This window comes from Eulemur rufifrons, chromosome 2 (genome assembly GCF_041146395.1).
Source record: "Eulemur rufifrons isolate Redbay chromosome 2, OSU_ERuf_1, whole genome shotgun sequence".
NCBI lineage: Eukaryota > Metazoa > Chordata > Mammalia > Primates > Lemuridae > Eulemur > Eulemur rufifrons.
In genome coordinates, this window is record NC_090984.1 from 3,287,372 (window position 1) to 3,359,460 (window position 72,089).

The 72,089-nt window shown below is 39.6% G+C and overlaps 1 long non-coding RNA gene and 1 pseudogene across 1 annotated transcript; both read left to right on the forward strand.

Moving 5' to 3' along the window:
• Positions 1-14,617: 14,617 nt before the first annotated feature.
• On the forward strand, positions 14,618-25,856 carry LOC138399015 (uncharacterized). The gene is made up of 3 exons (XR_011236077.1): positions 14,618-14,706; positions 19,888-20,023; positions 25,254-25,856. It is a non-coding gene; the product is annotated as an uncharacterized lncRNA (long non-coding RNA).
• Positions 25,857-35,677: 9,821 nt separating this feature from the next.
• On the forward strand, positions 35,678-35,854 carry LOC138380950 (U2 spliceosomal RNA; annotated as a pseudogene).
• Positions 35,855-72,089: the final 36,235 nt, after the last annotated feature.

Below are 72,089 nucleotides of genomic sequence, written 5' to 3' on the forward strand. Positions count from 1 at the left end.
TGATTTTCTCCCAATAGGAGAGAGACTGCAGTATAGTTTTCATTTGCCTTTCTTTAATGTGTGAAGATATGTTTAAGGATCATCTGCATTTCTTTTTCTGTGACTTGTGTATTCATAACGTTGTTAGCTACTTTTATATTCACTTATTTTCTTTAAGTCAGCCTATTTTAGGTCCGTATTCTCTTTTTGTTCACTTTTGGCTCTCACCTGAACCACTCCACCAGCCTTCTAGCTGGTCTCCCTTCCTCACCCATGCCTGCATGACAGTGTGCTCTCTGATAAGCCAGTCTAATATGTTTTTTAAAGGATAACATTATTCCCCAGGCTAGAGTCCTCCAATGGTTTCCCATCACAACTAAAGTCCATATACTTTGTCAAGGCCCACTGTGCATACAAGGCCTTAACCCACCATACTCCTCCTGTCTCCTTTTCACTCAGCTGCAGCCACCCTTGTGTCTTTCTGTACACTGCCCCAAACAAGTACCTAACATTAAAACAAGTTCCTAACATTAAAACATAAACAAATGCGTGAAAAGTTGATGAGTAATAATTAGATTGGATAATAAGATCTTAGCATTTTATTTGTGTTACTGATACTACCATTAGTTGTATTAGATGTACTATTTTATTTTTATTTATTTATTTATTTTTGAGACAGAGTCTCGCTCTGTTGCCTGGGCTAGAGTGCCATGGCATCAGCCTAGCTCACAGCAACCTGGGACTCCTGGGCTCAAGCAATCCCACTGCCTCAGCCTCCCGAGTAACTGGGACTACAGGCATGTACCACTATGCCCAGCTAATTTTTTCTTTGTATATATATTTTTAGCTGTCCAGATCATTTCTTTCTATTTTTTTAGTAGAGACAGGGTCTTACTCTTGCTCAGGCTGGTCTCAAACTTCTGACTTCGAGCGATCCTCCTGACTCAGCCTCCCAGAGTGCTAGGATTACAGGCATGAGCCACCGTGCCCGGCCTTATTTTTATTTTTTTAATATTTATGTATTTTTTTAAATAGAGATGGGACCTTGTTCTTGCTCAGGCTGGTCTCCAACTCCTGACCTTGAGACCTTGAGTGATCCTCCCATCTCCTCCTCCCAGAGTGCTAGGATTACAGGCGTGAGCCACCCCTCCTGGCCTAATGTACTATTAAATAAAGCCTAGGTAGCAGAAAATACTTTTTAGTCTATCTGAAATCTATACTAGATTCTTAGGAACATCTCTTTGAAATGGTCTGAAGAGATCATGTTCTTCCAAAATGTTTCAGAGGATAAGAACAAAGCAGAGCACCATTTATATATGATTTTGTCTAAGTAACCAAAATAATTCAATTCTTCACTGTAGTAAAGTTAAAATGTTTTATATCTAAGTAGAAATGTCTCAGTTTCCAGGGAAACTGATATAAAATTATCTGAAATAAAAATATTAAAAGCAAACTTTCAGTGTGTCTATACTTTATATTTGGTGTTCTAACCATGTTTCTATGGGAACTCAAGAATAATAGGGAAATGCTAAAATTGAGGTTTCTCTTATCACTTTACTGAAGGACACACATTGAAATGAAAATTTAATTGTAATTCTAATAAACATAAAATGATACATTTTTGTGCTCACAAACTATTTGGGTAACTTTTCTGATTTAACACTTTTTTTTCATCACTCTATGCTTAATGTCTGGTATTTTACCTGGCCTCTTGTCAGCCTCTCCTAACATTCATCTGCCAGGGCATTCTCAGCTTCAATTCACAGTTACCAGAACAAACTCTTTAAAATTTTTTACCCATCTATTGGACTGATAAATTTAGGCCATTTTGTTTCCTCTACTTTTATTCTCATCCATAGAAATGAATGTGGACACAAAATGGAGCCAGACAAGGTGGCCCAGGTCTGTAGTTCAAGCCACTCAGAAGGCTGAAATGGGAGCTTGAGCCCAGGCTGGAAGTTTGAGCCCACCCTGGGCAACAGTGAGACCCAGTCCCTTTAAAAAAAAAAAAAAAAAGATGGAGAGAAAAATGTTGCCTCTGAGTTGTGTAAAATAAACTTTAAGTGGAAGTAATCAACCCAGGAGTAAGTTCTAAGAAATAGGTCTACTTTATGAGGAAAGTGTTAATATAAGATGCATTCCTCAGTGTTTCAAATTTTTCAACAACCAAATTTGACATATCTAACACTTCCATGTCAGTCTGACGACTTAGAACCTAGTTCTATTCAGCAGCGGACTTACATAGGCATTTCAGATCCTTAACTCCTTGTTTCTTCATCAGCAATTTAGGGAAAATATGCCTTATTTGTATTTGGAAGGGCCTAATAAGATGTATATAAAAATGTGTTCAAATCCTAAAGAATGATATAAAGAGTCTATTTGGGGCTCTAATTTTTATGGTACCCGTCTACTAACTGGTTTGTAAAATCACTCAGAAGCTCACCCTATACTACCAAGCAGAGCAGCAATTTTCACAAGTGCTTACATGCTTTGTGTATAAAGGCACAGTCAAATAATTAACATAATATATTTGTTAATTCTTTTATGATTTTTTAATATTCTGAATAGTGAATACAGTACCTCCCAGTTACAGAGGCACATCCATTATGTCATGAGGCTTAATTATTCTAGCTTTTAAATAGGTTGAGGATAACAAATTTTAAATAGAAGAGCTATAAGACATTTCCTCTATAGTAATGAAACCACTAGCATTTATTTTATTTTTTTATCATTAATAACAATTTAATTTTACAGAATCAAAGAGTCTAACAGTATATCTTTTTTTTTTTTTTTTTTTTTTTTTTTTTTTTGAGACAGAGTCTCACTCTCTTGCCCAGGCTAGAGTGAGTGCCATGGCGTCAGCCTAGCTCACAGCAACCTCAAACTCCTGAGCTCAAGCGATCCTCCTGTCTCAGCCTCCCGAGTAGCTGGGACTACAGGCATGCACCACCATGCCCGGCTAATTTTTTCTATATATATTTTTAGCTGTCCATATAATTTCTTTCTATTTTTAGTAGAGGTGGGGTCTCGCTCTTGCTCAGGCTGGTCTCGAACTTCTGAGCTCAAACGATCCGCCCACCTCGGCCTCCCAGAGTGCTAGGATTACAGGCGTGAGCCACCGCGCCCGGCCTAACAGTATATCTTGTTAGATACAGTATGTCCTCATAATGTATACATTATTTCTTGTACAATGATATGAAATAATATGGGAAATATTCATGATAAATTATTAAGTGAACAATGCAAATTAAAAACAACAGTTTCATATTTTTTTCCCCACCCCCCCTTTCCCGAGTCAGCACCTTCAAGTGTTACCACTCCCCAAACGGTGCGCAATGCACTCATTGTGTAGGCATACCCCCATCCCCTCCCCCACCCTCCACCTCAGTCTGATGTCCAATTGGTGTCGTTCCCAGATTTGTATTTAGGTGATTATCAGGGAAACCAATTTTCTGGTGAGTACATGTGTTGCTTGTTTTTCCATTCTTGGGATACTTCACTTAATATAATGGGTTCCAACTCTCTCCAGGAGAACCATAGAGATGTCGTATCTTCATCATTCCTTATAGCTGAGTAATATTCCATGGTATACATATACCACAGCTTACTAATCCAATCATGTATTGATGGGCATTTGGGTTGCTTCCACATCTTTGCTATTGTGAATTGTGCTGCTATAAACATTCGGGTACATGTGTCTTTGTTATAGAATGACCTTTTTTCCTTTGGGTATATGCCCAGTAATGGGATTGCTGGGTCAAATGGCAGGTCTACTTGAATCTGTTTAAGATACCTCCATAATGCTTTCCACAGGGGTTGCACTAGTTTGCAGTCCCACCAGCAGTGTATGAGTGTTCCTGTCTCTCCACACCCACGCCAACATGTGTTGTTTTGGGTTTTTTTGATAAAGGCCATTCTCACTGGGGTTAAGTGATATCTCATTGTGGTTTTGATTTGCATTTCCCTGATGATTAGAGATGTTGAACACTTTTTCATATGTTTGTTAGCCATTTTTATATCTTCTTTTAAAAAATTTCTATTCATGTCCTTTGCCCACTTTTTGATAGGGTTGCTTGATTTTTTCTTGCTGATTTTCCTGAGTTCTAAATAGATTCTTGTTATCAGTCCTTTATCTGATGTGTAGTATGCAAAAATTTTTTCCCATTCTGTAGGTGGTCTGTTTATTCTCTGGACTGTTTCTTTGGCTGTGCAGAAGCTTTTTAATTTAATCATGTCCCATTCATTAATTTTTGTTGCTGCTGTGATTGCCTTGGGGGTCTTCTTCATAAATTCTTTGCCTAGGCCAATGTCTGTAAGAGTCTTTCCTACATTTTCTTCTAGAATTCTGATTGTATCACGCCTAAGGTTTAAGTCTGTTATCCACCGTGATTTGATTTTTGTGAGAGGTGAAAGCTGTGGGTCCTGTTTCAGTCTTCTACAAGTGGCTAACCAATTCTCCCAGCACCATTTATTGAATAGGGATTCTTGTCCCCAGAGTATATTCTTTCCCGCTTTGTTAAAAATTAGGTGACTATATGAGGATGGTTCTATATTTGGATTTTCTGTTGTGTTCCACTGGTCTGTGTCCCTGCACTTGTGCCAGTACCAGGCTGTTTTAAGAACCACGGCCTTGTAGTATAGTTTGAGGTCTGGCAAATTAATACCTCCCATTTTGTTTTTGTTGCTTAAAATTGCTTTTGCTATACGGGGTCTTCTTTGATTCCATACAAAGTGTATAATTATTTTCTCTATGTCTGTAAAGAATGATATTGGTAATTTAATAGGGATTGCATTGAATCTGTAGATCACTTTGGGTAGTATAGACATTTTAACAATGTTGATTCTTCCGATCCACGAGCATGGTATATTTTTCCATCTATTTGCCAGTTCTGCTATTTCTTTTCTCAGTGTTTCATAGTTTTCCTTATAGAGGTCCTTTACCTCTTTAGTTAGATATATACCTAGATATTTTATTTTCTTTGTTGCTATTTTGAAGGGTATTGAGTCTTTCATTTGGTTTTTCCGATTGACTGTTATTGGCATATATAAATGCCTCTGATTTGTGTATATTAATTTTGTAGCCTGAGACTTTGCTGTATTCGTTAATCAATTCCAGGAGTCTCATGGTTGAATCCTGGGGGTTTTCCAGATATAACATCATATCATCAGCAAAAAGTGAGAGTTTGATCTCTTCCTTCCCTATTTGGACTCCCTTGATTGTGCTCTCTTGCCTGATAGCTCTCGCAAGGACTTCCAATACTATGTTGAAAAGTAATGGAGACAATGGGCAGCCCTGTCTGGTTCCAGTTCTAAGTGGGAGTGCTTTCAGTTTTTCCCCATTCAGTATGATGTTGGCTGTGGGTTTGTCATATATGGCTTGTATCATTTTTAGGTAGGTTCCATCAATGCCTATTTTGTTAAGCGTTTTTATCATAAAAGGGTGTTGAATTTTGTCAAATGCTTTTTCTGCATCTAATGAGAGTATCATATGGTTTTTGTTTTTGCTTCTATTTATGTGGTGAATTACATTTATAGATTTACGTATGTTGAACCACCCCTGCATCTCGGGGATGAAACCCACTTGGTCGTGGTGGATTACTTTTTTGATAAGTACTTGGATTCGATTTGCTAGTATTTTATTGAAAATTTTTGCATCTATATTCATGAGGGAAATTGGTCTGTAGTTCTCTATTTTTGTTGTGTCCTTTCCAGGTTTTGGTATCAATGTTATATTGGCTTGGTAGAACGTGTTGGGGAGAATTCCATCCTTCTCAATATTGGAGAATAGTTTATGTAGGATGGGCACCAGTTCTTTGTATGTATGGTAAAATTCAGGTGTGAACCCATCTGGACCAGGGCTTTTCTTTTTGGGAAGGTTTTTTATTGCTGTTTAATGAAACCACTAGCATTTAAATGCAACAAGAAAGCCAAACATATTTAGCCATTTTTATGATACAATGCTTTTTACTCCAAAACACTTATTTTTTATTAAAGAACCACCTTGTTACCCTGAATTATTTTTACCTAGATTTATCCCTTTCCAAAATTCTAGAAGTAAAAAAATCAAATGTTTCCTTTCTTCTACCCCACGCATCACCCCCCAGCTAGTGGTTTGAAGTCTGAAAAACCTCTACCTAAACATTCTTATCTTTGAACAGGATTCTATTCCCAGTGGAGGAGGCGGAGCCATGGAAACAAACAGTCTCACAAAGGCAGGGTCTGGCATTTTACTCCCAAACCTTTACACCACCTCTCCTTTAGGGGAGGAAAATAAAATTTGTTATATCACTGGAGTAGGGCTGAAGATATGTCTGCTTCAAAGTGGGAATTTTAAAATAATCAGAACTCTATGGGTAAAACACATTGATTAAAAATAAACCAGACAAACAAAACAAAATTTCTGCAGCCCTGTCAGTAACATACACACTGTTTACAGTTATTGGAACCAACCCCCCAATTTTCTTTCTTTGTGTTCAAATTATAGTTGGAAGGAATAAAGCAGCCTATTAAAAATACCATATAGACTGTCCTATGGCGACCTCTATTTTAAATTTAAGTAAGAAAGCCTCAAACACTTGGGTCTCAACTGTCCCAAGTATCAGATACCTAATGAGTGCGAGGAAGGAACCCTTACCGGGCTCCTTCACTTAGGTTCCATCTGGACGGGGAAGGACCCAGGATGGGATGGGAACTCCGAACGCGGCACATGTGAGTTTTCATTCAGAAATGGGAGGGAATATACCAAAAACATCTTTATCAAGTCCCATGGGATGATGAATACCGCTACAAAAATAAAAGGCCTCAGGGAGGGTCCCATGCGGAGTTGGGGAAATAGGAAGAGGCGGCAAGAACTGGGCATTTGGGCAGGAGGGAGGGGAAGAAACAGGCCGAGTGGCAGGGAAAGAATCAAGGGTGGGGCTGTGAGGCAGAGCCAGGCTTCACCCCGGGTGCCCAGCCTCGGGAGAACTGGGTCCGGGCAGGAAGGAGCCCGAGGGTGAGGATGCCTCCTGGGGGACCCTGGGGGCAGCAGAGGCCAGAAGTGTGCCTCTCAGGCATCTCCTGGGCACTGATGTGCTGCAGGTGGTGGCCCTCACCAGCTTCGAAATCCAACTTGGCAGTCTTCATGGCAGTGGGTGCCAGCGCCACTGCTGCTGGGTTCCCCCCCACCGCCTGGTAGATCTCACAGTCCAGCTGGGCTGGATGGGGGCGCCGGCCGGCTTGGGGCTGGCACTGGGAGACACACACCAGCTCCGCGTGTTCCTCGCGGGGGCCTCGGCTGCTGTCCGGGGCTGCCCGCGCGCTCGCTCCCTCCCCAGCTCCACCGCGCTCACAGCCGCTGCTCGCCCGCTGCTCGCCTGCTGTCCCTGCAGCCCTGCCCTGGGCTGGGCTCCAGCCTCGGCCACGGCCCCGCTCCCGCCGGCCGCTGCCGCCTCTGAGCTGACACGGGTTTGAGGGTGGGGACCAGCTGAGCTTATTTAAAAGGGATGGAGACCCAACAAACTCTGAGGGGCACCGCCAGGGCCAGGAAAAAGCATGGTCAGAGCTCCTCCTCCTTCCGCTGCAGCCTCCATACTGAAGGCAGCTTGCCCTGGCCGGTCCTTGCCAACTGGTGTCCTGCGGTCGCCTGGATACAAGGAAAACGTCACACCCAGAGTTCCCTCTAGATGCCCACCTCAGGGCCCAGGGAGGTGACTCACGATGTCCAGCCCTTCCTTGCCCCGCCCCACCCCAGGGCTGCCCCGTCCCTAGGTAATGAGTACTGGGCTCTAGTTCTCATTCATTGCTGGCAGCCAGGACCTCTCTCCTGTGGGAAGTGCAGTGGCCATTTGTTCCTTGCGGCCATCCTCGTCAATGGGCTCTATAGAAAACCCCTGTTAGTAAAGAGTCGGTTCCGTTAGCGAATTGTTTTTTTCCTTAGTCTAACACGTTTTCTTTGCTCATCAAACTTAGTTACACCTGGAGCTCAAACCGTGAAAGCCAGTATTTCACAAATGAGACCCAGATCAATGAAGCTATTTGCTCCAGGTTACAAAGCCAGCTATGCAGGTATTATTCCTATGGCGTTCACAATGCTGCCTTTAATAAGTGATTCCATTTCTGGTACTGTTTCTGGCTTCTCTTGTGGAGAATTTCATTTTTTTAGAGGTTAGAGAAAGGAACTAGGGAGCCACTGCCATGAATTAAATTCCTATATGAAGGATTGGGACAAAACATCAGCAACCTTGGGAGAAAGCAACTGGAGTTTTGAGCACCAGGGAGGGCCAAACTGCCAGAATCTAAAGTATATTCCAGGCGTTAGAAACATGGGTTCAAACACAATTTAAAGAAAGGATGAGCTTGGTTTTGTTACAGTCTGAAAGGATAACCTAAGATGGCTGGGATTCTCTTTTTCAGTTTTCCAGGCACACGCTGCAATTGAAACCAATGGCAGAGAAAAGGGAAAAATACGTACAGACATCTTTTCATGTTGCTTGGCAGATAAAATGCAGAGTGGAAATGAGGAAGAATGACTCAATGGTGGCACGGACCCCCAAAAAAGACAAATGTTCAAAATCATGCAAAATGCTGCATATAGTTAAAAAGCCTTTTTAAATTAAAGGAAGACAGGAACAAGGAAAGGATACACATTAGTTCTAGGGTTGAAAAGCAAACAACTGAGGACACCAGCATTTCTCAAACTGTCCATATTCTACCAAAGCTCCGTGAACCAGCAAGTTCATTAAAAACAGCATCGAACGCTCTTTTCCCTCGTTGTAACTCTGTAAGTGTGAGAAGAGCAGTAAGGGTTTGGAAGGCAGAGGTGGGTGTCAGCAGCTGCACAGTTGTCCTTGGGGGAACCTGCCTTTAGACAAAGACAGAGGCCCCAGCCCGCGCCTGCCCTGCTGCCTCCCCAGACGGCGACTGGGGGTGACTCCCACCTGAGGCCGCTCCATGAGTTTCTTTTCAACGCCCGGCCAAGGCAGCTGTAATATTAATATAAAACATGAAGTGACGCCGGCTTCGGTGAGGCCCCGGCAGCAGGCAGCCCTGGCCCATGCCCCTCCACTGTCCCTCCAGGCAGCTCCGCCCAGGACAGGAGGGCACAGAGCAGGGTGGCACTGGGCAGCCGCTGTAGTCTCGGTCCTGTGCCCACGAGCCACGCCCACCCGTGCCCCTGCCACGAGGCACCTGCGGTGAGCACAGGGCCCCTCCTCTGGCACGTCGTCTTCCTCCAGAAGAAGCCACCAGCTTGGCCCGCCGCTGGGCCTGTGCAGCCACCAGCTGCCCCATGCGCCCACACGCGACCCCCGCGCTGCTCTTGCCACTCTCGGCCAATGGGATCACCAGACCTGCACCTGCCTCCCGCCCCGCTTGGCCAAGGGGGTCTTTGGGCCGGTTGGGACCGTTAGAAATTTGCAACTTACTCCTATTAGTGGCTGAGGGAGGAGAAGGGAGGGGAGACGTTGGGTGCGGGCCACATCAAGACTGGCGCTCACAGCCGTGCGCTGGTGGCGGGGCATGTTTGCTTGGTGCAGTTTAACGCTGCTTGCACAATAAACGCTCACAGGTACATGTAGTGTGTGGCCTATTTATTTACTGGTGGGTCTCAGCGGATCGGCTTGCTCTAGTTCTGAAAAAATGGGGAGGTAAAACTGGGAAGCCGCCGATGGAGATGAGGGCCATCTTTTAATGTAGCCATGATTTATGTAACCCCTAGAGGCCAGTCGGGAAGGGGTGCTGGTGAGAGTTTAGTGGCTTTCCTGGGGTGAAAACAGTAAAGGTGTGAGAAAGACACCATCTCAGCAAAGGGGAAGCACTTAGAGTCCTCTAAGAGCCACTACAAGAACCTTCCTTGTGGGATATCTTGGAAAATTAAACGTAGAATAAAACTGATTTTAAACCCAATAAAGATGGCATTTAGGTTTTGATCTAGTGGAGGCACTGAAGGACTGCATGGGTCTCTCCTATCTCTCCCAACCCCCACCCCGCCAAGATGCCAGACCAGAGGGGGGACAAAGAAGCCAGGAAACTGCCCTGGAGGGTGGGGTCTGGGTGGCATGGGACACTGGCTGCATAGATGGCAGGGACTCAGAACACCCGGGGGGGGCCGGGGCGGGGACCAAAGAGTCACCCTTCGGAGGCCAAGGCCGCTCCGGTTTCCTTCGCTGGACGTAGGAGGTGATTTGGTCACTTCATCGCCTCCAGCAGGCAAGGGGACATCCACAACCCGCGAGAGGACACCCAGGTCCCAGGCCGCGGAGAAGCCGAGCTCCTGCCCCGCATCGCCATCGCCCCACCTCAAGCCTGACATCTGGGCCAGGACAGGGGCGTCTAGTTGGGGGCAAGGCGAGCAACGGTTGGAGACAGTCCCAGGGTGGGGGCGAGTAGGGCGAGTCAGGCGGTCCTGGGAGAGAGGAGGAAGGGGCGGGGTGTGATCTTCCCAGTGTTTTTTGTTTATTTTACTTTTATTTTTTTTTATTTTTTTGACACAGAGTCTCACTCTGTTGCCGGGCTAGAGTGCCGTGGCGTCAGCCCAGCTCACAGCAACCTCAAACTCCTGGGCTCAAGCAATCCTTCTGCCTCAGCCTCCCCAGTAGCTGGGACTACAGGTATGTGCTACCATGCCCGGCTAATTTTTTCTATATATATTTTTAGCTGTCCATATAATTTCTTTCTATTTTTTAGTACAGACGGAGTCTCGCTCTTGCTCAGGCTGGTCTCGAACTCCTAACCTCGAGCGATCTTCTCGCCTCGGCCTCCCAGAGTGCTAGGATTACAGGCGTGAGCCACAGCACCCAGCCTGCCCAGTCTTTTGTTTGAAAAGGATGTTTAAATGCTAGGGCTCCTCTGTGTGACCAGGACAGCCAAGGCGTGGGGACAGAGTGCAGGTCCCGAGGCGGGGACGTGTTGGCCACTGCGGACTCTCCCGCTCGGAAACCCAGGCCCTCTTGGTCCTGGCCCGCGCCTCCGCCCTTGCTCCAGCTGCATCTGACCGCAGCCCGGGACTTGAACCTGGACCGGTGCTAAGCCTGAGCGCCACAGACTGCAGCCTTTTGGTATCGCCTTCCCTGCCCCAGCCCCTGACACAGCGCAAGTAAACCCCCCACCCCTGTCGCCCCCGCGCACCAATGAATCTAAATTACCCCGGCCGGCCTCAGTGCCGCGCGCCTGCTATCCGCCACCCTCTCCTTGTGACCGCACATGCGCGGCGCTGCCAGGGTCCGTCTCCCTGGGCAATGGCAGGACGCCAAGCTACAGGGGACTAGGGGCTGGTGTGCTGCGCAAGCCAGCCGGCAGATCTGGGCTGAGCACTAGTCCCCAGCCCTCAGAACCCAAGGCCTGTCCTTCCTCCCCCAAGATTGCGGAGAGCATCCTCCTCCTCCAACCCACCCTGGGAACCCCTGACCAGCCCTTGCTCCCCCTGAAACTCCAGACCTCCCCACCCCACCGCCCCTAACCCCCGGAATTCTACTCCACTTTACCTGGGAACCCCAGATCTACCCTGCTCAGAACCCCAGAACTTCCCCCCACACACACCTGCCCACCTCCACCCACCTGCCCCCTGAAGCCCCGGACCTGCTCTCCCTACCTTCTCCGCTCTTCCTGGAATTCCATGACTGCCCACCTCCCTCTGCCGTCGGAACCCCAGACCCCCCCCCAACCCCAGACCCATACCTCTAAACACACATCTGTCCCCCAACCCAGACCCGTCCCTCAATCTGGGTCTCAGAACCCCTGTCCCCCATGCCTTCCGCAGCTTAGCTGGTAACAACCACATCTCTCTCCTCCCGGGGCCAGAGGCAGGAAGGGCGGGCTGCTGGAGGCCTGCACGGAGTCGGAGAGGAAGAGGCTCTGGTCCGCTTGGTCAGATGGAGACAGGAGAGAAGATAATACTCTGTCTCGCCTGCGTCCCCAGTGCACTCCCTGCGTGGGCTGCCCTCGCTGTAGTCAGCTGTAATGAAATCCGTGAACCCGGGTGGCCCAAATCACTGATTCTGCCGAATGCAAGTGCCTTGTCCAGGACTGTCCAGGGCTCAAGGCCCCGCGGGGCTGGTGTGCGCTTATGTGTGGGAAGGGCGCCAATCCCGCTGCTCCCGAGCGCCCCCTCTGGTCAATTTCCCTCTAGGGAAACTGAAAAATTCAATGTGTTGGTGTGAAAAGTCTCTCCTGGTGGCACTATGGAGAGCCCTACACTTGCCTCTGTCTTTGTAAGTGCCCATGCTTGCCTTTTGTCAGACGTGGCGTTCATTTTCCTTGGTGACTACTACCAAGAATAAAATTGCTGGGTTACATGGTAGGCATATATTTACCACCAGTTTCCTAGCTGGGGATAAGGGTTCAAGTCACTCCCCTTCCATGCCGAGTTGGTGTTGTCATTGTCATTTGGGGCACTCTGGTGGATGTATGTGGGTATCTCCCTGTGGTTTGAATTTGCATTTCCCTGACGACTGATGATGTTGAGCCCCTTTGCACGTGTTACTGGCCATTTGGAGCTCTTGTTTTATGGAATGCCTCTTCCAGATCTGTTGGCCATTATTAAATTGGGTTGTGGGTCTTACTTGTAGGAATTCTTTGTATATTCTGGATACCAGTTCTTTATCGGATAGAGGTATTATACATCTGGCTGGCCTTGTCAGGCACTTAATGATTTCTTTCAATAATCAGAACTTCTTAATTTTAGTGAAGTCTAATTGTCAATCTTTTCTTATATGGTTAGTGAATTTTGTGTCCTATTAAGAAATCTTTGCCTATTCCATTGTCCGAAGACAATATCCTGTTGTCTTTTAGAATTTTTACTATTTCACATTTAGGTCCACAACCTGCTGGGGTTTTGGGTGTTGTGTATGGAGTGAGGTAGGGGCACTGGGTCACTGTTCATTCCACTGCTCCCTCCCCCCATGAATATCCAGTCAACTCAGCCTCTGCCTGGCAATGTCACCTTTGTGGACAGTCAGGTACAGGTCTATTTTGGGGTACTCCTTTATGTTCTGTTGATATTTCTGCCCATCCATATTCTATTCCATCCTAAGTTCCAGTACTTTTACAGTATGTCTTCCTACCTACAGTCCTCTGACTTTGTTCTTCTTCAAGATTGTTTATGTTTTCTTGGACTTTTGCTCTGTCATATAAATTTTAGAATCAAATTGTTAATTTACAAACATGTACAGATCCTACTGGGATTTTAATTATGCTTACGTTCAATCAATAGACCAATTTGTTCATCGTTATTGTTAAGCTTAAGAATATCGAATCCTCTAACCCATAAACATTTAGTTCTCCTTTAATTCTTCTCAGCAATGTTTGGTACATTTCACTGTATAGGTATACAAGACTTCTTGTGTTAGATTTAATCCTAGATATTTGTTGTTTTTTAATGTTGTAGATGATATTTTTGAGTTTCATTTTCTAATTCTTCATTATATATAGAAATACAATTTATTTTGGTGCACTGATTTAGTGTTGGATGACCTTACTAAATAAATGCTTATACAGATTCTAATAGCTTGCGGATTCATTTAGGTTTTCTACATACACAGTCATCATCTACAAATATTTTCAATCTTTATACCCTTTTTTTCTGTTTTATGCACTATTGCATTGAATAGTACTTTCAGTACAATGTTGAATGAGAATAGTATAATATACATCTTCGTATTGTTCTGAGATTCAAGAGGAAATTGTTCAATATTTTGCCATGAGGTATGATGTTGCTATAGGTTTTAAAGGAAGTTCTCTTTTACTGCCACCTTCTAACATGCCTAAACCCTCTGTGTCCTTCACATATGACCTGTGTGGCTCACCTTGCTATTTCTCCACTATCTCCATCAGTCTCCTTCTTGGAGACTGTAGTTAACTCCAGGAGGTGATGCTGACTCTAAGACTCAGACTGTAGTCAAGCCGGCTAGCACTTGGTCCAGAAACTGCCCAAGGCACACAATGGGGAAAGGAGTTTCTACACCAACCTATAGGTGAGGAGCAGTTGTGTTGTCTGTTTTGTGTTATCTCAAACCATCCCATATCTTGCTGCAATTTCTATTTCCATTCTGTTTCTCTCATTCTATTAAAGTATTTTGGGGGTACATGTTAGAATGTATGTAATTGATTAGTATCACAATGTACGTAAAATATGAATAATTATAATGTCTCCTACAAGATGGATGCTCAAATATTTTTCGCTAAGAGAAAAGTGTAAACAAAAATGGAGAAAAATGAGAAATCTGGTCATTATTTGGCTGTTTCTTTTTGGCACAACACGGGAGAAAAAATTATACTGAATATCCGATATTTCTCACCACTGGTGACTGTCCTATGACAGTATTTGGGAGTGAGGAGGGCAGTGCAGAGAAGGCAGGAGGGAAGGATGGGAGGAAGCTGGACCGTCACACGCGTACTTTCCACACTGCTGGGGGTGGGCAGACTGCGAGCGGCCCTCAGGGCAGCCCCGCGAGGAAAGGGGCGAAGGTGCGTGGGCGCCGCTGCGGGCGCCGGTGCTGATGGAGCTGGCGCGCGGCGGAGCCTCCGAGCCAGGCGAGGGCGCCAGCCCGTCGGGCGCTCTGTGCCAGAAGCCGCGTGGTCAGCTCTTGCCTGAGCGCTGCTAATCGGAGGGTCCCTGCGCTGACCAGGCTGCTGGCGGGCAGCGACAGGTGCGTGAGCCGCATTGGGGGCCAGAGGGACGTGAATGTGGCCGCCACATGGTGCTGCTGCTGCTGCCCCTGGAACCAGAGCGCCTAACATGAGATGAGAGAGGTGGGTGCCGGGCCCGTGCAGCGACAGCGACAAGTGCTTGGCCGGGCCGAGGGGGGCACCGCTGCTCCTGCCCAGGCCCTACAGGCCAGCCATAGGGCGCTGCTCGCAATGAGTAGCCATTGCATTTGAATTTCTTATTTTACTATTTTTGTTTTAGTTTTAATGTAGTGTGTACTTGAGTGAAATGTTATCTTTTAAAACAGGAGAAATCTGAAAAAATTCAGAAAGATTTAATCGTAATTCTTTGTTCTAGAAATTTGGAGGTATTTTAGTATGTTTATAATATTTTAAAACCATTTAAAGTTGTTATCAATGATTTTTTCAATATTTTAAATTTATTAACTCTTAGAAGATGCCTTTTAAAAAATTTTATTTTCTTATACTTATTACTAATGCAGAATTTTTGTTGCTGCTGTTATAAAAAATCTGTCTGGGCGTATATGTTTCTGCCACACATGAATTTTCTGTAGTTTCAATGATTACATCACAGGAATGGGAGCTTGAAATATTCTGCATGATTTTAAATACTTCCCTAAAATAAATTCTGTTTTAGTGTCTTATATGTTTAACAAACTAAAAATTATGAAGTATCTGTATATTTCTTTGGATGACATTATTAATGATGAGAAACTGATACTTTTCAAAATATTTAGAACATAGCATTTCCTTACTATAAATATACTTGTATATCTTCTAGATTTTGTTTTCATAACGTTTTATTGAAAGTTTCAAATTTTAATTTTCTTCTTAAAGCATGTGTTCCCAACTATGAGAAGTTCATTTTTATTTTGTTGAAATTTACTAGTAAATGGAGTCCAAATTCAGTAGGGATAATGCTTCATTGTGCTTATCTTTCTTTAAATGAAGACAAAAAGAATGAAAGCAGGATGGGCTGAAAATAAAAAGGAAAATAATGGCGATGACAATTGTTCCTTTGTGGCTCAGGAGGGCATCAGACCCTGAAGAATACGTAACAGTAAAAAAACCTCTTTCTCTGAACTTAGAAACAAAATTAAAACATTCATGTTAAAAGTCTGAACTGTATGCACTTAGGGTGGATAATGTCAGAAAGGAGAGACATCAACTGATTGTAGTCAAGTGTCCATGGAGAACAGAAGATATTCCAATTTACAACTTGGAAATGTCCAACCAAATTCAATATTTTTATATTTTATTATATATGACTTTCATTTTGTCTTCAGAGTGATACACAGGGGCATGATGGTAAAAGAACTTACAAGTCTTTAGGAAAAAAAGAGTATATACTTTGCTTCTTTGTTCTGGACACACACACACACACACACACAGACTGGCAAAAGCATTTTTATTACAGCATTTCCCAAAATTGGTAGCACAGGAATTGAGATCAAGTCATCAAGTCTCTCCATGGTTTCTCTGTCCCACACTTTTACAGTGACAGTTTTCCTGCCTGTGCTTTCCCCCAGGGAAGCGAAGAATTATAAATCTTCCTGTCAGAAACATTGTGGCTCCACTTGCAGCTTACACTCTGTTAACTTTCTAAAGAACAGTCGATGTATTGTAGTCATTGAGTGTATCTGATGTGCAGCATTTATCCTTATGCCATTTGTGTATTTCATAACGATCTTTCCATGGAACTAATCTTGGTGAGAAATAAGTTTTCCTTCTCTGAAGTTGCCAGCTGTTTTCCAGTTTGCCAGGTATTGCCACTGACTGGACCAAGTAACCCTCTCTCACCTTGTCACCTGCAATGATCCTAATCACTTTATGCTCTCAGTGAGCAATCATAGGTCTTACAATGCTGCTCGGTACCTGTGGCGAAATTAGTGATGAAAATGACTCTATATTTATTAGTATAGTAAAAAAAATTAAGAATCATATAGATAATATTTAGTCAGTGCAGGGCAGAATGTAAAGATCACTATTCAAATGATATCATTTATAAAATAGCGTTATTCTAAAAATTAGATATTGTGATACCAAAGAGTAAATAGATTTACCAAACTTCTTTTTTCTTCAAAAGAACATATTCTCTAATGCAAAACAACTCCTGGGTTTCTGTAAATGGCTTTTTGAATTCACTCCTATTTTCCCCCTCCCCCTGTTCTATGCCCAGGTACATTATGATCAGTCTTTTTTTCCTGGTCCATGTGACAGTGTTATTTTTCATTATTCATGATTGTGTGTGTGCTTTGGGACTTACGACATTGAAAGGAGCCTAGGGTGAATGCCGGTATGAGAATGAACTTGTTCTGTGTCATATGTTCAGTGAGGGTTCTCAGAGGATTCACCTTCAGCTCCAGGAGGCCATGGTTGTCACTTCTTATGAGTGCTGAGATGTGCATTAGGATATTAACTTTTCAGTGTATCAGATAGTATTCAGTTATTAGCATCCTGGCCAACCTATAGGCCACCTCCATATTTTAAAATTTTGTTTCTCCCTAGTGGGTACCACATTATTGCAAACTGCATGATTCTTCCTGCTGGGTTTCCCAGATTCATTAAATTCATACATAGGACACAAAGTTTAAAATGCAAACCAACAACAAATGACGTTTTTGCACACAAATAGATGTTTTTGATAACTATCAATTGTTTGATTCTGTGAGTTGAGATATATTTCCAAAAGATATAAAAATACTTATACTTTAGTTGTCAACATTATTCCATTGAAATAATATATATATACTTAATGAATAACTGTATATTCATTATACAGTTATTATATTAGTACATATATTAGTAGGTTATGCCCAAATACTTTTTAACTGATAATTCCTTAACATACCAGACTATGATTCCTAAAATGTGGAAACTACTATACCTTTAAGAGAGTATTAATTAGGCTGGGCACAGTGGCTCACGCCTGTAATCCTAGCACTCTGGGAGGCCGAGGTAGGTGGATCGCTCGAGGTCAGGAGTTCGAGACCAGCCTGAGCAAGAGTGAGACCCCGTCTCTACTAAAAATAGAAAGAAATTATATGGCCAACTAAAAATCTATATAGAAAAAATTAGCCGGGCATAGTGGCTCATGCCTGTAGTCCCAGCTACTCAGGAGGCTGAGGCAGTAGGATCGCCTAAGCCAAGGAGTCTAAGGTTGCTGTGAGCTAGGCTGACGCCACGGCACTTACTTAGCCTGGGCAACAAAGCGAGACTCTGTCTCAAAAAAAAAAAAGAGAGAGAGAGTATTATTTGGATGCTCCTCATGGGTCCAACTTGACAGCAGAACAAAGAATTTGACCGAGGATACAGATGTACGTTAGTGGTGACTATCAGTTGTTTGCTTCTGGTAGTTAAGATAATGATGTCCTTTTATTAGATTAAGCTTTTGGAGAAAGATGATCAACTATAAGATGTGTCCTTTACAAACTCTTACATACCAGCTGGTTTTAGAGCAATTCTCTACATCAGCCATTAATTTCTGAGTATGAGCCAGAAATACTATTTATCAACATATCTACATTGCCTTATATATTTATACGCATGTGATGACGTAGACAGGAGAGATTTTAGAATATAACTGGACATTCATCTCAGAAAAGAATCTAAGTGAATGTGCTGTTTTTAATTTTTTCTGTCATAAAGCTGAATTGTTGTAAGCACTGAATTAAACTACTGATGCCTGAATCCGAGACAAATAACATGAGATAGTAACTCCAAAATAATTAAGTGAAATTTTACAAGGTGTTCTGGTGTAGGAGATATCCTGAAAAAATCAGCGGGATTATCTTGGTTATTGGAGATGTCAGTGATTTTCAAAGCATAGGAGAATATCCTTGTTGCAAGTGAAGTCTCAGGAAAAGAATCATGTGACTATTTTGATGCAACTTCACAGTTGTCATAAAGTCATTAAAAGTAGTGTTTACCCTTTTGATAATTGAAAAGTTGTATATTAGCTAGTCTGTTTGAGATGGAGAGTTCACATAGGGATTTCTGGGACATAAACTAAACTGGGACTAAACTCAGAGAGAACCATGACCATTTTTAGGTGATACAGGATTTAGATAAGCACATAATGGCCCCCAAAGTTGCCGTGTCCTAATTCCCACATATTGGGAATGTAATAGACTTCATGACAAAAGGAATAGAAGGTTGAAGGTGAGATCAAGGTTGCTAAACAGCTGACTAAAAATAGAAAGATTATTTTGAATTATCAGAATGTGTCCAGTGTAATCACAAGGGTCCAAAAGGGTGGAAAAGTGATAAATAGAAAGTGTCAGATTAGTGAGATGTGAGAAAGACCAAAGTGGATGTTATATTTTGATTGGTTTAATCAATTTTATATGCCTATCAATGTTTTGGAAGTTAAATATAAAATGAGGGAATAAAGAGCAACAAAGATATGAATTCTAAAAGGGGAGGCCCAGGTACAATAAAAGTATAGATAGTGTGCATTCCACAGGGGCATAATTGTGGCTATGCTGGTGATTTCCATATACATGTTTAGTGTGGCAAATGATGTAGAGGCTAGATTTTCAGAATTATATGAGATAGTCCATGTTAAGACTAAGTGGATAAAATAAGAAACAATAATTATGATGATAATTTGACTATTTAAGAAAGAACATTCATGATGTAAGGTTTATTGTTTTTTCCAGCTATACAAAAGATGTTTCCTCTGTACCATTAAGATGAACACTCTTTCTACTCATGTTATTAAAAATGCCTTTTTTCCCAAGCTGGCGTTGGAGTCTCAGCCAACACCTTCCTGCTTCTCTTCTATAGCCTCACATTTCTTCTGGAGCAAAGGCCTGGCCCACTAACCTGATCATCTCTCACTTGGTCCTCATACACACAGTGATGCTCCTCACTGCAGGGGATTTTTGTCTACAGACCTCTTGGAGTCTCTGGATTTTTGGAACAACTTCAAGTGTAAGGTGCTTTTCTACATGAGCAGGGTGATGACGGCCTCTCCATCTGCACCACCTGCCTCCTGATCACGCTCCAGGCCATCACCACCAGCCCCAGCACTGCCCGGATGGCAAAGTTCAAACACAAGTTCACAAATTACATTATCCATATTTTTTTCTTTTTATGGCCCCTCATTTTGCCTTTTAGTAGTAACCTGATATTTTACACTGCGGCTTCTTTCAACATGACCCAGACCAATGTGCTGATTCTCGATAAATACTTTCACGCATGAACTCCATCCTCAGAGATCTGTTTTTCACTCTGACAACATCCAGTGATGTTCCTTTGTAGGATTCATGCTGTTCGCAAGTGCGTACATGGTCATTCACTTGTTCAGCCATCAGGCGGGATCCCAGCACCTTCACAGCACCGGATTCTCCCTGAGAGCCTCTTCCGAGAAAAAGCCACCCAGATCATCCTGCTTATGGTGAGTTTCTTTGTGGTCATGTACTGGACAAACCTTATCACATCCTTTCAATCCTGTTGTGGGTGTTCAGAAGCTTGTGGTCAATGTCTATGCCACTGTTTGCTCTTTGATACAAATGAGTTTTGATAAAAGATAATTAATAACCTGCAAAATATGCAACAGAAGTTTCAAGAATGTTTAACATGTTAGGGATAAAAAGTTGTCTGAAAAATAGATTTTTCTGTCGTTAGTTAAATTATCCAAGCAGCATATAATTTGTTATCTAATTTAAATAAAATATATTGAATCACACTTTTATTATCAAAATACTTTTGAATTTGATGCTGCCAAGGACAATATAGCTCCACTAGTTTAACATCCATTATGATCTAATATTCTCATATCAAACCTCTTAACTCTTTCATCTTCATTTGACTTTCATAAGGGAAAATATTTCTTTCTTCTTAAAGTATACTTTGAGAAGATCCTATTGGTAATCAAATCTTTCAGTGTTTTTTGTCTGCTGCTTCTTAGCTAAGAATCTAATTGTAGTTTGAATTACTCTCAGCACCATTAATAAACATTTCTCTGTTTTCTGGCTCTATACAAGCTGTGGAAACTTCCTTCTCACCTTTGGAGATTAGGTTTTTTTTTACTCTCTCTCTTTTTTTAAGTGTTTACCTTCTGTATGGTGTTAGATGCAGCTTGGTTATTGCTTTTAATAATTTTTCTTTGTTTTTCTCTTTTTTATGTATTGTACTTCTGAATTTAATGATTCAGAACCCTTTGTTCTTTTCATATATTTTAGTGAACCAAGTACATGTACTTCTTTTCTTCTCATTGTAGTCTTCATATATGTATTACTAAATTTGTATTTTCTATTACTTTGTCTCCCTTGGACATTGTGCCCAAAATTACAGTTTCCTAGCCCTCTCCTCACATCAGTCTAATTTACTGTTTTACCCAAATGTTATCTATTAAGTAGATTTATTACATTTTCAATAGTTTTCATTTGATTTGCTCTTTCCAAACATGGCTTGTCAAGCTTATAGTTTCTTGTGCTAGCCACATTGTTTCGGTTTCCCATTTTCCCTATTGCATTGACTTAAACATTTTAAACATAATTCTTATATCTGAAACTTAGGCGATGTGAAATTTCTTCTAACTCTCATCATAGTATCTTATTCCTTGAGTACAACATAATTTATAATTTGGCTGTCACATATAAGAGACAGCATATTTGGGACATCTATAGCCACTTTAAAAAAAATGTATTCTATTGTCCTGTAGCCCATTGGACAATCCATATGGATTTGATGTCTCTGAGATCAGCTGTGTCTGAATAGAGCATGTGCTTCTCAGTTGGTGGCTCCTCTAGATAATGCCATTGATTTACTTCTACTCCCGGGAAGTTCTCACATTTCCTTTCACCTCTACTCAGCATTTTATGGATTCTTGTATTTTTCTGAGGATTTTAGGCATGTGCATTAAAAGTGTTTAGAATGTATACTATTTTCCCTAAAACACAAATATAAACAGTGTCCACATGAAGAAAATATTTCACACAATATTTTTTGTAGCATCAACAGCATCTCACAATACATCCCAAGTTCCTTCATCAGGAACATGCCCCCTCACTATGCCGTATGGCAATTATAAGCTGTAAAATGTGATTATTTAAAAATATACTAGACATTTATGTTTTGCCCAAATATCTGAAATGACAATACTAGACTACAGAGAATAGTACTTATATATGGTCAGAATTTCTGTTGTCTTGTAAAATGAAGCTAATATTGGTAGAATTATTTACTTAAGTTCACGTATTTTGGTTCCAATCACCATGTTGCCTAAATTAGCACTTCCCTGACCCACTAAAAATGATCTCAGTTTGGATTTTCCATTTAATGCTGGAATCAGTTTAAAACATCTTAAAAGAAATCTGTATGTGACTTGGTATTACCAGTTGGTTGTACTTTAATTGATAGTTTCTGTTGCCATTTTACAGTGCTCACAATATATAAGCGGTTGGATATTTGTTATTAATTTAATAAAAATTTTAGGCTTAAAACTTATCCATTTAGCCAGGCGTGGTGGCTCACACCTGTAATCCTAGCACTCTGGGAGGTCAAGGCCTGAGGATTGCTTGAGCTCAGGAGTTCAAGACCAGCCTGAGCAAGAGCAAGACCGCATCTCTACTAAAAATAGAAAGAAATTAGCTGGACAACCCAAAGTATATAGAAAAAATTAGCTGGGCATGGTGCCTGTAGTCTTAGCTACTTGGGAGGCTGAGACAGAAGGATTACTTGAGCCCAGGAGTCTGAGGTTGCTCTGAGCTAGGCTGATGACACGGCACTCTAGCCTAGGCACCAGAGTGAGACTCTGTCTCAAAAAAAAAAAAAGAATAAAACTTATCCATTTAAAATACTTTTGTCTGTTATTTGAAAAGAATGCATGTTCTCTTTTTACTGGTCAAAATGCTGCCCATTTATTTCTATGACTAATTAGTCAAATATTCTAATAAAATTACCTAACACTTTAGGTTAATTTATTTACCGTATACTAAAACAGTTGATTTTTATGATGCTTTTAATGTCACTTCGTATGACTGAAAATATGTCAATTTGTTATTTCCAATCAATCTCTGAATTATTTATTTATTTATTTTTTTTTTTTTTTGAGACAGAGTCTCACTCTGTTGCCCGGGCTAGAGTGAGTGCCGTGGCATCAGCCTAGCTCACAGCAACCTCAAACTCCTGGGCTTAAGTGATCCTCCAGCCTCAGCCTCCCGAGTAGCTGGGACTACAGGCATGCGCCACCATGCCCGGCTAATTTTTTTTTTGTATATATATATATTTTAGTTGTCCATATAATTTCTTTCTATTTTTAGTAGAGACGGGGTCTCGCTCTTGCTCAGGCTGGTCTCGAACTCCTGACCTCAAGTGATCCACCCGCCTCGGCCTCCCAGAGTGCTAGGATTACAGGCGTGAGCCACCACACCCGGCCTGAATTATTTATTTTTGAACTCTAGGTATTATATCTATAAATGTGTCATGGCTTGGTATAGTACCTAATACACTGTATGTGCTAAGGAAATACTAACCACCTTGAGTCATCAAATGATCTTTTATAAATACCATTCAATTATAATATTTTGTATTTGTCATAAAAATTAGGTTTCTGTCTCATCTAAATACCGATGAAAAGAGGAGGTTATCTCTGTCAGAGCCCTCTTCATAAAACCCAATGTCAAATTACAGTTTTACTAATATCTTTTATATTCAAAAACTTATTTGTCACACACAGTAAATATGACTATTAGGTACAGTAATTGTAGTCACCACGTTCATTCTACAAAAGAGGAAATTTTGGGTCTGTCATTGATTAGGGTAAAGCCTCATTGCATATTATTATTCCAGATTTTCTCAGGTGAAATTTCCAGAAAATCTGTTACCATGGAATACTATCTATTAGAAATAAATATCTTTATAGGTATAAATTTTGAAAGAAAACTGAAGAAATAGCTTATACAAATAGTCATATATATAAAAATAAATACGGTCCTGCCCTGCATAACAAAGTTTTGGTCAATGATGGACTGCATATACTAGAGTGCTTCCATGAGATTGTAATGGAGCTGAAAACTTTCTAGTGCATGCATTATCCATGTATTTATGGTGATGCTGGTATAAACAAACCTGTGTTGCCAGTGAGATAAAACTATGGCACATACAATTATATACAATACATAATACTTGATGATAATATAATCAAGTGACTATGCTATTGGTTTATATATTTATGATACAACTTTTGGTCCTATATGTTCATTCATAGCAAGTGACCTATACAGGTGTACCATTTTTCTATCTTTCGTACTGTATTTTACTGTAACTTTTCTATGCTTAGATATCTAACCATAGATACACATTTAGCTACACAAATACCATTGTGTTATGATTCCCTACAATATTAAGTACAGTAACATGTATAGCCTAGGTATATAGCAGGCTATACCTTCTAGGTTTGTGCAAGTACATTCTGTGATGTTCACACAATGACAAAATCACCTCACAGTGTATTTCCCAGAACAAATCTCCATTGTTGAATGATGTATAGGGCTTAAATGATAAGTTTTATCAACATATAATAAAAATTATGCCAATTCTTCACAGTAACTTCTAAAAATAAAAGTAACACATTCCAATTCATTCTATGAGGCCACCATTACCATGATACCAAAAGCAGGAAAGAAATGAAAAGTAAAGAAGAGTATAGACAAAAATCCTTTAAGAATACAGACAAAGAAATCCTAAGAAAATACTAGCAAACTTCACAAGGAGCATATAAATACGACTATATGACCTAGTGAGATTTTATTTTAAAAAATGCGATGTTGGCTTAATACCCAAAAGTTAATCGATATAATACACAATATTACTTTATTCAAGTGAAAAAAGATATCATTCCAATAGACACAGGAAAACATTTGACAAATCCGACACCCACTGTGATAAAATTCCCAGCACACTACTCATTTTTGGAAAATTCTGAGTCTTGACAGAAGTAATCTATGAAAACCTACAGTTAACATTGTATGTAATAGTGAAAGCCCTGTAAGTCTAGAAACAAGAAAAGAATCTTCACTTTCACTACTCTATTCAGCATTGTACTGGAGAAAATAGCCAGGGAAATTACATTAGAAAGCGAAATAAAATCCTCCAGATTGAAAAAAAGAAGTAGAACTACCTTTTATTGCAAACAACATAATCTTCTATATAAAAATTTGGAAGGAACTTACTAAAAACTCACTAGAACTAATAAATAAATCCACCCATGTCACAAGATACAAGATCAATACATATTATACTAGCAATTAACAATCTGAAAATTGAATTAAAACTAGTCACAATGGCATCACAAATAAAGAAATATTCAGGAATAAATTTAACGAAAGAAGTGTAAGAACTTTACACTGGTTTTTTAAATGCTAAAAGAAATTTCAAAATAAATGAATAAATGGAATGACATCTAATGTTAAATGTTAACAAAACTTAATATTGTTAAGAACAGAAAACTCCATAAATTGATCTACAGAGTCAATGTAGTTCCTGCAAATTTTTTTAAATTGAACTGCCACTTTATCTTTACCATTAAGGTGATGGTGTTATTTCTTTTGAAGTCACATGGCATATTTCTGAGTCCATTCCCGAGCTATTTCCCATCGTAATTTTTCCTATCCTTTCTGCAGATCTTTGAAATCTCAGGAACCAAAGGATCACCAGGGTTGGGGTTGCGCAACACGGAAACAGATGGATGAGGACACTTCGGAAACAGTCACTGCCAGAGACCACTCGGATCTAAGGAAGTGTAGACAGCCGTTTCCATTTCTGTTAATCTCGGAGGGTGAACTCGGGTGGTGAATGCGATCTTGGGTGGTTTGAAGGCGCAATCGGGTGGCAACTGGATCGTCAGGAAGAAGACCCCTCCTTGGGAGGGGCTGTGGTGGGGCCCCATTAGGGTCGCCTGCCAGTGGAGCATATCCTCCCCCGCTGGCCCTGCTGAGCCCTGGGCTGGGGGTCGCCAAGCCGGTCCAGGAGCTCCTTGTGGATGCGTTTCACCGCGTGGGGTCTCCGCTGCCCCTAGGCCGCGCTCCTGGCCAGGCCGCTTGCCCTGGCTGCCTGCATCCAGTCGCCAGCGGCCCGTGGGGACCCGCTTTGTGAGGTCACTGAGGCGGTGTTGACAAGGAGGTGTGGCAGCGCCAAGGACGCGTCCTATGGGGGCGAGGGCGCACTTCAAATTGTCAACTGCATTTTTTATGGAAATCAACAAGGTTACCCTAAATCTATATTTGTATGCAAAGGAAACCAGAAACCACAAAACAATCTTTAAAAGGAGTAACTGTAATTAAAGCACTTAGTAGTAGAACGAAGATAGATTCAGGTAGACCAATGAGGAGGTTTAAAGGTTTGTTAACAAAACAGGCATTTTGAGAAAGGGGTCAAGAAATTTGAGAGGAAAGAAAAGTGTTTTGAACAAATGATGCTGGTAAAATTGGATATGGAGAGGCAAAAGGATAAATGTGGACCCCAAATTTAAAACACATGTGATAAAAATATTCAAAAAGATTGTATATCTAAATGCCCAAACTAAAATATTCCTAGGAGGAATAGTAGAGTATTTTATTGTGATCTTGAATTAGGCAAAGATTTCATACCTTTTACACCAAAAGAATAATGAAGAGAAAATTTGATGGATTATCCATCAAATTTAAAATTTTTTGTCTTCAAACATCGTGAAAATATAGGTAAATAAATGGGAAACTACTCCAGCTGCTGCCTTGCTATCAGATTTCTAGCCTCAAGAATTGAGTAAACGCTGCTAAAAACACCCAGCCCTGTAGTAATTTGTCATGGCAGCCCTATCAATCTGATGTGATCTATTAGGACACACACACAGTGTCCCTTGCAGCATAGCTGAGATGGGAAGAGAATTGAATCATGTCAGGGTCCACCAGCATTGAAAGGCTAAAAGACTATGAGAAACGGCCTCCCTGGTGGAATATTATGAACACAGGTGAGACCACAGCTTTCAATATGGCAGCACTAAGATGATGTGTTCTGTGAGACAGCAGGTTGCAGATGAATGTTAGAATAGTTTAAACCCCTCAAATATTTTAAAACATAAACCATCCTTGTAAAAGTGATATTTGTTTGTTTTATAGAATTGGAGGTCTGCAAGGGCAGTGGAGCTGACAGCTACATGGGGTACCTGTGGCAAGTAGTTAAAACTATAAAACAGTAGTCAAATGCAAAGACACTCATGGTCTAGTGTAAAGTGAAAAAAATGCAAACATTTTCTCTGATCTTCCTACAAGTATATGCACGTGAATTTTGTACCTAACCAAGATGCCACTGGGGACTAACGGAGGCCAGTTTTCTTTGGGAGGGGACTGTGAGTCACTCAAGTACAAAAGTCCTAGGACAGGACCCAGGGAGTTCCCATATTTGGCTCTGGGTCCTAGGCCCACCCTGGTCATGTTGAGTTCCAGGCTGTGGAAACCCTTCTGTGCCCACTCTCACCCCAGCGCAGTACTGGCCATGGTTGGTGGCCTGGTACCCTTACCCGTTACCCAAGGAGATGGAGTAGTTGGACCCACACACCCTCTCATTGATCTCCTGCATTGAGCCCTGCGAAAAAGGTGCCTGGCAGCTGGGTCAAGAGGTGTCAGTGGTCTTTTTAGAAATTCTGTACCCTGGATCAGGCACAGAGAAGAATCTCCAGAGACCTCCAGGCAGGGAGGAAACCAAATGGTGAACCAAGGTCTCAGAATTAACATCTGAGTAGACAAGCTTGATCCCCAACACTCAACTTTCCATTCTGCCATCGTGACCTGGGGTATGAACACGACACACCCACCAGTGTGCCGACACCTGACAGCCTGATTCTGCACAGGAATCCCTCTCATCCCCGTTCCTCCCACACACGTATAATAACAGGGAGGGGTGTGAGGCTGCCCAGGTGGAATCACAAGTGAGGCCTGACCTGGATGGACCTGCCCTGGGGTACCGTGTTGTTACCTTTCGGTGTCTCTTGTCAACTGGTCTGAAGCATGGGGGTGAGAAGCTTGAGGGCTGAGCCAATCTCTGCATCATTCAGAAAGGCTCTCACTCCAGGCCTCAGGGGCAAGAGCCTCAGACACTTGGGATACAGGAGGAGGACATCTTACTCTCTTAAGAGTCTCCTGTCAAGTGAGTTGTATAGAGGGCTGTCTCTAGAATGTGGGTGCCTGGTTATCAGAGCTCTAAGTTCTCTTGGGATTAATCACCAAGCAGGTGAGGTCACTTCTTCAAGGTTCCGTCATGTGGGCTCTTTTCAAAGGGCCCTGTGGGCTGCTGACTGCTCACCCTCCTCCCGCATGTCAGCTGCTGTCTTATCCACAGTAATGCAAACACAGCCTCCCTCAGCACCCCAGGAAGACCTGGCTACAGTCAGGGCCACAGGTTTGAGGAGACAGAGCTGGGTCAGAGCCTCCTTGTTCTTACCAGTTCTGTGAGCCTAGATATGTCATTGTGCCTCTAATGGCCTCCTCAGTCTTTCAACCTGCACAGTGGGAATAATGCTTACCATCTAGCTCCAAGGGAACTCATCTAGTGCATATGAGATAATACTTATAATTCTTGTAGGTGTGTGTTTCTTGTAGCTAAGGCATAAGCTTAGAGATGGAAGAATTATGATCAGTGGGATGGAGCCTACAATAAAACTCAAACTGACATGGGTTCTGTCAGTTGGATCTTGGGGAAATCACTCCCTCTCTTGGTCTCATTTACCAAGATCCACCATGGGGGAGTTGGAATTAAATAAAATTCAGATATTGTTGTCTTGTGATAATAAACCTTCCAGTGCCTTCCCATTATATTTAGAATCAAGCTCATGTGCCTTACCTTTGTGTCTGTGGTGGGAGCCCCATGATGGTGCACAATGATCCCCACCTCCAAATATCCCCAACCTTGTGTAACCAATAAGGGTTAGTGACTCACTTTTAGTCAATAGCATGCAAACTAAAGATATGGAATGTCACCTCACAGATTGAATTACTAAATGACTGTGACTTGCCACTTGCTTTCTCTCTCAGGTGTCTTCTCTCCCTTTCTCTCTCACTTTGTCCTGTACCTTCCTCTGGGGAAGCAAGCTTGAATGTTTTGAGATTCCCTATTTATGGGCCTGTGTGACAAAGAATGGAGGGAGGGCCCAGGCCAAGAGACAGAAAGGAACTCAGGCCCTCATTTGAAACTGAATGATGCCAGCAACTAACCAGATTGAGCTTAGAAGCTGATCCTCCGCTGCCCAAGCTTCAGTTGGGGAAGCAGCCCCAGCCTCATGAGAGACCCTGAGGCAGAGGCACCCAGCTAAGCCATGCCAGGATTCTCGGGCCACAGAAATTGTGACATAATACATGTTTGCAATTTTAAGAAACTAAATTTGGAGCTAATGTTTTCAGAGAGCAGTAATGACACAGTGCACCAGGCCCCAGCATCTGACCCTGTCTTCCCCCCACCCTCACATTATCTCCTCTAAGGCTTGCTGCAGCCATAGTCGCCATCTGTCTAACCTCCTCTGGCCAAACTCATTTCTGCCCACTAGTTTCCCTACCAGGGATACTTTCTCCCTGACACAATGTGCTAGTCAGCATTTTCCAGAGAGGAAAGGAAACAAATAGAATTTACAGAGATATACAGAAAGAGATTTATTATGAGGATTGGCTTATGCAGTTATATAGGCCAAAAAATTCCATATGCCAAATGAAAACTTAAGAACAAATAAGGCATTGGTCTCTGTCTGAAGGCCTAAGAACCTAAAACCAGGAGAGTAGGGGGCAGGGGAAGGTTCAATGGCCAGAGAACCAGGAGCTGTGATGTTCAAAGACAGTAGAAGATTGATTTGCCAACTCCAGAAGTGTTGCTGATAATTTACCTTTCCTCTACTTTTTTTTTTTTTTTTTTTTTGCCAAATTTAGCAGTGCGGGGGTTGCTGTATACCAACTTTAGTGACATTAATGTTAATAATTTCTGAGAACCCATACCTTTCTGTTTTATCTGGGTTCACAACAGATTTAGTGGAGACTGCTTTCATTGGTGAGTGCAGAGTCCCTTTCCTCAGTCTCCTGATTCAAATCTCTTTATGAAACTCCCTGTAAGACTCACCCAGAAATGATGTTTTGCCAGCTATCTAGGGATCCCTTAGTCCAGCATAAATAAAATTAACAGACAATCAACCACCAGAAGTTTTCCCCTTTTTAAACTTGGAACCCATAAGCATCTTCTTAAGCCACACTTAATTTCGAAATAAAAATGACAAGGTCATAATTCTACTTAACATGATACAAATTGTGTACAACTGAAACCTGCATACAACTTAAAACACACTTAACGTTTGCTCAGAACAAGAGGTAAAGTCCTTGAGTGATGTTTTCTCATCTGTATATATCCAGTAACTGAAATAATATGATGTAAAATTAATCACACTAAAATACTGATACAAAGTCTACATCTTATGAAACTTAAGGGAATAAGAGGAAAATACAGAGATATTTGCTTAATTCATGTATATAAACAAAAACAGTATTTATAACAAAATGTGGAAATACTCATGAAAATGACATTCCTCCTTGCCGCAGCTGGTCACATGGTCCTAGCTCGTATTCATAAACTACCTTCTTTCCCTGCCCATTCTGTATTTGCTGTAACTCCAGAAAGGTCCTGAGCTTGTTCTGGCTTTTACCTGCAAAGATGACCCAAACCTTCATTCTTGAATGGACTGGGTCAGTTACAGTACTGCTTGCATTGTGCTGTAAAACTTTTCTCTGACCTTAATCACAGGGCATAGTGATACTAGCAGATGCCCTGAGGCCGCAGTCCACAACCTTTTTGGCATCAGGGATCAGTTTCATGGAAGACAATTTTTCCACAGGCTGGGAGCAGGGGGGATGGTTTCAGGATGATTCGAGCACATTAATTTATTTTGCACTTTATTTCTATGATTATTGCATTGTAATAGATAATGAAATAATCATACAACTCACCATAATGCAACCTCTCTGCTAATGATCATCTGTATTTGCTGCCATTCCCCAGTGCTAGCTTAGCTCCACCTCAGATCATCAGGTGCTAGACTCTCATAAGGAGTGCACAAGCTAGATGCCTCGCGTGTGCAGTTGATAGTAGGGTTCACACTCCTATGAGAATCTAATGCCACCACTGATCTCACAGGACATGGACCTCAGGCCATGGTGCAAAGGATGGGGAGCAGCAGTAAATACATGAATACACTCACCTGCCTATTGCTCACCTCCTGCAGTGTGGCTGATTTGTAACAGGCCACAGACTGGTACCAGTCAGCATTCTGGGATTGGGGACCACAGCCCTAAGGGACCCTGTAATCCAAGAATACTGTTTCTTATCTCCATTGTGAAAGAGTAGACCAACTTCCTCTTGGTAGTCTGGATCAAATACCTCAGCCAACACTGTAACTCCTCCCTTCTTGGCCTAGTGACTCAGAAACATGAGGATCCCACAGTGGCTGGTGGCAGTCTTCACTTCCAGTGCAATGGAACCATTGTTGTGTCTCCTGGTGGAAGATTCCTCCTTCTGGGACTAAGAAGACTAGGCCAGCATAGCATAAAATCATGGGAACAAGAAGCCAAACTTTTGTTTGGTCACCAGGGATGATGGTGAGTTGTGCCATTGTCATTTCTACCACTTGATTTTTTAATTTGTAAATCCTGATTATAAATGAAACAGCACCATATGTTGGATGCTAATTCAGAGTACATACAGCCTTTTGTGCAAACTTATCTCATACCTACAAGACACTGCACCTAATTGGTACTGTAAATGCATCTTCAAGGGGCCATTTCAAAGTTCTGTGAAGCCTGCTCTTTCAGAACAATGGAAAACATGATAACAGCATGAATTTTGTAAGTATGGGTCCACTGTTACACTTCTTTGACTGTGAAGTGAGTTTCTTAGTCAAATGCAGTGCTGTGTGGAATAACAAGGTAGTGGATGAGGCATTCTGCAAGTCAATAAACAATAGTTTTGGCAAAAACATTGCTTGCAGGAAAAGTAAATCCATATCCACAGTAAGTGTCTTTCCAGTAAGGACAAAAGCTTGCCCCTTCCATTATGGAAGTTGTCCAGTATAATCAACCCGGCATCAACCAGCTGGCTCATCATCCTGTGGAATGGTACCATACTGGGGCTCAGTGTTGGTATCTGCTGTTGGCATATTGGGCACTCAGTGGAGGCCATAGCTAGGTCAGCCCTGGTGAATGAAAGTCCATATTACTGAGTCCATGCATAAACCCCATTTCCTGCCAGGATGGCCACTTTGATCATGGGCCAAATGGGTGATGACAAGTGTGACTGGGGAAAGAGGCTGACCAGTATCAAAAAAATGGGTCATCCTGTCTACCTGGTTATTTAAACCCTTCTCTGCTGAGATCACACTTGGGTTGACCTTGACATAGGACACAGATATCTTCATGGTTTTGGCTTTTCCAGAAGTATGTCTATGCACATGCCTCTTCCCCCAATTCCCTTTCATCAATTTCCTAATCATTTTCTTTTCAAGTTGCTGACACTCCAGCCAAACCGTGGGCCACAGCCAATGAACTGGTATACAGTAGCATGTCTGGCCATTTCTCCTTCCAACAGAAGTTCACAATGATGTGTACCACCCAAAATTCCACCCACTGGGAAGATTTTCCTTCACATCTGTCCCTCAGGAATGTCTTAGACAGGGGCTGTAGTGCTGTAGCTGTCCAGTTTTTGGTGGTGCCTGCATGTTGTGCAGAACCATCTGTAAACCAGGCCCCAGTCTTTTCTTCCCCTGCCAACTGATAGTAGGGTACTCTCCATCAGGTGCTGGCTTGGAGACAGAAGGCAATGCAGGAGGAGAAGAAACCATTGGCATTTGGGCCACTTCTTCCTATAACTTAGTTGTGTTTCAGGATCTGCTTGGGCCCAATCACATATATACCACTTCCATTTGACAACAGAGTGTGCTATGCACACTCAACCTTATGGTTTGGTCGGTCAGATAATACTCAGCTTATCATGGGCAACTCAGGTCACACAGTAACTTGTGGCCCATGTCCATCATACAGTTTCTACCAAGGCCAAGCAGTAGGCTAAGGGCTGTTTCTCAAAAGGAGAGTAGTTATCTGTAGGTGATGGCATGGCCTTGTTCCAAAATTCTAAAGGCTGACATATGATCCACTTATTGGGGCCTAATAAAGGCTCCAAAAAATTCCTAACTGTCGTTGATACCTCAAGAAGCACTGGATCTTGATGACCTGGTCTGAGTGGCAGAGCAGCTTGCACAGCATCCCGGGCCTGCTGCAGAGTTGTCTCCTGGACCCCCCTGGAAACTAGCAGCTTTTCAGGTCATTTGGCAAGTGGGATGCAGTGATACACCCAGGTAGGGAATATGTTGCCTCCAAAATCTAAAGAAGCCTCTACGCATTATGTCTTTTTCCTGGTTGTGGAAGGAGCCAGGTGCAAAAACTTACCATTGACCTGAGAAGAGATATCTCAACATGCCCTAGCCACTGGGCCACTAACAATTTTCCTGAGGTAGAAGGCCACTAAATTTTAGTCAGATTTATTTCCCATTATCTGACAAGCAAATGTCAGTTTTGTTCCTGGGGGTGAAATTCCAATACAGAGAAAGGAGAAACGCAGACACATAACATTAAGACAGTCCCAGGAAAAGTCAGGATGGGCCAGCATCTGCAGTTCCCGAGGCCAGAGAAAAAATGTATGCCCTACATATATGCATTTATTTGTGTATTATCACTTCATTTTTCTTATAGTGTATCATATTTGATGGCTTTGGATTGTCCTTGTTGATTAACTTCCCCAGGAGTCATATAGCCCCTTTGGTGCAGGTGAAGGAATGCAAGAGGTGGGTGGGTGCGGCCATAGGTGGGGAAAGGAGAATCACCGGAAAAGGATCACCATCCCCCCTGGAGGGCAGTCAGGTGAGAGGTGCCCGACCAGCCAGTGCAGGTGCCCCAATCAGTATGAAGTTACCCAGTAAGAGGGCACGTGTGATGCTAAGTCAGGAATTGGCAGCATCCCCGGAACAGTCCAGTGAGAATTGAACTCTGTCACCAGCAGAGAGGGCACAACTGTCCCAGTGTTGGCTGAAAATGAGGGGGGATAAAGAGAGTGAGGATCAGCTGTGGCTCTGGAGGAAACTCACCAAGGTGAAGAAAGAGACATTAACAGGAAGTAACCGGGGCTTGAGTGTAAAAGTGGACTAGTGGCGGAATGTTGGTAAAGGCATTACCGGCAAGCTGAAAGGTTGGCTGTTTGGTGGGTAGCTGAAACGACCCTGTGATGAAAATTTTCATTGGCTTTGGTGCTGAGTAGTTGGTGAGTAGGTCTGAAGAAGCCACAATTTAATATGGAACATGAGGCCACCTAGGGCAGCAAGAGCCACCAGATGTACTGAGGCTTAGAAATAAATGGTCACGTGGGGATGTAAAAGGAGTTGAACAGACTTAGACTTACTGGTAGTAGGCTTGGAGTTGCTTGATGATGAGCAATGGCAGGCTGGAATGGGATGGGATCTAAAGGACTCAGAAACAAGCAGTAAGGTCTGAAGACACTGGGTGTGCAGGAGGTGATGTCGTAGGTGCAAATCTTGATATTGGAGATGGCCCAGTCAAACCTAAGTTTTGAGTCCTATCTGTCCCAAATAACTGGCAAGCACAACTGAGGTGTCAAGTGTTTCCAAGTGGTATAGGTTGTGGAAACAGCGATGGAGGTGGCCTAAGAGACAGTTAAACTATTTGTGGCCTGAGGCTGCCTTCCTCCCTTAAGTCTTTAAGAAAGAAACTGCAACCTAACTTAATATGTAAAGAAACTGGAAACCTAATTTAGGAATATGTTTTGTGTAGAAAATAGCTGAGTCTTGGGCACTAACAGCAACCAACCTTCAGCCACCCACAGGCTGCCAATTGTTCAGACCTGACCCCAAAAGGCCAAGGCTGAGCTGTCACCAGTGAAGCTGCCTCTGTATCTCATTTGTGTTTGCTGTCTCTGAATGCTCTCTGCCCACATTGTGGAGCAAATCTTTGACCTCTTCTGGTCCCAAAGGCTGCCTGACTTGTAAGTTATTCATTGCTCAATTAAACTTTGTTAAATTTAATTTTTCTAAAGTTTAAGACTGGTGAGAAAATGCACCTGTAAAGGTCTTGCTAGGTCAAGATGTAGTCAGGGTTGGGGGGACAGTCTATGTGACCATATGAATGAAACACAGAAATTGTAACATGAGAGCGTCTTTCAGCAGGTGGAAAAATTGGTGTGTAGTCTGGAAGGGCAAGAAGCAGTCACCAGGGCCAGAGGGCACACGTGCTGTTGTGCATGAGACAGCTCCTTACAGATTGGAAAGACGTAAGCTGGGTCAGAGACTGGCTGAGTGTTGCAAAAGTTCTAGCCTGTAAAGTTGTCATAGCAGTAGAGGAGTCTCCAGAAAAGCTAAGAATAAAGGTGAGGAGGTGTCCATGGAAGCTGATCCAGCTGGAAGCTTTGCCATGTGGTGGAAGAAAGCAGACTCCCATAAGCAGGGAAGAAGCTCTGTGGCACAGAAAAGCTACCTGTGGTCAAGCAGGTAATGATATTAGCCAGCTGCATTGTCAGATGACAGAGTTCATGGGGTGGGAAAAAAGTAGCAGTAAAGTCTCACTTTCTATTTATCCCAAGGAAAGACATGGTGCCAGGGGGAAGGTGTCATGAAGTTAATGTTGCAATAGGTGTCCTTCTCTGTTATTAATTGTTGGAATTCTGTCAGTAAAGCAGTTGAGGTAATGCAGTGTCAAAAATAAGAGTAAAAATGGTCAAATCTAGGAGTCCCTCTTGTAGATACCACAATAAAGAAAAGTCAGTTCAATAAAAAACGGACCCTGCATCAGCCCAGTCCAGACAGAGCATGAGTAGTTGCATCCACAGGGGTCTGATGGGGTCCAGTGGCAGCCTCTGCATGAGGAATGTGGGCGCACCCTTCATGAGTTTCTAATGGGGACCGTAAGTGGGAGCACAGCTCACAAGCTTTCTGACAGAGCACTAGGAGCTAATACCAGGGCCTTTCTTCCAAGACTGGAGATGTATCGCTTCTCGGCCTTTTGGCTAAGATCAAGTGTCGTATCTGTTCTTATCAGTTTCATATCTGATATGTCCTCTATCCAAGACTGGAAATGATAATCATGTTGGCATTTTAGCAGGATGAGGAGAGTCCTGTCCTTGTTAATCAGTTGTTGCTGTATTATTGGGAGGAATTACCATAGGCACAACAGGGAGAGTCTGGGTCTGGGGTTTGCGGCAGACAAGATGGAATCAGTAAGCAGGCCTCACAGTAGACACTAATCTAATTTTTATGCTCTCCTCAAAATTTTAATATTTATGATGCTGAAGTCAAGTATAATTATAATAGGCATGTTTTCCAAGTTGAAGACTAAATGTCAAAAAGAATGTTCCAGAATCCTTTGATATGAAATACTTAAGTGGAAGTCATTGGATCTCAAATGCATTCCTGTAAACTAACTATTCTGGAAAAATTAGAAATAATATCTGGTTGTTATCCTACATATTACCTACCATATTGCTGGTGGAATCACCCCCAGTATTAGATATTTTCATGCAGTTTTGCTGTTTCTAATAATAGCTATGATGATATTGGAGAAAAGACTCTTTATAGCTCAAAAAAAATTTTTTTTAAAAGAACATAGAAAACAAGCACAGTGGATACATAGAATTACGCACCTGCAGATGGGAAGGTAATTTCAAATATAGACATGGAAAATGAGAGTTAACCTCTTCTTTTCCTGCACGGAAACAATGCACAGTGTTTTATTTGTAATTTAGGTAACAGAACTAAGATTTTACGTAGCATTTACAATATCTTATATCATAATACAGGATTTCATTGCTCTTCACCAATCTTCTCTCAATTTCTATATATAGGCTTCTATGATATCAATGGGGTAAACATACTGAAACTGCTCTAGGGCTTTCCATTCTTAAACAAACCCTATTACATATTGATGGGACCATGGCCTTAATTCTAAAAATGAATTAAAATCAAAATCAAAATCAAAAAATACCTAATTCTATTTAAATAATGAGAAATATTTTCTACAATAAGAGATTTTTTAGCAGTTTCTTCTCTATCCAACCAAGCCAAAGTGAAATCCAAAATAATCAATAAATTGCAAAAATTAGAAATTAACTTTGATTTTTCTCTAAGTTTTTAAAACTTTCTAGTTTTTAAAAATGCTACAATGTTCATGGTATAGTTTTCTCTGATTTAAATATGTGCTCCAAAATTGTGTTGGAAAATTGATACCCAATGTAGTAGTGTTGAAATGTGGGAACTTTAAGAGGTGATCGGGTCATGAGGGCTCTGCCCTCCTGAATTCATTAATACTGTTACCAGAGGAGCAGTTTAGTTATCACACGATGGGGTTCCTGATAATAGAATGAGTTCTTCTGTCTCCCACTTCCTCCCCTCCTTGCCATCCCCTTGCACCATGGGATTGTGCAGCATGAAGACCCTCATCAGATGTGGTCCCTGAGTCTTGGACTTCTTGCCCTCCAGAAGCATGAGACAAATAAATTTCTTGTCTTTATAAATTACCCAGTCTCCAGTTTCCTGTGATAGCAGCACAAAATGGACCAAGACACAGTCCACATTTATAGTACATGCTAAGTAGGAAAACAGCTGAAAGGATAATGGAAAATTACTACAAAGTATTCCTAATGCATTGGGCTGGAAGGGTAGGGATTACCAAGGTTTTCTAAATTATTTTTTAAATGAAGTCAAAGTTTATAGTTTAAATTATTGTGATGTTCAATAACAGAATGCAATTAAGTTGTTAATCAGCTGACATTAAGATAGGGACATTACCCTGGGTTACCCAGACAGGCTCAATGTAATTATAAGAATCTGTAAATGTGTAATCAGGAGGCAAGAGACTCAGTCTCACAGGGATATAACATAAGAACAACCACTGCTGGCTTTGCAGGTAGTCGGCAGACAGGAGCCAAGAATTGCAGGTAACTTCGAGAAGCTTGAGACAAAACTCAAAACCAAGAAACCCAAGAAAATGGATTCTCATCTAGACCCCCCAGAAAGGAATTCAATCTTGCTGACCTCTTCCTTCTACTCTTCCTTCTCTTAAGACAAATTTTGGTCTTTGACACTGAAGAATGTAATATGATAAATATATGTTGTTTTAAGGCTCTAGGTTTGTACTAATTTTCCAACTCAGAATATCATCACATTTCATGAGAAGCTTTTCTAAAACATCATCTTGATCTTAATAAAATCTTTTCTCCTTTTGGTCACAATAAATGAAATTTCATCAAACTGTTGAAAAACTCCATTACATCTCCAAAGAAAAAGTTTTAGGCAATAAATCAGAATGTGAAAAACCCAGAAAAGATGTAATGGACATAAGATTTTTTAATTGTTAGACTTGGTGATTCTTTTTCCTTTAACATAAATTTAATTCAGTTCATTTGTGCAAGCACCATAGAGTAATTTTTGTATGCTCAATGAATTTTTAATCAGAGAAAGTAGAATATTAATAAATGCTTCCAAGCAGTGAGGCCCAGGTGTTGTAGGAGCATAGCTAATGGACAGCTACACAGGCTTGGTTGTGCTTGAGATGGTGTTAGGTGTATAAAAACTACATAACATAAAAAATAATACAGAGAGACTGATTATTTAAAAATTTGTGTGAGCTAGTTAGGGTTACTCAAGGATCATTGGGTTGAATAAAAATGATAGGAGTGGCAATAATTTTGCCTACATAAAATAACAGATCATGTGAGTTCTATTGTGTTTTTCAGAAACAAGATGTGTTTCTTTTTTGCAGTTAAAATGAGAAAACTTTCCACTTATGTTACCATTAGAAAATGTCTTTTTTTTCCAAGCAGGCTTCTCAGCAAATACTTTCCTCCTTCTCTGTGCATCTCCACACTCCATCTTGAATGTAGGCCTAAGCCCACTGATGTGACCAGCAGTGACTTGGCCCTTGTCTACATACAGCGGTGTTCCTCATTGAAGTGTTTACAGCATTTTCAGAACTGTCTGACTCATTGAATTTTCAAAATGACTTCAAATGTAAGGCATTTTTCTACCTGATCAGGGTGATGAGAAATTTCTCCATCTGCACCACCTGCCTCCTCAGCTTGCTCCAGGTCATCACCATCTACCCTCGCACCTCCTGGTTTGCCAGGTTCAAAGAGAAATTCACGTGTTACAGCTCCTATTTCTTTTTCTTCCTCTGGTTTGTCGGTGTCTTTCAGTAATAACCTGATCTTCTACACTGTGAGATCTTCCAACTGGGCCCAGACCAATCTAATGATTCTCACTAAATCCTGCTCCCTTGCTCCCAGAAGTTATATGAACAGGAGCCTGTTTTCGATGTTGGCTCTAAAAACAGATATCTCCTTTTTTGTAGGAAATATGCTTCTCTAGTGCATTCATGGTGATTCTCGTGTCCAGGCATCAGAGGCAATCCCAGCACCTTCACAGCAGCAGCCTCCCCCCAGGAGCCTCAGCAAAGAAAAGGGCCACCCAGACCATCCTGCTGCTGGTGAGTTTCTTTGTGGTCATGTACTGGTGGGCGTCATTATTGCATCCACCTTAACTGTGTTATGCGGGTATGACACAGTCATGCTAGGTGTCCAGAATCTTGTGGTCAGTCTCTATGCCATTGTCTGTCCCTTGATAGAAATGTGTTCTGATAAAAGAGTAATAAATATTCTGCAAAAAATATACAATCAAAGTGCCATTAATTTTTAACAAAGTAGTGATGGAAAAAATCTATAGATTCTTCTACCAATTATTCAAGTAGTATAGGATTTGCTCTCTGATTTAAATAAAATGTGTAGAACTAACATATACAGACACACACACTTACACATAACCATTTTTTATTTTGATGTTGCAAAGGCTATTTGGTTTCTTTAATTCAATGTTCATCAGTGTTTGATATTCCCATACCCTGTCTCTTATTCTTTAATTTTCACTTTTAACTTTACATAACTTTAAATTACTTGTCTGTTAAAATGCACTCCTAGGAAGCTCCTATTTGTAACTAAATCACTTGGTGTTTTTACCTTTGAAATTATTTTAATTTACCCATTTTTGTTAAAGTTATTTTAGCTAAGCATTCAATTCTAGGTTTAATGATAGTTTCTCTCAGTGTTGTTTATTTTTCTATTTTTGGGTTCACACAAGCTATGGAAATTTTGTTCTCATTTTCATAGATTATTTTTGTTCTCTCAGTCATTTTAAGTGTTTCTCTCTTCTTTGGTGTTATACAGCTTTATTATTATTTTGTTTAAGCCTTTTTAAAAATTATTCTCATTTTAACACACTGCATTTTTTTTTAACTCAGTGGATTTAAGGATTCATGTATTCATGTCTGGTTTTCAATTTTAGAAATTTATACATAACCAATGCCTTGACTATTACCTTGCATTTTCTTTATATATCTAGATAAATAAAGAGATGTGGCCCATGTGTTTTTATTATTTTCTTCATATATGTATATTTGTATTTTCCATAATGCTTTTCTTTTTACGGTATTTGACTACACTGTGTTCAATATTTCTGTTTACTAACCTCATTAGCTCAGTATAATTTAGTATTTCATCCATATGTTATATATTAAGTTAATTATATTTTCAATAGTTTACTTTCTGTTTGGCTCTTTTAAAAACATGGCTTGCCAAGCTTATAATTTCTTGTTTTTTTCCACATTATATATTTTTTCTTTTGGATTGACTTACACATTTTAAACATTATTCCTATATCTGAAATTTGTGTGATATAGAATTTCTTCTGCCACTCATCCTGATAATTTATTTCGTTATGTGCAACATAAATTATAATTTGGTTCTTATATATGAGAGATTTTTCATTTGGGCTGTCTGCAGTCAGGGTTAAAAGAGTAGATTTTTAAATGTTTATACAACAGAAAATTACAAATATGTGAAGTGATGGATTTGTTATTTAGCTTAATATTTTCCCAATGTAAATGTACACCAAAATATCCCATTGCACCCAATATATACCACTATTTTTTTAATTAAAAATAAAATTTTTTCTAAGTTGAGGATTTTTTTCCAATGAACCTTTGAGCTATTCATTTTATATTCTTGTATCTTAAGCCTGTATATATTTAATGGCTTAGAATAGTGCCTAACATATTTTGTGTCCTAAGTGCTAACTGCACTTATTGTCAAATTATCTCTTGTACATATCATTCTTCAAATACAGTATAATTGTGTATTTTTTCTTCTTAAAACATTTTTTCTCATCTAAATATTGTTTAAAAAAATAAGAAACAGCCTTGCTTTCCCTGATTTATAGATTTCAAAATACAACGGCAGTTTCACTAATTTTTTATATATCTCACTTAATAAATGTGAATTTTTGTGTGTGGATTTTTTTATTTCAGAATGTTACTACGGTATAAATGATTAGGTTATATATATTGCCTTTGCCCTACCTGAGCCAGAGCTATAATTGAATTGATAACTGGGGTGGATTTCTGTTCATCCTGTTGAATAGAACTTTGTTGCTTTCTTTTATGCTTTGAGCCACTGTGGTGTCTGACCTTTGACCTTTAGCTTTTGGATGATTTTACACTGGTGTCTATTGTTCTGATCCATGTGTAACACAGTTTTGAATAGTTTCTGCAGGGCCAGTGTTGTTTTGACAAATTTCCTCATCTGTTTGCTTGTATGAGAAAGTATTTATTTCCCCCTCATATATGAAACTTAGTTTTGCAGCATACAAAATTCGAGGCTGGGCATTATTCTGTTTGAGAAGACTGAGAATGGGGCCCCAGTCCCTTCTAGTTTGTAAGGTCTCAGTTGAGAAATCTGCAGTTACACTGATGGGCTTTGCTTTGTGAGTCACTTGCTGCTCTCACCTTATGGCTCATAGGAGGGCTTCTTTCATGTTTATTTTGTCCAGTCTGATGACTACGTGTTGTGATGTTTTCCTCTTTGTGATGAATCTCCCAGGAGTCCTTTGAGTTTTTTGTACCTGAATATCTAGATTTCTGGAAAGAGTAAGGCAATTTCCTTCAATTATTCCCTCGAATAGATTATTCAACCCATGTGTATTTTCTTCTTCACCCTCACGAATAGATATGATTCTTATGTTAGGCCTCTTTAGATACTCGTGTATTTCTTATAGGCTTTGCTCTTTTGTGTTATTTCTCTGTTCTCTCTCTGTGACTGACTTGTGGAATTGAAAGATGTCTTCAAGCTCTGCTATTCTTTCTTATGCTTGATCTAAGTGATTCTTAAGGTTTTTCACTGTTTTGTAATTCCTTAAATGAGTTTTTCATTTCGAGAAATTCTGTTTGATTTTTAATATTTCAATTTCATTAGTGAATTTTTAATTCATTTCCTGAATTTTATTTTTGTGGTTTCTTTGTGTTGGGTTCCCACTTTTTCATGCATTTCATTGAGCTACTTAAAATCCATGTCCATAGCTCTTCATCTGTCATTTCAATGTTCTGATTTTGGTTTGGTATTCATTGCTAGAGAACTGATGTTACCATTTCATTGTTCATACTTCCAGAGTTCTTTTGCTGATTCCTTCTCATTTGGAGCAGCTGTTCCTTCTTACCTTTGTATTTTCTTTTGTATAGATAATGACATGCCCAGTTTAATATCTGAGCCAATAGGTAGTGCTTGTGGCAAAGAATTGACCGCAGCCTGTATGATGAGTCAGTAAATGTAGTAAAAGGGCATGCAAATTGACCTCCCTGTCAGTACGTGGTCCTTGCTGGGAGGAACAAGCTTCAGTTTTGTTTTTGGGTCCTGCAACCAGCTCTAGTTTCTCAGGACAAGCATTCTAATGCCCTAGGTGGTGGATGGGACCCTGGAACTTACAGGTGTGTTCTTATTCTACACCTCATAAATATGAGTTTTAAGTAATAAAATCATATTCATATTCATTATTCTAACAATGGACAGAATTTTGAGCTATTTACTGGTTGGGCTAAAGAGTCATTCTTTATTTTGATTCCAGATAATTCCATGTCAAGTGCCTAAAATTTTAATTTGTATAAAATACAACAAAATAGAAATAAATGTATTGATAGCCATAAATTATGAAAGTAAACTAAAGAAATTGATATGAATAGACATATATAATTAAACAGAATATATAAACAGTCATTCAATAATAAAAAGAAAATAATTAGAAATATTTCCATATAAAAAAGTTCAGTATCAAATTGCTTAAATCGTAAAATCCATCAATATATAATGAAGAATTAATATTAATTCTTTATAAAAAACGTTCAGCAGTAGAAGATGTAACAGTTCCCGTTTCCTTGATAAGCCAGCATACCATGATGTGAAGACCAGACAAAAGTATCACAAGTAAAGAAGAATATGGGCCAATAGTCCATAAATATACAGACAAAGAAATCCTCCTAAAAACTAGTAAATTGAACTCAGCAACATATAATGATCATATAGTATGACTAAGTAGGATTTTTTTCACAAATGCAATGTTAGATTATTATTCAAAATTCAACCAATATATTGAAAAATATTATTTGAATAAAAAAGTAATAATTTAAATAGGCAGAGAAAACTTTGATAAGTCCAACACCTATTTATGATAAAATTCCCAGCAAATTACTAGAAGAGAATTTCTGAGACTTGCTAAAATACATCTACAAAAACCTACAGCTAATATCATTCTTAATTAGAGACTGGGTGCTTTACCCATAAGTTTGGGAACAAGAACTTCCTCTTTTAGTACTCTTTTCAACATTGTACTGGAAGTATTAGCCAGAAAATTATACTTGAAACATAAATAAAATTCTTTAATTAGGAAAGAAAAAACAGAACAGACTTTTGTCACACATTTCATAACACCGTATAAAAATGTGTAAGGGATTTAATTTAAAAAACTCATTAAGCTAAGAAACAAGTTCATTGTCACAAGCTATAAGATCAGCAAACAAAATTTAATGTGCTTTTATATAAAAGAAATCAACAAATGGAAATTAAGAAAATCATTTTATTAATAATAGCATCAAAAAGAAGCATTTAGAAATAAATTTTTAAAAATAAGTGCAAGTACTTTATATGAAAAACATTATTAAAAATGCTGAAAGAAATCAAAGAACTGAAGGTATTGAGATATATTCAATGTCCAAGGGTAACAATACTTAATAGTAACATCAAAATACCCAAATAATTGATCTATGAATTCAATGCAAATTTCCAAATAAGTTTCCTTTAATTGAAGTTGAGAAGCTCCCCCTAAGATTCATATGAAAATAAAATCATATACACACAAGAATTTTGAAAAACTTCTGATATGAATTCCTTCAACATTACAGTAGTGAAATGTATAGTACTAGCATAAAGATAGATTTATGTAGATCAAAAGAATAGAATTGAAGGTCCATTGGTAAGCACGTTAATTTGTGGTAAACTGCTTTTGTCAAAGATGCCAAATAATTGTAATGGGAAAAAATTCTGCTCAAAAAATGATAATGGGTGATGGCGGAGTGGTGGTGACCACCTGGATTCGTGCTCCCAGAGAGGAAGGCATGGATCTCGACCTACCACAACACTAGAGGACCGCTCCCCCACAAGAACAGCAGTGTGAATCCACGGAGAATCAACGTGGGACACATAGAGCAAGAAAAGTCTGAGGTGAACGGGAAATAGGATCGCAAAATTCTGGAGACTGTGGGAGGGACAATAGACAGTGGAGTGTGGGACGGCTGGACCCACCTCACCATTGATTGGGGCGGGGACAGCCTCTTAGGAAAGCGGCTTGTTCTCCCCACTGACCTCTACACCCACTTAATTAGAGACCTCCCTGAAGCCGGTGCAGAATCACCACGGGGAGACGTGGGGCTCTGCAGGCAAGAGACATTTTCAGGAAAACAGGTTAGACCCAGGCAGATCTCAGCCGAGACCACACTTGGCGAGGAGGGATGGAGCTGCGCTTAGGCATACAGAAGCAAAGGGTCGCCAAACCACATTTTTTTTGGTATTTCTTTGCTTTTGTTCGGTGATTCCCTAGCCCAGAAGCCCCAGTGGGTGTCTATGCTCGCCAGGCCCCTGGCTCTGGTGCTTGCTGGATGTGGAACGTTAACCGCCCCCCAGTGCCGGTGTTCTGTGGGCGCACAGTCACCATCTTGAAGTCCACAGCATAACCTCTGCGGAGCCATAGGGCGCCAAGCGGCTCCCTGGGTGGCTCGCTCCACTAGTCCGTGAACCCAGCCAAGAACGTGGGCTTTGCATAATCTCTGTAGACAGGAGACATTATCGGAAGACAGCTTGGACCCTGGGGGATCTCAGCTGAGTCCGCACTTAGCGAGGAGGGATGGAGCTGTGCTAAGGGAAAAAGCAGCATAGGAACGCTCGAACCACAGATTTTATTTTATTTTATTTTTTTCTGTTTATTTTCTTTTTTCTTTTTTTTTCCCCCTTTGCCTTGCTTTTTTGTTTGTTTGTTTGTTTGTTTTGTTTTTTTTGGTGGCCTTCTAGCTCAGGAGCCACAGTGAGCTTTGGAGCTCACCAGGCTCCCGGCTCCGGTGCCTGCCGGACCCTGAGCAGTCACCCCCAGTGTCGGCGCTATGCAGGTGCGTGGTCGCCATCTTGGGGCCCACAGCCTAGCCACTGGGGAGCCATAGGGTGCTGAGAGGCTCCCTGGGTGGCTCCCTCCCCTGGTCCGTGGGCCCTCTATAGGGGCGTTGCCCTTGTGTAAACACTGAGTACTTCTCCAGACACACGAGTGTGGAGCCTGGTCCCTGGGGACATTGGGCCAGGGCAGACTTTTGCCCATGGGAGCTACAGCAGCTGGGGCGCTGAGTGAGCAAGGGCACCGCCCACTCCCCATAGCCAGTGTCTTTCCTGTGGAAAGAGACAGAAACCACCCCTATAGAGGAAGAACCAAAGGGGGAAAAAAAAACAAAAACACCAAACCAAAAAAAAGAGAATTTCTGCCTGCAACTAGTGTGGATCCTGCCTGCTTATTGAAAGACCACAACACAGTGACTTAACTTGCTAAAGCAATCTTGGGTAACTCCAATCCTCTAGGGCTGGACCCACCAGAAGCAGCCCCCCAACTGAGGTAGAAAAAACTCTAAACAATACACAACACTCTCCCCCTCTTGACAAAGGAAGCAACCTACCTAGATTGCTTCACAGCCTAAGAACAGAGTAAAAAGGGTGTTGTTAACCAGACTAAAGCTGTAAGAAAAGATCTAACGATAGATCTAGATGGGAAGGGCCCAGCGAAAAAACACGGGGAGCACAAAGAATCAAACGGAAATCTCCCCCCCCAAAGGGAAATACCAGCTCTCAACCAATTGACACAAACCAGACTCAAAATGCCAACATGTTACATAAAGAATTTCAATTAAGGATTATAAACAAGCTGAATAATATACAAGAAATAATGGATAATCTACACAAAGAAACCACAAAAAAAAAATACAGGATTTGCAAGAAAAATTCACTAAAGAAATTGAAATATTGAAGAAAAACCAAACTGAACTCCTAGAAATGAAGAATTTATTCAGAGAGCTACAAAACACTGTGGAAAGTCTCAAGAGCAGGGTAGATCAAACAGAGGAAAGAATCTCAGAGATTGAAGATAACTCTTTCCAATTAAATAAGTCAGTCACAGAGATAGAACAAAGAAATAAGAGAAATGATCAGAGTCTTCAAGAAATGTGGGATTATGTGAAGAAACCTAACGTGAGAGTTATTGGCATTCCTGAGGGTGAAGAAGATAATAAGCAAGGGTTGGACAAGCTATTTGAAGACATAATTCAGGAAAATTTTCCAGGCCTTGCTAAAACTCTAGACATGCAGGTTCAAGAAGCTCAAAGGACCCCTGGCAGATTCATAGCAAATAGGAAAACACCACACCACGTAGTCATCAGGCTGACCAAAATATCCACTGAAGAGTCCCTTCTTCGAGCTGTAAGGAGAAAGAAACAAGTAACATATAAAGGAAAGCCCATTAGAATTATGCCAGATTTCTCAACTGAAACCTTACAAGCAAGAAGAGGTTGGAGCACCATTCTCACTCTTCTGAAACAGAAAAATGCCCAGCCTAGAATCTTGTACCCAGCTAAGCTAAGTTTTCTATATGAAGGAGAAATTAAGACATTCTCAGATAAACAAGGACTGAGGGAATTCACCAAGACAAGACCAGCCCTCCAAGAAGTACTCAAAAGAGAGTTACACACGGTCCAGCACAAGAAAGACCGACGAATGAAAAACTACTCAAGAGCTAAAGATCAAATTCCAGCTACCACATTGGCTCAAGAGAGAAAACATAGCAATGAAGTTCTACCCAACAAGCTGAACAGAAATCTGTCCCACTTATCAGTTCTCTCAATAAATGTGAATGTTTTGAATTCCCCACTCAAGAGACATAGACTGGCCCAATGGATAAAAAAACACAAATCAAGTATCTGCTGTCTTCAGGAAACTCACCTAACCTGCAAAGATGCATTTAGACTGAAAATAAAAGGATGGAAATCGATATTTCAAGCAAACGGTAGCCAAAAGAAAGCTGGTGTGGCAGTCTTAATTTCCAATAACTTAGTTTTTAAACCAACAAAAGTAATAAAAGACAAAGACGGTTACTATATAATGGTGAAAAGCACAATTCAACAAGAAGATATGACTATACTTAATATATATGCACCCAACTTACGTGCACCTAGATTCATAAAGCAAACCCTACTTCATCTGAACCAAATGATAGATAACAATACTGTAATAGCTGGAGACTTTAACACCCCACTGACAGTACAGGACAGATCCTCCAAACAGAAAATAAACAAAGAAATAATGGACTTAAATAGAATGCTAGAACAAATGGGCCTGACTGACATCTACAGGACATTCTACCCAAAGTCCACAGAATATACATTCTTCTCACAGGTCATGGGACATTCTCTAAGATTGATCATATCCTAGGCCATAAAGCATGTCTTAAAAAATTTAAAAAAAATAGAAATTATACCATGCATCTTCTCAGATCACAGCAGAATAAAAGCAATAATGAACCCAAACAGAAAACCTCATTCCTACTCAAAGTCATGGAAGCTAATCAACGTTCTCCTGAACAATTATTCTATAAAGGAAGAAATCAAGATGGAAATCAAAAGTTTCTTTGAATTAAACAACAATGGAGACACAAATTATCAAAATCTATGAGACACAGCTAAAACAGTCCTGAGAGGAAAATTCATATCCATAAATGCCTATATCAAAAAGACAGAAAACTTGCAAATAGACAACCTAATGAATAGACTCAAAGAGCTGGATAAAGAAGAACAGACCGACCTCAAACCCAGCAGAAGGTGAGAAATTACTAAGATCAAATCAGAATTAAATGAAAAGGACAACAAAGAATCCATAAGGGAAATTAATAAAACAAAAAGTTGGTTCTTTGAAAAGATAAACAAAATAAGCACACCTCTGGCTAAATAACCAAGAGCAGAAAAGAAAAACCTCTAATAACCTCCATTAGGAACAGGAAAGGAGAAATCACAACCGATGCCACAGAGATACACGATATCATCTATGAATTCTACAAGAACCTTTATACACATAAATTGGAAAATGTGGAGGAAATGGACAAATTTTTAGAACTACATAGCCTTCCCAGGCTCAATCAGGAAGAAATAGAGTTCCTGAATAGACCAATATCAAGAACTGAAATCGAAACAGCAATAAAAAACCTTCCCAAAAAGAAAAGCCCTGGTCCAGATGGGTTCACACCCAAATTTTACCACACATACAAAGAATAACTGGTGCCCATCCTACATAAACTATTCTCCAATATCGAGAAGGATGGAATTCTCCCCAACATGTTCTACCAAGCCAACATAACATTGATACCAGGAAAGGATGCAACAAAAATAGAGAACTACAGACCAATTTCATAATAAATATTAAAGGGAAAATTCCTTATTGAGAGAAAATATTTTAAATTATATATCAGTTTAAGATCTAGTAGAGAGAATCTCTTACACCCCCTTCAACTGTCCAATACCGGCTGATTTTTACCGCCATTTAGTCACATATGTGTGGATCAATTGGCAACCATTTGATAGTATGTGTGGTGCACGTTTTTCCATTCTTGTGATACTTTACTTCAAAGAATGGGCTCCAGAACAATCCAGGATAATACAAGGTGTGTTACTTATCCACTAATTTTTGAGGCTCAGTACTACTCAATGGTATATGTATACCACATTTTTATATGTATTCATACATATATTTCTATGCATATATTTATAATTACCAAGGTTGTTTCAACATCTTTGCAATGGTAAATTGTGATGTTATAAACATTCAAGTGCAGATGTCTTTATTATAGGGTGATGTTTTTTCCATTGGGTAGATACCAAATAGTGTGATTGCTGGATCAAATGGTACTTCTACTGTTAGTACTTTGATGTGTTTTCATATAACTTTCCATAGAGATTATACCAGTTTGTATTCCCACCAGTAGTATATATAAGTGTTCCTATCTCTCTACATCCACAACTACACTTGTTTTGGACTCATTGATAAAAGCCATTCTCACTGGGGTAAAGTGATATCTCACCATGGTTTTCATTCGCACTTCTCTGATGATTAGAGATGTGCACATATTTTTCATATGTTTGTTGCCCATTAGTACATCTTCTTTTAAAAATTTTCTGTTCATGTCATTTGCACAGCTTTAATGGGGCTGTTTTATTTTTTTCTTACTGATTTTCCTGAGTTATATATAAATTCTAGTTATTAGCAATTTATTGGATCTATAGCACACATATGTTTTCTCCCATTCTCTAGGTTGTCTATTTGCTCTAGTTATACTTTCATTGGCTGTGCAGAAACTTTCTAGTCTGATCAGGTCCCATTCACTTATTTTTGTTGTTTCTGTGATAGCTTTTGGGGTCTTCATAAATTCTTTGCCTAGGCTGAAGTCTCTAGGAGTATTTTCAACATTTTCTTCTAGGATTCTTACGTTTTCATGGCATAGGTTTAAGTCTCTTATCCACTATGAGTTGATTTTTGTGAGAGATGAGAGATGCGGATCCTGTTTCAGTCTTCTACATGTGGCTATCCAATTTTCACTGGACCATTTATTGAATAGGGATTCCTTTCCCCAGTGTATTTTCTTGTCTGCTATCACATGGCTATGTGAGGATGGTTTTGTGTCTGGGTTCTCAGATCTCTTCCATTGGTCTATGTCCTGTTCTTGTGACGGTACCATGCTGTTTTGGTTACTATACCCATGCACTATGGCTTATAGTCTGGTAAATGGATGCCTCCCAATTTGTTTATTTTCCTTAAATTTGCTTTAGTTATACAGGATCTTCTATTGTTCCATATGAAGCATAGAATTATTTCTTCTCAATCTGTAAAAAATTATGTTAATATTTTGACAGGGATTATATTTAATATGTAGATTACTTTGGGTAGTATAGACATTTTAACCATGTTGATTCTGCCTATGAGCATGGTATGCTTTTCCATATGTTTGTATCCTCTTCTATTTCCTTCCTCAGTGTTTCATAATTCCCCCTGTAGAAGTCCTTCACCTCCTTAGTTAGATATATGCCTAAGTATTTCATTTACTTTGTTGCTATTATGAAAGCTATGAGTCTTTGGTTTGGTTCTCAGTTTCACAGTTGTTGGCCTATGTGAAGGCTACTGATTTGTGTACACTGATTTTGTAACCTGAGACTTTGCTGAACTTATTTATCAACTCCACTAGTTTCTTCTCAGAATCTTTGGTGTTTTCTAAGATCATGTAATCTGTAAAGAGCAATAGTTTGACCTCTTCTGCCCCGATTGTGATTGCCTTGATTTCCTTCTCTTGCCTGATTGCTCTGGCTAAGACTTTCAGTACTATGTTGAATAGAACTTATAATAAAGGGAAATATTGTCTGGTTCTAAGCAGGAATGCTTTCAATTTTTCCCTGTTCACTATGAGATTGGCTGGGAGTTTGTCATATATGGGCTTTATCATTTTGAGGTAAGTTGCTTCAATGCCTATTTTCTTAAGCATTCTTACACAAAAGAGGGCTCAATTTTGTCAAATGCTTTTTCTATGAATCTTAAGAGTATCATATGGTCTTTGTTTTTATTTCCCTTTCATGTATGTAATTAGATTAATAGATTTGCGTATGTTCCACCATGCCTGCATCTCTGGAATGAAGCCCAGTTGATCATAATGGATTATTTCTTTGAAGACCAGCTGAATTCCATTTTCTAGGAATTCATTGAGAATTTTTTATCCATATTCATAAGGAATATTTCTCTGTATTTTTCTTCTTTTTGTTCTGTCCTTTTCTGGCTTTGGTATCAAGGCAACGTTGGCTTTGTAAAACGTGTTTGGGAGGATTTCTTCCTTCTCAATGTTGTACAAAAATTTCTGCAGGGTAGGCTCCAGTACTAATTTTTAAGTATGGTAGAATTCAGGAGTGAAACCATGTGGTTCAGGACTTTATTGTTAAGGAAGTTTATTTATTACTGCTTCAATACCAGTCCTGATATTGGTCTGTTCAGGAATTGTATATCATCCTGAATGAGCCTAGGGAGGCTGGGTGTTTCTAAGAATTTGTCCATTTTCTCCACCTTTTCAAGTTTATGTGCATAGAGATTTTTAGAATGTTCAAAGATGATATTTTGTATTTCTGTGGAATCAGTTGTAATTTCTCCTTTTTCCTTCTGAATTGAGCTTATTAGAGTCCTATATTTTCTGCTTCTGGTTAATCTCATAAAAGGCAGGTCAATTTTGTTTATCTGTTCAAAAACCAACTTTCTGTTTCATTAATCTTCTGTATAGTTCCTTGGTTATCAATTTCATTTAGTTCTGTTGTGATTTTGGCTATATTCTTTCTTCTGCTGAGTTTAGGATTAATTTGCTGATCCTTTTTCAGTTCTATCAGTTGATTCATTAGATTGTTGATTTGTTACCTTGCTGTCTTTTGGATGTAGGGATTTATGACTATGAATTTTCCTCTCAGGGTGCTTTAGCTGCTTTCACAGATTTTGATAATTTGTGTCCCATTATCATTTAGTTGAGACAATATTTTCATTTGCATCTTAATTTCCTCTTTGACCTGCCAATCATTCAGCAGTAGGTTGTGTAGTCTTCATGACTTTGTGTAGAGATGAGTGTTTCTCTTGTTGTTGATTTCTAATTTTATTCTAGTGTGGTCTGAGAAGATGTATAGTATAATTTCTATTTTATTAAATATTGGGGGACATTTTTATGGCTTAGGATATTATTAATATTAGAGAATGTCCTCTGAGCTAATGAGATGAAAGTATTTTTTGGTGATTTTTGGATAGAATGTTCTGTAACTGTCTGGTAGGCCCATATGTTCTGAAGTTTTATTTAAGTCCCTTTATTTTCTGTTTGGAGGAGCTGTATAGTGCTGTCTGCAGGGTGTTGAAGTCCCTGGCCTTATGGTTGTATTATCTATGATTTTGTTTAGGTCAAGTAGATTTTGTGGTATGAATCTGTGTGCTCCTGTATTTGGTATATAATAAATATTTTAGATTGTTATACTTTCTTGGAGAATTGTTCCCTTTATCATTATATTACGACCATCTTTCTCTTTCATTACTTTTGTTGATTTGAAGATGAAGTAATCTGATATGAGAACTGTTACTCCAGCTTTCTTTGGGTTTCCATTAGCATAGAATGTTGTCCTTTGACCTTCAGTCTGGATGAGTCCTTGTGGGTTAGATGTGTTTCCTGAAGATAGCAGATACTTGCCTTGTGTATATTTATGTAGGCAGCCAGCATATGTCTCTTCACTAGGTAGTTAAAACCATTCACATTTATTGAAATATTTGATTAATGTGGTGGATTTCTGTTCATTCTGTTGAGTTGAATGTTGTTGGTTTGTTTTATCTCTTAAGTTACTGGATTTCTACCTTAGCTTTTGAGTGTTTTCATGTTGTTACGTGTTTATCATCCTGATCTAGGAATAATGAAGTTCTGAGTACTCCCTGCAGGGAAGGTCTCGTCTTGACGAATTCCTTCAGTGTTTGCTTGTCTGAGAAAGACTTTATTTTCACCTCAAGTGAAAATTAATTTTTGAAAACACAAACATCTAGGCTGGGCATTATTCTGATTGAGAAGACAGAATAGGGCCCCAATCCCTTTCGACTTATAGGTCCCAGTTTGGAGGTCTTCAGTTAGTCTAACAGGGTTTCATTTGTACGTTACCTGCTCCTTTCACCTTATGGCTCTTAGGTGTATCTGTTTCATGTTTATTTTGACCAGTCTGATGACAATGTGTTGTGGCGTTTTTGTCTCTTGATGAATCTCCCAAGGGTCCTGTGAGCTTCTTGAGCCTAGATATGTAGAGATGTAGAAAGGACAGGAAAATTTTCCTCAATGTATCCCACCAAAATTATCCAACCCATGTTTATTTTCTCCTTCACCCTCAGGAGTCCCTAAGATTCTTATCTTAGGACTCTTTACATGATCCAATGTCTCTTGTAGGCTTTGCTCATTCCTCTTTTTCCTCTGCTCTATCTCTGTGATTGACTTGTTTAATTGAAAGGTGTTGTCTTCAAGCTCTGAGTTTATTTTTTCTGCCTGTGGTAACCTGTTCTCAATGCATTCCACTGTGATTTGTAGTTCCTTGAATGAATTTTTCTTTTCCAGAAACTCTGTTCGATATTTCTTTAATAGTTCAATTTCTTTTGTAAATTTTTCATTCTGTTTTTGCATAGCTTTTGTGATTTCTTTTTTTTGGGTTTCCATTTTATCTTGAATTCCATGAAGCTTCCTTCCTATTGATGTTTGAAATACTTCATATGTCCTTTCAATATTCTGTTTTTGGTTGGTGTCCATTGCTAGGGAGCTGGTGTTCCCATTTGGGGGTGATGCTTCACTGTGATTCTTCATACATCCAGAGTCCATTCACTGGTTCCTTCTCATCTGGAGCAGACTTTGCTTCTTTATTTTGGATTTTCTTTTGTTTAGATAATAGTATGCACAGTTTATTCTCTGAGTCAGTTTGTGCTTGTGAGTGACAATCAACTACACCTTCTATGATAGAGTAAATGTTGTAACAGTCATGTGAGTTTATCTTGCTGTAAGTAGGTGGTGTTTTCAGGGAGGAAAAAGGTAAACTATTGTTTTTGGATCCTGTGACCAGGTCTATTTCCTCAGGAGAAGCCCTCCAATGCCCCAGGCGGTGAGTGGGGGCCCTGAAACCTCCATGTAAGTCATTTATTTACTACCACAGAAGAGGCAGGTGGGGAATTAGGCTGGGTGAGGTTGGGTTGGATTATGCTGTCCTCCAGTTCCACAAATGCTGTTCACAGATATTTATAGGTTAAAGGTCCATTCCATGGCTCTGGGTCCAGAAGGGGAAGAAGTGACCACATTAAACTATAGTGTCTTCTTTCTACCCTCAAGAAACTCCACCAGGAGGACACTTCCCCTTGGGGAATACAGGCAGCTCAAAAAACTTTTGGATCAAGCTGAACTCTCTATTAAAGTGAGTGGTGTTGTGGGCAGCTTCTCTAATTCAGACAAAGGCACCAGATGTATTTAGTTACATGGGAACCAGTACTTATGCAAATCGATTCCCTCTGGTTCACCAAAATCCAATATGGCAGTTCTCGACGGTAGGTTGGGAGGGGGAACATTGATAGACCACTGTTTTCCTTTTCTCCTCCACACCCTCCCAAAGGACACGACCTTTCATTCACTGCCTGATTTTGAAACTTGGGCCCTTCCCCAAAGCTTCTCATCCTGTTGACTGTGCTGTCAGCAGGCAGATGCACCAAGTGCCTGTCAATGGGAAGGTCACAAGCTGAGGCCACACGCTGGAGCTAGGTGAAAATGCACCCGTGGCATTGAGAGCTGGGCATCTCAGCACAGAGAATTCCAGCACCAGCTATGGTGGCAAGAACGGGCCATGGTTTTCCTGTAGCACTCTCAGGAAGCTTGAGTGCCAGGCCAACCTCCTCCTCTCTGAGTTGCAGCACCAGCTACACTTTCCAAGGCAGGCTTCACTGGTAGTTTGGACCCCATTGCCAAAGGTGTGCTCAGTCACTCAGTGCAGCTTTTGCTGGTAGTGTGCTACCCATTGCCCAAGGCAGCCTTAGTCACTCAGTGCAAGGTGCTTTGGCAGTTGCTGTGGGGTGAGTGTGGTCACACATCTATGAGAACCATAAGCCAAAATTACATCCTGGGATGCCTGGAGTGTATAAGAGCATGGGAGGGGGTATCCAGGTGCAGTGATGCTGGCTCTCTTTTGCTCATAGCACGCTCCCATGGGATGAGAGACATGCATCCTATTGGAGGCCTGAGGCACCTGGCTGGGGGAGGTCAAAATCTCTTACTTTTTCCCTGAGCTCCGGAAGTCCTGTGATTTTGTTTGTGCAAGTTTCTACCTTCTATCCTCCTCTCTTCTCAGCTGCTCAGTACCTTCTGTTAGTGTCCTGGACTCCACTTATTTCAGACCTTATGGTCCACTGCTGACCAGGAATCATCCTCCACTCCCCTCTGTTGAATTGTCAACTGTTCTACTTGAAAGGTCCAACAAGCTTTGATTCTTGTCAGCCATCTTGGAGTCTCCTTACATGATTATTTCTCTCACACAAATGTGATACACATTCACCAATAAAGAGCTGCTGAAATTACAATTTTTATGACTACTCACCTAGTCAAGATAAAAGAATTATAGACCACAAACCAAGAAAACAAATAAGTAACTCTGAAACAAACTAGACATAATTTTTACTCATACAGGCAAGCAAACACATACAGAATTATTTTAGCAATGGCTAAATCGCTAATTCACATTTAAATATTAACTCATGCTGTGTTAAAGTGAGCAGAGTTGAATACTGTAACACAAAATTACAATGCATAGGTAAAAACAAAGATAAAATTATCTGAACTTATCATAAGATTTCAGGGAATGCAGAGGATTCACAAAACCTGTTCCACAGCAACAAAAAACATAAATCTCCAGGAATCAACTCTTAAGAAATGGAGATATTTGGAGTATCTGAAAAACATGAAAAATAATCATCTGAAACATCCTCTACAAGGAAAAACAAAACACAGACAACAAAATCTGCAAAATGATTCCTGAAGAAACTGAGATATTAACAGACATAAAAACTATAACAAGAACCCAACACAAATTGTAGAGCTGAAGAATACAATAACTGAGTTGAAAAATTCACTAGAGAAGCACAGAAGCACACTTAATGAAGCAGAAGAATCAGAAAGTTGAAGACATTTCATTTATAAATATTGAGTCATGGAAGCAGAATTTTAAAAGGAAGACAACTGAAGGTGGAGTATGGGACTTACTGGACACAATCAGGTGGGCCAATATATTTAAGAAAGCTTCCTAACACGAAAGGAGTAATCACGACTGATGCCACAGAGATACATGATACCATATATGAATTCTACAAAAATCTTTATGCACACAAATTAGAAAACCTGGAGGAAATGGAAAAATTCTTAGAAACACACAGCCTTCCCAGGCTCAACCAGGAAGAAATAGAATTCCTGAATAGACCGATATCTAGATCTGAAATTGAAACAGCAATAAAAAACCTTCCCAAAAAGAAAAGCCCTGGACCAGATGGGTTCACACCTGAATTCTACCATACCTACAAAGAAGAACTGGTGCCCATCCTACATAATCTATTCTCCAATATAGAGAAGGATGGGATTCTCCCCAACACTTTTTACCAAGCCAACATAATCCTGATACCAAAACCAGGAAAGGATGCAACTAAAACAGAGAACTATAGACCAATTTCTCTTATGAATATAGATGTAAAAATTCTCAATAAAATTCTAGCAAATCTAATCCAAGTGCTTATCAAAAAAATAATCCATCACAACCAAGTGGGCTTTATTCCAGAGATGAAGGGATAGTTTAACATACACAAATCTATAAATGTAATTCATCACATAAATAGAAGCAAAAATAAAGATCATATGATCCTCTCAATAGATGCAGAAAAAGCATTAGACAAAATTCAACACCCTTTTATGATAAGAACACTTAACAAAATAGGCATAGATGGGGCCTATCTAAAAATGATACAAGCCATATATGACAAACCCACAGCCAACATCATAAAACTGGGGAAAAACTGAAAGCATTCCCACTTCGAACTGGAACCAGACAAGGCTTCCCACTGTCCCCATTACTTTTCAACATAGTATTGGAAGTCCTTGCGAGAGCTATCAGGCAAGAGAGCAGAATCAAGAGAGTCCGAATAGGGACAGAAGAGATCAAACTCTCACTCTTTGCTGATGATATGATGTTATATCGAGAAAACCCCAAGGTTTCAACCAAGAGATTCCTGGAATTGATCAATGAATTCAGCAAAGTCTGAGTCTACAAAATCAATATACACAAATCAGAGGCATTCATATATGCCAATAACAGTCAAACGGAGAACAAAATTAAGGACTCAGTATCCTTCAAAATAGCAACAAAGAAAATAAAATACCTAGGAATATATTTAACTAAGGCGGTAAAGGACCTCTATAGGGAGAACTATGAAACTCTGAGGAAGGAAATCACAGAACATGTAAATAGGTGGAAAACCATACCATGCTCATGGATCGGTAGAATCAACATTGTTAAAATGTCTATACTGCCCAAAGTTATCTACAGATTCAATGCAATCCCTATTAAATTACCAACATCTTTTTTCACAGACACAGAAAAAATAATTTTACGCTTTGTATGGAACCAGAGAAGACCCCGTTTAGCAAAAGCAATCTTAAACAACAAAAACAAAATGGGAGGTATTAATTTGCCAGACTTCAAACTATACTACAAGGCTGTGGTTCTTAAAACAGCCTGGTACTGGCACAAGCGCAGGGACACAGACCAGTGGAACACAACAGAAAACCATCCTCATATAGCCATCTAATCTTTGACAAAGCAGACAAAAACATACTCTGGGGAAAAGATTCCTTACTTAATAAATGGTGCTGGGAAAACTGGATAGCCACATGTAGAAGACTAAAACAGGACACACAGCTCTCACCCCTCACAAAAATCAAATCATGGTGGTTAACAGACTTAAACCTTAGGTCAGAAACTATTAGAATTCTAGAAGAAAATGTAGGAAAGATTCTTACAGACATTGGCCTAGGCAAAGAATTTATGAAGAAGACCCCTAAGGCAATCACAGCAGCAACAAAAATAAATCAATGGGACCTGATCAAATTAAAAAGCTTCTGCACAGCCAAAGAAACAGTCACAAGAGTACACAGACAACCTACAGAATGGGAAAAAATTTTCGCATACTACACATCAGATAAAGGACTGATAACAAGAATCTATTTAGAACTCAGGAAAATCAGTAAGAAAAAATCAAACAACCCTATCAAAAAGTGGGCAAAGGATATGAATAGAAATTTTTCAAAAGAAGATATAAAAATGGCTAACAAACATATGAAAAAGTGTTCAACATCTCTAATCATCAGGGAAATGCAAATCAAAACCACAATGAGATATCACTTAACTCCAGTGAGAACGGCCTTTATCAAAAAGTCCCAAAACTATACATGTTGGCGTGGGTGTGGAGAGATAGGTACACTCATACACTGCTGGTGGGACTGTAAACTAGTGCAGCCCCTGTGGAAAGCAATGTGGAGATACCTTAAACAGATTCAAGTAGACCTACCATTCGATCCAGCAATCCCATTATTGGGCATCTACCCAGAAGAACAAAAGTCATTCTATAAAAAATACACCTGCACCTGAATGTTTATAGCAGCAGAATTCACAATCGCAAAGATGTGGAAACAACCCAAATGCCCATCGATTCATGAATGGATTAGCAAAATGTGGTATATGTATACCATGGAATATTACTCAGCTATCAGAAATAATGGTGATATGGCATCTCTTTGGTTCTCCTGGAGAGAACTGGAACCCATTCTATTAAGTGAAGTATCCCAAGAATGGAAAAACAAGCACCACATGTACTCACCAGCAAACTGGTTTCCCTGAGTGCACATTTGGGATTAACACCAATTGGGTATCAGACAGAGGTTGGGGCTGGGTGGAAGGGATGCGTGTATACCTATCTGATGAGTGCGATGCGCACTGCCTGGCGAATGGACACGATTGAAGTTCTGATTGGGGGGGGTGGGGTGGGGGGAGGGGAGAAGTGCACACCTACATGATGAGTGTGATGTGCACTGTCTAGGGAATGGACACAACTGAAGCTCAGACTCGGGGGGATGAGGAGGCATGGGCAATGTATATAGCCTGATCTTTTGTACCCCCTTAATGAGCTGAAAAACGAACAAAAAATAAAAATAAAATGAAAAAAAAAAGAAGAAGAAAAAAAAGAAGAAAAAAAGAAGGAAAAAAAGAGGAAAAAAAGAAGAAGAAAAAAGAAAGAAAGAAAGAAAGATTCCTAGAAGAAGAGTATAGTGGGAAAATGGCAGAAAGATTACTTGGAGAATAAGGCAGCTGAGAATCTTCTAAATTCCAGAGTGATAAAAAAAAATACTACCAACTAAGAAGGATTCCTCTGGGAAATAGTTTTTCAAAAACAAGAGAAAAACTAAAGAGTTTCCAAGTTAAGCAAAAGTCAATGGTGTTCATCACCACTGGAATAGGCCAGAAGAAAGGTAAAGGGAGTCCACTGTGATGAAAAATAAAATGATGTTGGGTAGCATTATAAGCACTTAAAAACATAAAGCTCTGTGCTAAAGATAAATCTATAAACAGATATAAAATTCTACGTGATTATGATGGTTCATAAACCCTCAATAATTCTATAGAATTAAAAAAAACTGAAAGCATAAATGTGCAAAAATCTGGTCTCATACATACAATATAAAAGGTATAATTTGTGACATTAATAAGAACATGTGGCAGTTTAAGACGTGTAGGTTTTTTATTCACTTGAAGTGACGCTGTTACGAGATTAACATATATTGTTATAACATAGAGATTTTTTAGGTAGTCTCCATTTCCTAACGTTGTCACAAACCAAATGCCTGTAGAAGGTATGCAAAAGCAAATGGGAAAGCAATCAAAGCATGTCACTTCAAAATCAAGGAAACAAAAAAAGAGAATAAGACAGGCAATGAGGAACAATGTATCTACAGGACACATGGGAAAGAATTAACAAATTTCAATGATAACTTCATATCCTTTAGAAATTACTTTAAATATAAGTGGTTTAAACTCTCTAATGAAAAATAAGATGACTTTATGGATAAAAAACAAACAGCACCCTACAATATGCCACCTACAAAAGCCTTCCTTTAGCTCTAAAAAGTCAAATAAATTGAAAGTAATTGTAAAAAACAAATGTATGGAAATATTTAGAGAAGGATATTGTGGCCATAATTAAAGGAAATACACTTTAAGTAAAAAACCATCAGAAGAGACAAAGACTGTTATAATGATAAAATGAGTCATTTAGCAGAAATCTATAGCACAGAATACACATAGATGATATACATGCAATGCACATATTTTATCACAGATATTTTTAAGTATATATTATATATATCAGGGCTTCTAAATATATTAAGCAAATATGAACAAAGGTGTGGACAGAAGTGCTGCAAGAAACAACTAGCAACACACTAATTATAGGAGACTGCAAGACCTCACTGTCAATAATGAATACAAATATTTGATAAAAGTTCAATGAGAAACAGATAATGGGAAAAACATTATAGACCAGTTAGATGTGACAGACATTTACAGAGCTCTTCAGTCAAAAGCAGCAGAATACACAGTAGTTTCAATCATACATGGCAATTGCTGTTAGGAACGTAAGTCTTATCAACTTGCAGAAGGCTAAAAACATACCACATATATTTTTTGACAAAAATGAAGTGGACCTGTGGGGAAGGGAGGGATATATACCTCATGATGGGTGCAATGTGCACGACCTGGGGAACAGACATGCCTGGAGCTCTGACTTGGGGGGAAAGGCAGTACAGGAGCAACGTATGTAACCTGCAATTCTGTATCCCCCATAACAAGATGAAATAAAAAAAAAAAAATGAAGTGGACCTAGAAATCAAAAGCAAAAGATAAACTGGCTAATATAAAAATATGTCAAAATTAAACACACTCTTAAATGTATTCATGCTCAATGGTCAGATGATTTAATATTGTTAAGATGTCAATACTATCCACCATGATATACAAATTTAATGCAATGTCTATAACATTCCAATAATACTTGATCTGGAGATATATAAAAATAAACTCTAAAATGTATTGGAACAATAAATAGCCAGACTGTTTTAGAAAACAAAGAGGCATTGCACTTCTTCATTTGAAAACAAATCTACAGGAATAAAAACAACAATGCTACTGGCACAAAGACAAAAAATGAGATCAAGAAACAGAATGGAGAACCCAGAAAGAAACCTTTGTGTCCATGATCAAATTACATTCCTCAAGATTGCAATGACCACACAATGAAAAAGAAGAGTCCCCTCAACAAATGCCGTGGAAAACTGAATATTTATGAGAGAAAAAAATGATGTTGGACCCTTCCCTTGCACTATATACAGAATATATCTTAAATGAATTAAATAGTTAAACATAAGAAATACATATGTAAAACTCTTAGAAGAAAATAAAAGGGAAAGATCATGATATTGGTCCTGGCACTGTTTTAGTAGATGTAACATCAAATGCATAAGCAATAAAAATGAAGAAAAGAAAAATGGGATTGCATCACACTTCAAAATTTTTGCACAGAGAAAAGGCTCAGTGGAGTAAAAATGCCTCCTACAAAATGGGTAAAAATAGATGCAAATCACATATTGGATAGGAGTTAACATCGTGAATATATAAACAACAACTAAAATTCAACAACAAAAAGTGAATAGCTTGACTGAAAACTGGACAGTGGATTGATCTGGCATTTCTGCAAAGAAGATATACAAATGGCCAAACAGAATTTGAAAGGATCCTGAAAACTACTAATCTTTAGAGAAATGCAAAGCAAAATCACAATGAGATATCAACTCACATCCATTACATTGAGAACTTTTAAATAAATAAATACATACGCAAATACATATACATACATACATATGGTGAGAATGTAGAGAAATTGAAATGCTGTCATGTTATTCTGAACCTTTGATTCTAAAATTATAAAAAATTGAAATATAACAGATCAGAAATTAAAAATATATAAGGAGACTAAACTCAGCAATATGGTGGGAGGGGAAGGATCCACTTGTATTTTTCCAAACAACAAAACTTTGGCAGCCATCCACAGAAAATTACACTTATCTGAATTTGGGGACTTAAATAGAAGGTCATTAAACCCTAGTGGAACTATAGATCTTGGAGGGTCATTTTAAATATCCAGGCTCTCATTCAGGTGCCAAAATTAAGGACCCGTCATCCTGACTACAGACTACATCATGGGTCAATCAACTTGGATACCGAGTCTCTAACTGTTCCCTGTGACAAAGTTGCAGTGGTGCTGCCCATCCAGAGACTTTGGGAGAGACACACGTATCTGCAGCCATGGAGGCAGACCTGAATAACTTGGTCTTACTATCACCTGAAAAGCAGACCTGTGACTCTACTACAGCTGTCTCAACTACAGTCCATGGCCAGTTCTTTCAGTGCATAGATCCACACAGTGACCTGAAGGGAAACTTCCAAGGTAGTCATTGGGAACACACCTATCCACACATCTGGCATCAGCCCCACCATATGCAGACTCAACTGCACAAACATACCCTAGTATGTGTCATACAGATCAAAATCCTGAAGACAACCAGTTTACCCAGAAACAAGAGAGGATTGAAAACCACCCAAGCCCTTCAGAACTGGCCCACCAAATGCAGACTCCACTGCAGAACAAGGGGCAGCCTTGTGACCTAGCTAAAGCAACTCTTCATTGAAAACCCAGTGGACCCATGTAACTGGTGAGGATGTGGAGAGATAGGAACACCCTTACACGCTGGTGGGACTGCAGATTGTTGAAACTTCTGTGGAAAAGAATCTGGAGATACCTCAAAGAGCTGGAAGTGGAAATACCATTTGATCCAGCAATAGCACTGTTAGGCATCTACCAAAAAGATCAAAAGACATTCTATAATAAAGACATCTTCACCCGAATGTTTATGGCAGTGCAATTCACTATTGCAACGATCTGGAAACAACCCAAGTGCCTGTCAATTCATGAGTGGATTACTAAAATTTGGTATATGTTTACAATGGAATGTTACTCAATTATAAAAAAAATGACAGTGATCTAGCACGGCTTATATTTTCATGGATTGAGCTTGAGCCCATTATCCGCTGTGAGGTATCACAAGATCGGAGGAATAGTCTACACAAATACTCACCGTCAAAGTGGTACTAACTGATCAACACTGTGATGCTGACATGGTAGCAATATTCTCCAGGGATTAGGGGGTTGGGAGGAGGACAAACTCACAACTAAAGGTCACAGACATGGTGAGCATTGTAAAGGGGAAGGGGGTGCCTCTAAACCTCGCTTGGGTGAGGCAAAGTCATAAAATATAACCAGAAGATACTTGCACTTCAGTGTTTATTGCAGCATTATTCACAATGGCTAAATTATGGAATAAGCTTAAGGGTCTATCAAGGGATGAATGGATAAAAATGATGTGGTGTATGTACACAAAGAAATATCATTTAGCCATGAAAAAGAAGGAAATTTTGTCATTTGCAGAATCATGGGTAGATCTGGATGACATTATTTTAAGTGAAATAAACCAGGCACAGAAAGACAAATATTTCATTTTCACACTCAAATATGAGACCTAAAAAGAATTGATTTCAAGGAAGTAGTGAATAGAATCGTGGCTACTAGAGATTGGTCAGGGTGGTGGGATGGGGTAATGAAGAGATGTTGGTGAAGGGGTAATTCTGTTTAATAGAAGGAAGACGTTCTGATGTTCAGTGGTACAATGGGGCAACTATAGTTGATGATAGTTTACTGTATTTCAGAATAGCTAGAATTTTTCAAATGCTCCCAACATAAATCAATGATGAATGTTTCAGGTGAATCTTGTCGCAGTTACTCTGATTTGATCATTGTATGTTGTGTGCTTCTTTCAAAATGTAACATGTAATCCATGAATATGTACAATTATTATGTATCAATAAAAAAAAGAAAACCCAGTGGAGATACCTTTATCCCAAGTACCCAAAAGGAAACATTTTTATCTTCCAAAACCAGTTTATAAAAGTTTGAAAAGGTATTTAATCCTTCACATGCACAGATACCAATATAAGGATAATGTGCAACCACTCTTAATGCTTCTATTTTATGATATTACTACAAGACCTAAGCAGAAAAACTAGGCAAGAACATGACAAGAATCCAAATTAGATAGGAGAAAGTAAACATAACACTGTTTGCAGATGGCATTATCTTACATATCAAAAACCATAAAGAAGACAGGGAAAAAAACCCTCATAAAGTAATAAAACCACTCAGTTTAGTCACAGGCTATAAAACTTACATTCAAACATCAGTTGTTTTTCTATACACTAATAAACTATCCAATAAAAAAAGGAAAACACTCTCATTTACAATAACATGAAGAGAATAGATTGCTAAGAAATAAATTTAACCAAAATGGTAAAAAGAAAAACTTTACACTGAGTACTATAAGATATTAATAAAAGAAATTGAAGATGACATGAGTAAATAGAAAGATATTCTCCAAAACAATGTATAGATTCAATGCACTCCCTATAAAAATTCCAGGGGCATTACTCACAGTATTAACAAAGAAATCGTAACATTTGTATGATATCACATGTACCTTTGATGAGCCAGAACAATATTGAGGAAGAAGACAAAAGGTCTGGCTTCACACTTTCTGATTTCAAACTATATTTCAAGGTGATAGTAATAAAAACAAAATATGCACATAAAACCAACACAAAAAATAATGGAACAGAATGGAGAGCTCAGATATAAACCAAAGTATATAAGGTCAACTAAACTTTATCTAAGGCACTAGCAATGCGCAATGCAGAAAGCATGGTCTCTTCAATGCTTGGTGCTGGAAAACTGGATACCCACAAACAAATGAATAAAAGTAGACTATTTTTTCTTACATGATATTCAAAAACTAACTCCAGATGTAATAAAGATTTAAATGGGAGACATAAAATTCTTTTATGAAGGTAACATGAAGAGTAACTCAGTATCACCAAAACATCATGCAAACACAAATCAAAATTATGATACGGTATCACCTCAAAATTGTTAAAATGGCTAATGTCCAAAAGAAGAGACATAACAAGTGTGGGCAAGAGTGTGCAGAAAAGCAATCCCTGTACACAGTTATGGATTGTAAACTGGTAGTGTCATCATAGAGATTTGTTTAAAAATGTAACTAATAGAACTGCCTTATCATTCATCAATTCTACTTATGAGTATAACCAAAGATGTAAAATGAGTATCTCAAGAAAATTCTGCACCCCCTTGTATACTGCAGCAATACTTACAATGTATACAATAAATATAAACAGTTATGCAATCCTTATTTGTGGAAAAATTTACCAGTTAAACACACACACGCACAAATATATATACACACATACATATATATGAATGACAATTTCCTGATGGTACTATATAGGGGAAAATTATGGAATACAAGTATCAAAATATAACGTATCAGTTGGGAGTATAAATATATTCAGCAATTTGAAGCACTCGAAGAGACAGTATATTTAAGAAGTCTATGAGGTGAATAGGGAAAATAAACTATATTATAGTTTGGGAATCTGGGTACAATAAAGTTGAAATTTTACTCTTATAGTAGAAAAAGAATATACATAAAAAAGAAAAAAGGTTTGACATAAAATAAATACCTTAGCCATGATTATTAAAAGTCAGTCTTTATTATCTTGTTAGAACTCGGAGGGGCTTTTAAAGATATTTAAAATACATCAAGTCTCAAAAATATCAGCTATCCAAAGTTTGAACTACTTTTTTGTCTTTCCTTTTCAAATTGATTGTAAACAGTTATGCTCAAAGTTATTTCAAAGACATTGGGGTTAAACTTATAAAATTATTGTTAGTTATTGCCATTGGGAATAAATAAAACCAAAATTATCATAAAAAAAGAAAAAAGGATATTTCAAAGTTAAATAACATTAGATGTTCTTAGGTTTAGGAAGAGGCTATGCATTTGTATAAAATTAGTGAGTTTGAATTTCTTTAGGATCACCTCTGAAAACTTAGAATTGGAAATCATGATGCAGAAAATATGAAACATCTGTCCCTGGTGTTTCTAGCATTACTGAAACAAATCACAATATCTCCCCTATTCCCCTTTACACATTTCAAAAATGAGGCAACAAAAGGAACTTAAAAAATGGAGCTAGGCATGGTGGATCACAACTATAATCCCAGCACTTTAGGAAGCCAAGGAAGGAGAATCAGTTGAGGTCAGGATCTTGAAACCAGCCCCAGCAACATAATGAGACTCCATTTTCATAAAATAATAATATTAATGATAGGAATAAATCAGCTGGCCATGGTGGCTCATGCCCATAGTCCTAAGTACTTGGAAGACTGAGGTAGTAGGATCTCAGGAGCCCAGAAGTTTCAGGTTGCAGTGAGCTATGATCAACCACTGTACTCCGGATGGGGTAGCAGAGCAAAACACTGTCAAAAGATGCTTTAATGTAGAGGTCTTCAAAATATGTACAGATGTTCCCATATCTCCCCAAAGAATAGAAGTGTTTACAGATAATGCAGTCTCTTATAAGCCATGATAAGAAGTTTGGCTCTCACTGAATTCTAAGGAAGATCACTGCGGGGGTAGAGTTCTTAGAGAATTTAAGAGCATGGGACAGAAGATGTCCTTCTGTAAGAGAAAGAGAAAATACACAGGCTTCTCAAAAAACATTTCCAATAGAGTGGAGCATTCCAAACCAGTTTTTAATATCTGCCTTCCTCCTTGAGCTTTGGCTCCTTAACATTTGTTTTCTGCTTTACTGAATCTCACCTACCTGGATATTTAGCTGTTGTTTCCTCTTTCTTCATAATCCAGGGCTCCATCCTTTTCTCTAGACATGTGATTAGTTCTGGCTTTGAGACAGCAAAACCTGTTTTGTTAGAAGGAATTCACGTAACTCTTCCTGAACACTCTCCAATTACTAATCCAGTACTATACTTATAGACAGAACATTATACAAGATTCTAAAAAATTATTTTCCAAAATATTGTTATCTGACAGACCCTGTAGAAGGATAAGAAATTATTCCAAGTTTATGGCTCCAGAGCACCAATTCCCAGCAAATAAAAAAATAACTGGTGGAAATTGTATTCTAAGGTGTAGGCAAAAATTATGTACCCTAATTTCTAGAGGAACCACTAATCTAGAGTAAAGCATAAAAATCAGCTCAAGAAAGGAAAAGATTCATAAGATGAGACATCTAGTGATTTTATTTTCTACACCAAAATCCTTCAAATTTTCTTCAAAAGCACCAATATAAAATTCATTCATGTAAAGTAGAAACTTCCAAGAAACAATCTACAAAAATAATATAATGCCCTTAGTGTGGAATAGGAATTGTGTATTGAAGTGATCCTCACCAAGGGAGACCAGGTTTCCGTAGTTCTCTAACATCACATCCCTATACAAATTTCGCTGCGCATTGTCAAGGCATGCCCACTCCTCTGGAGAGAATTCTATAGCCACATCCCTGAATGTCATCAGTTCCTGAAAAAAGACACATATTTCCCAAGTTGCCAAGGAGAGACTTCTTAATTTGACTACAAGGAAAATGAAAGTTATGAAAACTGTTTCTGACATATGGGTGACTGGAATTATCTAATATTTTTTAGCACAGTGATATTCTTGAACATATTCTCTAATTCTCAGGAATGAAGATCATATAACATGTATGAAACTAGTGTGCATATGATACTGTTTTGCATGATAAAGTATTTAATATAAAATTAAGGGCCTCAACACAGCAATATAAATTTATGTGTGCTATATTTACATCATCTGAAATAAAGTTGTGCATATTTCTCTCATAGAGAAACAGTGAGTTAGAAGGTATCACCCAATTTTGACATGTACAATAATGAACTGGAGATCTTGTTAAAAATACATATTCTAATTCAGGAGATCTGGGATGGGGTCTGAGTCTTTGCATTTCACATAATATAACCAGTGAAGCCAGTGCTTCTGGCCTAAGGAGAGTATTTTGTCAACACCCAGTAAGTGGTAGGCTTTCAATTTATCTCACTTCATCTGACCAGAAGACAAAGATAGGAGCCTTCATTTTCCAAAGCAAGCTATAAAAAGAAAGGGGAGCTTCCAGTGTAAATGTGATGGTTCATGCACATCGGTCAGTAAATCTCCAAAGACACTCAATAATAAAGAAAAAAACAATGAACTTTACATTGGATGAATCTCTCAGAGAGCACCTTAACCAAGTGAATGAAATTAACATCAACTGTAGTGGGACAAATTGGTATTAGACACTATTGCATAGAGGATAAAAAAAAAATCACTGCTGGGATGGTAGTGCCCAACAACATGTAACCATGAAGAATCATCAGTTTTATGCAAAGTTCAAGTTATAGATATTTCCCATGTTTTGTAATCTTTAATAATGTATGTAAATACTTTTGAATTATACAGAGCAAGTCTTCTATTTTTTATTTTTTCCATAATTGTCTTGTAATCCTAGGCAATGAATGCTATCCTCTTTCTGCATTTTCCTAATACTATTTCACATAGAGCTGATGAAAACACCCAGATCAAACCTTGAGAGTGCATGTTCCCCTTCCTCACTCAAACACAAAGATCCTTTCCCATCCCCAATAGGAATCTCAGATATCCACACTATTGTAAGTTGACCTGTCACAATGGAAACATTTTCAATATTACATATCACACATTCATTATGAAACTTGATTATTTTATTAAGAAGCGTGGGTGAAGAGAATGTAGAGCAGGTTTTGTTATATAGGGAGGAAGGATTTTCCAGTGCTCCTTGACTATCACAAGAAGAATGAAAAAAAAATGTAGTGGAAAAAAACTCCTTAGGCATAAACATCAGAAGTAAAGAAGTACAGGCTTACAAGTGCTAAAAATTGAAGTTCTGCATGACATTCCAGGAGGAATAGTGGACACAGCCCCTAACCTGGGACACACTTACCTGAAAAGCAGCCATTTCTCCTTCTCCTTCTCCTACTCTGAAATTTCTTTTCAGGTGAGATTGTGGAGAACAATTAGAATTACATCTTGAGACTATGCCCTGAAAGGAGTCAGCATGATTTCGTCACCTGTTTATACAGCATCCACAAGCAGGAGGACCACAAAATGCAGAAAAGGGTACACTGACTGGTTCTTAGTCACAGGAAACAGTCGGGTATGATGTCTCCTCATGGAGACTAAAATGTGAGGTTCTCCTGTCTTTCCCTTGATGACCTCCCCCTGCCACATGTGCCAGGACTTTCTGCTACAGCAGTGGGAACCTGGACCACACTGATCTGCCCCTACCAAACCCAAAGCAGCAGGCCCTGTGACTTCTCTCTGGAACAGTCTAAACTCAATCTCATGAAAGTATTCAGGAGTTCTAATGCTTGACCCTGGTATCAAATTAGAATTATTTGGGGCACAATTAAAACCACATGGATGTTCCCACCCAGCCCAAGGGACAGGTGATGGTGTTTCTTTCAAGCTAGCCAGGGGATCCTAATTGAAAGGCTGGGCTGAGAGGCAATTACTTAAAAATTGTCTCTGAACCATCCATGTGAATATAAATCATGTGGTATTGTGGGCCTCACTCTAAGAAATGTGATCTGCTGGTGTGGAAGGCTTACATTAATTGGCTTCTTTGTCAAGTCCCCTTTTAGTGCTGATGTTGCTCAACCTAGATCCATTATTAGTAGCACTCAGCCAGAGACAGCAAGCACAGCATACACAATGTCTTATGCCCAACTCTTATCACAACACAGATACTTAATTTCCAAAGTGAAGACCAGCATAATGCAATGTCTACTGAGCATGTGCTGTGTGCTCAGAAGGATGGTATGCTGCACTGGGAAGAAGCCTTTACATTGTGTGACTTAATCCTTATAATACCAGAAAAGGTGAGTACTAAGTGTCCAATAATTTCCAAAAAAATTTACATGTGATGCCAGCCTTTCTATTCTTCTTCCACAACTATAATAGGACACCATACAAGACCTAGAAAATTCTTTACACCCACCACAAAGAATCCCTTCAAAGTCAACTTATGAAGCCCATGTTGATCTCATGCACTGCAGAAAATGTCTCCCTTAATTTTGTTGTACATCCTCAGTCCAAAGTCTGCCCCTGTCTTGTGAATTCCAGGTTGAGGCCAGGTCTAGGTTGGATCAAACTTGCTGTGTATTCTTTGGTGTTACAGTGAGGTAAGGAAAAGAGGAGGAGAGACTCCCTTATGGAACCTGCTCTAATACATCCTGAAAAACCTCAGGCCTTAGATTCAGGATTCAGAGCTGCCGATTTAGGCCTCTAGAGAGGCATGGATTCAGTAGCACCCATGGCACATTCCCTGGCATTTGGGCAAGAGGACAAGGCAGAAGGGGGTTTTTGGGGTTCAAACCAGTGCACATTATCTTTTTCCAGCTTGTGTCATGGCCCCATGGTCTCTGAATCCATTTCAGTTCTGAAGATGTCAGGTGCATTTAATGAAAGGCTAGTACTACTGATTATTATCCTGTGAGAGTGTTTTCATAGGAATCTGGTCTAAGTATTCTCTCGATGAGACAGCAGACCCCAAACAGGCAGAGAGAACTTACTGTGTGCAGATGTGGGGACAGTGAAGGTCTGTGCAGCACGGTTGTGAGTTTGTGACTGGAAGCTAAAGAAGGAATCTAGTCTTCAACGCACCTCCAGTGTAAATCTGGAAGGCATATTTTATTTTCATGTTACATTTTTTTTAATTCTGGAAAGTGTTCAGGAAATATTTTTGAACATAATCTCCAACCCAGAAAACCTCTCCACAAAGTTAAAAGAGAAATGAAAAAACCTTTTATTACTGAATTAAACCATATGTGATGTACATAATGCCAATCCACTGAGAGATTTGAAAGACATACATAAAGTCATTACTTTACATTACAAAGCAAATCCTACCTTTTACATACATGTTCTCTAGATAAATAATTAGTTTTGAAGTAAGAAGTCTTGACAGCACAATTTGTCATACAGAGAAATTTACTTGGTAATTTACTTGGTAATTAGTGAGACTCTCTTGTTTTGCTAATTGGTTTTATTCAAATAAAAAACACGCATCTCGGCCGGGCGCGGTGGCTCACGCCTGTAATCCTAGCACTCTGGGAGGCCGAGGTGGGCGGATCGTTTGAGCTCAGGAGTTCGAGACCAGCCTGAGCAAGAGTGAGACCCCATCTCTACTAAAAATAGAAAGAAATTATATGGACAGCTAAAAATATAAATAGAAAAAATTAGCCGGGCATGTGGTGCATGCCTGTAGTCCCAGCTACTCGGGAGGCTGAGACAGGAGGATCGCTTGAGCTCAGGAGTTTGAGGTTGCTGTGAGCTAGGCTGACGCCATGGCACTCACTCTAGCCTGGGCAACAGAGTGAGACTCTGTCTCAAAAAAAAAAAAAAAAAAAACCCACGCATCTCAAGTGTATGTAGGAGGAGATAATTTTGCAACTTAAAGTTAGGTGCTCACTGAAGTTAGCATCCCATCTTCATATGGAAATTGTGGGATAGGGCACTATCTTCCTTGATATTTCATTTCAAAGAGATGTTTCTCAGGTTCAGAAAAAGCATATCTTTTTTTTTTATTTCATCCTATTATGGGTGTACAAATGTTTAGTTTATGTATATTGCCCTTGCCCAACTCAAGTCAGAGCTTCAAACATGTCCATCCCCCAGACAGTGCACACCGCACTCATTAGGTGTCTATATGCCCATCCTCTCCTCACCCCTCCCATCTGCCAGACACCCAATGAATGTTATTACTATATGTGCACTTAAATGTTGATCAGTTAAAACCAAGTTGATGGTGAATGCATGTGTGCTTGTTTTTTCATTCTTGGGATACTTCACTTAGTAGAATGGGTTCCAGTTTTATCCAGGATAATACAAGAGGTGCTATATCACCACTGTTTTTTGTGGCTGAATAGAACCCCATGGTATACATATACCACATTTTATTAATCCATGCATGTATTGATGGGCACTAGGGTTGTTTCCACATATTTGCAATTGTGAATTGTGGTGCTATAAACATTTTAGTGCAGATGTCTTTTTTATAGAATGTCCAAAATGCAGTGTCAGCCTTATCCATCTCCCCAGGTGAAGCAATTGCTTGACACAGCAGCAAAACAGGGAACCCTTGTCCTGAGAATAGCCAGACAAGGGTTCCCAGTTTTGGTGCCATTTCAATCAATTGCTCCACCTGTGGAGATGGATAAGGCTG